Source organism: Adiantum capillus-veneris, chromosome 27 (assembly GCF_014529385.1).
Source record: "Adiantum capillus-veneris isolate H3 chromosome 27, ASM1452938v2, whole genome shotgun sequence".
Lineage (NCBI taxonomy): Eukaryota > Viridiplantae > Streptophyta > Polypodiopsida > Polypodiales > Pteridaceae > Adiantum > Adiantum capillus-veneris.
Window position 1 is genome coordinate 101,029,594 of NC_140957.1, and position 72,089 is coordinate 101,101,682.

At 39.7% G+C, this 72,089-nt stretch overlaps 1 protein-coding gene and 2 pseudogenes across 1 annotated transcript; 2 read left to right on the forward strand and 1 right to left on the reverse strand.

Annotated features, from left to right (window-relative positions):
* Positions 1–2,823: 2,823 nt before the first annotated feature.
* LOC147422459 (uncharacterized) lies at positions 2,824–3,532 on the reverse strand (annotated as a pseudogene).
* Positions 3,533–6,373: 2,841 nt separating this feature from the next.
* Positions 6,374–39,245, forward strand: LOC147422460 (uncharacterized). The gene is given in 9 exon segments (XM_086503064.1): positions 6,374–6,461; positions 6,980–7,073; positions 7,587–7,662; positions 7,750–7,948; positions 8,174–8,253; positions 33,147–33,165; positions 38,668–38,789; positions 38,792–39,214; positions 39,216–39,245. Coding segments are annotated over 9 exon segments (1,131 nt in total).
* Positions 39,246–40,225: 980 nt separating this feature from the next.
* On the forward strand, positions 40,226–41,072 carry LOC147422461 (uncharacterized; annotated as a pseudogene).
* The last annotated feature ends 31,017 nt before the right edge of the window (positions 41,073–72,089 follow it).

Sequence of the window (72,089 nt, forward strand, 5' to 3'; positions counted from 1 at the left end):
GCTACAACTATTGAATTAACTTTATTGAAGGTTTACTAACATTGTAGTGATTGTTAGAGGTCAATCATACCACCCTTGTAAAAATTCTTTAAGTATTAATGATATAATGTGCATTTGGGGTTCTCGTTAGTGTTCATCCATCTACTTCTTTTGTCTTCTCTTTCTGCCACCTCTCACAACTAGAGGCGCCACACCTTCCAATCTCACATCTCAAACTCTTAATTCCCCGACATCTTTATTGAACCTGACGTGAAGCAAGCCAGGGTGGGAGGTGTAGATGGAGAATTGAGAGCAGATGATGAAGGTTATGGTACACATAAACTTCCAAAGGATTTTCAAAAAAATTGGTAGTTCAGATTTACCAAAGATGCTTGAATTGGTTCAAGCATATCTGCTCAATGTGGAATCCATGAAGACAAAAGAGAAAATTATGATGCAGTGGAGATAGAACTTGATGCCATATGGAAACAATGTGGAAATTTTCAAGGCCATTGCAAGCTCAATGTCTTTAGGCCTTATTTCCAAGTGCCGTATGCGCAATGCAATAAGGTCTTTTCTACTCATTCCATCTTCCTATGGCAATAAATTCCATGTAAGAACTACATCTTCAATTGGCATCACAAGTTTTTGACCATACATCAATTCAACAAGCATATAGCCAATGGCTGAACTATGTGTTGTACAGTCAGCCCACAATGCAAATGGAAGTAACCTTGGCCACTCTCCAAGCTTACCTTCACAAGCGTTAGCTAAAGCTTTGAAGCATATAGCCAGTGGCTGAAATATGTGTTGTACAGTTAGCCAGTGGCTGAACTATGTGTTGTATAGTCAGCCCACAATGCAAATGGAAGTAACCTTGGCCACTCTCCAAGCTTACCTTCACAAGCCTTAGCTAAAATTGGAGGATGACCTCTTTCACTTTTGCCATTTCCCTCTAGGTTATAGGCACAAGCTAAAGCTAGTTTGATGACCATTCTAGAGAAGAATTCCCTTGCTTCATCAGCATCCAATTCACCTCTATCTGTAGTTATCTTTCCCACACACCCATAGCAATAGATCACATCTTCAAGAACTTGTGTATTCTTTGTCCTCAATGCACGCCCTTCAACTTGATTAGAAAAATCTTCTCTTGCAAGCACCAAATACCTTATTTGCCAAAGTCCCAAAGGAATTGTGACCAACTCCACAACCCATTTGTAATGCATGGCTAATGGATAAGTAGGATGTAGTCCATCACGATGCCGTACATTTGAATACATTTGGCATGTCACACAAGACTCCACAAACTCAGTACATCCTTTTTATACATCCCTTTCCACCAATACCTTTATTTTACCTTGGAAAATGTTTCCCATACACCTGGATGTCCTGCCCATAAACGTTCATGGAACTCGTTGATGATTTTTTGATGACTAACCTTATTGCATACTACGTGCAATGGTGTTCCAACTCTTCATTTAGGATGGTTCCATAAGTAGCCATCCCTCAAGAAGTATCCATATGCTTTTCTTCTTATCCTCTTAACTTCCTCCTTAGTACAATCATCCTGGTTCTGCAGAGTACTGAAGCAGCGACCTATCAAGAGTGACTACTCTTTGCATGATCAATAGTGTAAAACTTTGTGCCTACCATCCTGTCCCTCAATAATCATATCCTGTTCATCTTCATACATTGCCCTAGATAGCATATCTGTCATTGGATTGTCTTTCCCTGCAATATGCTTGAACTCAAGATTCAAGGAATTTATGTAGGCTATCCATCGCAGTATTGCAATATCAGGAGTCGAACAGTTTGTGATCATTCCAAGAAGAGGCAAACAATCAGTTTCCACAACCATTGATGCCCCTATCAAAAACTCCTTGTCACACCTCAATGCTGTAACCACCCCCCATAGTTTCCTTTTTACTTGTGCATAATCACGTTGGCGAGAACTCAGAATCTTTGCTCCAAATCTCACCACATACCTTTTACCTTCATCATCATCTTGCCCTACTGCCCATCCTCTCCTTGTAGGACTCGTGTCCTGTCATAATGACAGGTCTCCCACGTGCATATTCTACCTTTCTCAAGGTTGGTGATGAAAGAAGTAGCTTCTTTAGCTTTCTCATGGCTTTTGTGTGTTCTTCTTTCCATCAAAAATTAACAGCAAGTTATGAAAAATGACAATAAAATCATGCAAACAACAACTCAAGTCCAATTTTCCAAAAGACATGATAAAAGGGCCACATTTTGAAGATTATTTGAAAAAATACCATATTATTTTATGACTTACTTCCATTTTTTTTTAAAAAAAATACCCACTTTTAGACATTATAAAATTCACTTAAGCACTGAAATTAAAAAATCACTACATTTAAGGGATTCCAAAACCTTCACACTTCATTAATGATTCCAAGAAAAAATAAATTACAATAATTGAAAAGGAGAAAAATTCCCCTTGTAATGTCTAGGACAGATCTTTGACCTTTTGCTTCAACATCTCAATGGTTGTTCTGCGTAAGTGACCAGATTTATTTAAGTCAAAACCATACGCAAGGATTTCCACATCCTCTAGATTAAGTGTGTCCACACGAGGAGAACTTCCTGATTTTTTCCCTTTTTGCTTGGTTTCACCATCTCAGGATCATATTTTCCTTTCAATGGATCTTCTGCAGTTGTTCGGTACCAATGCACTTCCATGCCATTCAATACATCGTGCTCTCTGAAAATTTTTGTGCATTTTGCAAGCCAAAAGGGATGATCCTTTCCATTGTTTGTGGCAAGAGCTGCAATCATTGTGCCCTCTTTTATCTCATTTACATATCCTTCCAACATTTCTCTCTCCTATTGTCGACGTTTTGTGCTTGTGCTTGGGCCAACATACATCTTCCTTGTTTCTCCATGAATAAGAGATAAAAAATCTACTGAAATCTGCACATTGTTTACACCACTAGCCACAACATTCCCACTCCTTTTGCAAAGACCACCATGGTGCCACGCAAATGCATGTTCAAGCTAAAACGTGTCATCCTTGAGATCTTCAACCAGCTTCACTTGCTTTGTAAAAAAACTCTCCCACCATTCTAGAGAGCTTGCTGGGATATACACATGTGCACCATGTATTGTCTCCTTGATCTCATTCAGGCATTGTAGAGGATCAATAGGGCGGTTTTTGCTCTCAGCTTTTGTGTCTCACTTGTTGTAAAGAGCAACATGTACTTTTCTTGTTGAATTTCACAATCAGGAACAAAAAATAAGAATTCTAAGCCCTCTGTTGGAAACCAATCTTCAGAGTTTGAGTATTTTTACACCACATGAGATTCTGTTCCTCTACCTGCTTGATTCTAAATTGATGTTAAAAACTATGATCATTGAGATGTGAAAATGATGGTAGATTAGCGGCGGAACCAATCGAAAAACACCTAAAATCATATGTTTCTTCCACAATTTTAATGGAGGGCTTGGGAACATAGGCATCTTTCAGCAAGACACAGATTTGTGGAAGGTCAAATGCGCTTTTCTTTGCCAACTTGATCGAGAACCTGCTAAACATTTGGTCAATTTGGTCATGTGTGTGTCCCGCTAGTAAAACCCCAAGCTTCACCTTTTTGAATATCTTTCTTTGCACCAGCATATTCAAGTATGCAAGGAGAATTTGGTTTCTATTTTCTTTACAAGTTTTATTGAGCTGTAAGTAGAGGACAGGTGGTAGTTCACCTTGCCATTATTCAATGATGTTCTGAATGATGGTGATTGTCAAATTAGGATCATTATGAATATTTGGAAAATAAATAAAGATTCTAGATGAGATGACACCATTGAAAACTAAGGCTCAAACAACATGGATCTGGATGAAGTTTTCCTCTTTGAGATTCTTTGGAGGACGCATAAAATGTGGCAACATTGTTTTCTTCTAATCCATGTTATTGATGACTAGACCTAGATATTTTTCTTTCTTCTTCTCTAAACACTTTTTCCTGTGCTTTGCTAGCTTTTGGCACTCTGTACTTTTTTGCTCCCTGTGAATTTTCAATGCTTGTAGAATGGGCACTGTAAAAGAGTTTGAAGAGTGTTAGATTTTTGAAATTTTTGAGAGAAGTAATTTAATTTAACTAGCCAAACTATAATAACTTACATTTATCCTCCGTAGTCTTTGTTGTGTCTTGCTTTGCTTTTAACTCTGCACATATCTGGCAAACACCCATCCTGCTCTTCTTCGGAATTTTAACATGATGAAATTCTTGTCTCCAAATTCGCAAGAAATATGGTAGCAAAAGAGTGGAGTTTAGACTATCTTTTTGTGACTCCACATATAAATTGTATACCTCTCGCTTAGTAAAGTTGTCGGGTAGATGTGTGAAGTTTGAGTTAGTTAGAACTTCTCCATTAAAGGTGACGAAATTTCCCAACCATTGTTTGAGGAAACAATATTGGGGGGTTTCATGTGTGCTAAATGCTAAAGAAACACTTTCTTGGCTCACATTTGATATGATTTTTGAATTCTTAAATTGCTTATTCTAAATACCTTTCGAAAACTCGATCTACAAAAAGAAACATCCGATACAACATATTTTGTTGAGAAGGTGGAGAAACGTATACATGAACTCAAGAATACATTTTGTGGACTCCTCTTTAAGTTGAAAAAATTGTTACGCTCTTGTTGGATTTTCTAAAACCCTAGGCTTCTCAAACGGTTTTTGGCACAACAAAACTCTCTAGATGTTGCTAGAACTTCTCGCCTTGAAAGAAGTCATTTTTTTCTCTGACTTCTTACCCCTTGATTCCATCGTTGCTCATGGTATATGTTGTTCACTGCTTCATTCCCATGAAGATGCTTTAGTTATTCTTCGACCACATCAAATAAAACTCTTCTTGAGCACCGTTTAGAAATTGCAGTTCCCTCACTAGAAAGAAAAGTTGTGTTTATAGAAGGTGTTAGTGGCATAGAAGGACAAAAAGGTTCTACATTACTAGGACTACTTAGAAGCTCCATTTGGTAGAGTGTGACAAACAAAACGAAGCAACTTGCATGGCTCTAAAGGTAGACTTAATAGGGGGTTTTTAATAAGATTTATTTTTAAAACTAATAAAAATATATTATATTAAAAAATAAGAGCCTTTAAAATGGGAGGAAGGTCTCATTTTTCACATGCAGAAGTTGTGTTCCAAGCTTTGGAGCACTTGCTTGCAATTGTGCTTCTTTTTAGCAATTCCTTTTTCAAGGTAAGCAAGAATTTTTGGATTATTCAATATTTGGAGCATTAATTCAAAGGTTTTAGTATGTTTAAGTTTTTAAAATTCTTAAATTTTATGTATTGACGTTTTTAGGTTAAATTGTAGAAAATTTGAATAACAACTAGGTCACTTAAAAATTTTAGTGCTAAAACAAACTCTATTTTTTATTAAGTAATTTTTTCAAAAAGTGAAGCACAATATAATGACTAAAATCTAAAGTGGAACAAAAATTTGGATTCCAGAATCCTATTGTTTATTTTCAAAAAATAACAAACTTTTAAAATATTTTCAGTTAAAAAAACTGAATTGTACAAAAAGATATGTCTTACTGGTTCAATTTTTTCAAGAAAGACAAGAGTAGTATAACTTCTTCTAGAATTGAAGCCTATGATCAAGTTGTTCTAGAATCCAACTTTTAAGGACAATATTGCATGTGAAATGCAACTTGTCAAATCAAAGTGGATTCTGGAATCCAACTTTGTGCAATCTTTGGTGTTATGATTGCAAATTTTTAGAAACATGAATTTTAGAATCCAATTTTGAGTTTTAGGAATCCAACTAAGAGGATTCTAGAATTTAAGTCCACGAAAAAGTGGATTCTGGAATCCAATTTTTTTGCAAAGTGGATTTTAGAATCCGGTTTTATGAATGAAGTGGATTCCAAAATCTAAATTTTTGTAAGACTGGATTATAGAATCCGTTTTTATGGAGATTGTGGATTCTAGAAACCGTTTTTACGTAGATTATGGATTCCAAAATCTGTTTTTACGGAGACTATGGATTCCAGAATCCATTTTTACCTAGACTCTGGTCTCCAGAATCCGTTTTTACAAAAATTGTGGATTTCAGAAGTCGTTTAAATAGAGACTGTGGATTTCAGAATCTAATTTTTCAAAAAAAAAAGATTCTGGAATCCAAAAACTACAACATTTAAGGCAAAGAACGTACACAAACACACCCCTCTAGAAAATGTGACAAGACAAGAGAAGTAGTAGAGTCTAGAGCCACAAACAAGGAAAAAGGTACACAATTGGTTTTTTCCATTAAAATCCATGCACAGATGATGAAAAAGAGAGCGCTTTGGTGATGCAGAGATGGTAAAAACAACAACAAGGACGACGATGAGTGCATGCTGTCTAAATTTTTTTTCATAATAAACATGCACATGTCAGATCCATCATGCCATCAAAACACTGTCGGCCTCGACACACGTCGCAGCCGCAAAGCTGCGCAGCTTTGTGGCTGCGGCGTGTTTCACGACCAATAGTGTTTTGATAGCATGATGGATCTGACATGTGCATGTTCGTTTTGAAAAAACAATTTGAGACAGCATGCACTCACCGTCGTCCTATTGTCATTTTGCCTCTTCTAACATTGACCAATATGCTCCATTGTTATGTCCCCTTTGTGATTCTTTGGTATTTCAATTGGATTCTAGAATCCACTTGAGTCTAGACGTGTTTGTAAAAATATTTTTTTCTTTATCCTTACCATACATACTCTGAAGTTCCAAACCATCATTTTTTAACTTTCTACTAAGTTCTAGATAGCACAAAACACTTTCCTACATATGGAGATTCCACAATCCTAAACTCTTATCTTGTTGCATCTCATGGATTCAAAATTACATTTCACTCTTGATATGACTACAAGAGGCTCTTTATAAACCCAAATTGTACACCTTTTATTTCATTGTTAGGCATCATAATGCATTCTTATACTTTATTTTTGTCTATATGCTAGTCTTTCTTTGTCTTTTTTGAAGGTCAAAAATTTCAAGCAAGTAAAAGGCTTAAAGTGAGTTCAAAGTGGCAAACTTCCAGTCAACCTCAACTAGGTTCAAGCTCGGGGGGGCATTCAGATACACTAATGTCTTCTCAACAATTTCCGGCACCACGAAGCCCAAGCCTTCAAGCAACACGACTTTTTAGAAGTCCTCCTCGTTCTTCTCGTCGAAAGCTTCTTGTTGCTGCAGAACAATTTCCTTGTGAGGCATCTACTAAGCTCACTAGAGAGCATCACCAGAAGGATCCAAAGGACAAGAGTATAGAAACCACACCTACAGGAAAAGCAATAACCCTTCAATGCTCAAAAGAAAAAAATATTTGGGGTAATGCTCCTGCAAAACCCAATTATGAGCATGCTTGGCGTTTTTCATTGGGTGTCCCGGGGATCAAAAGCAATTGATTGATTCAACAACTTCTTTTTTAATTGTTACAAAACATAAAGGACCTTCAAGTGATGTCAATAAGTTTACTCTTGCTGGGTGCATTGGTAAAGTACAAGAGCACAAAGAAAAAAACAGGATATATTTTTGTGTTCAGTGTTCAGTGTAATGACTCAAGTCTCCTTACCATTCTTGTTCTATTGAAAGACTTTGAGATCACTGAAGTGAATCCTGTAAGCACAAGAGACTTGATGATTGATGCCATGCAAACATGAGGCTTGGTAAGAATTCAATTTTTTATTGTTTCTTTTTTATCTTTTGTGTTTTAGCTTGAAATATTCAAGGAAGTTCATTGTTTATGGTTGTAGACATTTGGGAGAGCCTATATTGAAGTGATGGAGAGCTTTTTGGGTTCAGAGAAGACATCTTCAAGTGACTACATGGAAGAAGAAGGAGAGGAGGAAGAAAATTCAAGTTCTTCTAGTGATGAAGAGGTTCAAAGGGACATGCCCCCCTCAACAGTGATCCAAACCCCTGCTACAAGCAAGAAACAAAGCAAAAACTGAAGTAAACCAGAAGAGTCTAAGTTTCTTCCAGGATTAGAGATTGTTCCATCTGGTCGTGGTGCCCCTTTACCTTATACAAGAGATTCAAGCTCTTTAAATGTTATGTGCGAAAGGGTTAAACAAAATAACATGGTAGATCCTTTGCCCATATTTTTGCCCATAAGTGTAATTGAACGTCCACCTGTGGATCCTTACACAAGAAAACGACCCTTAGAGGTTCATACAGCTATTGAGCAGCATGTTCATAACCGAAAGTTCAAAATGAAAAACAAGACAAATTCCATTATGTTACCTTTGCTTGTTTTGGTGAATAGACAACCACTACAACACTACATGAAGATATCGACGCGTGTATATCGACGGCCATGCTTTTCCACGTGTATATCGACGCAATTAGCGTGTGTCGCTATACGTGTCGATATACACATCGCAGTGTGCGTCGATATACGCGTGGAAAGGATTTATTTGCCACGCGTATAGCGACGCAAAAAAAATTGGGGGGAAAAATCGAAACCCGTGCGCAGGGGCCATTTTCACCTGCTCAGATCTTGGTCGAAACCTGCTGCGCAGGTAATATGTCCATCTCCGCCCCCCCAACCCCTCCCTCTCTCTCTCTCTACATCGTGTGTGTGTGTGTAGGAAAGAGAGAGAGAGAGAGAGAGAGCGGTGTGTGTGTGTGTGTGTGTGTGTAGGAAAGAGAGAGAGAGAGGTGTGTGTGTGTAGGAAAGAGAGAGAGAGAGAGAGAGAGAGAGAGAGAGAGAGAGAGAGAGGTGTGTGTGTGTGTGTAGAGAGAGAGAGAGAGAGAGAGAGAGAGAATTAATGTATGCTTAGGAAATTAAAATTAAAGAAAAAAAAATAAAGAGATAAATGAAATGAAATGTTATATTAACGTCTTCGAAAGGCCTAAGTGACCTATGAGACATGAGACAAGAAAGTTACAATGTGATGGATCTGATACAAAGTCAGAGCAAGAAGATGACAAAATAAAATATTATTGAATCCTAAACTGCTGAGTGTGGACTAAACGGCTAAACCAGCTAGCTGAGATAGGTAGATCATAGGAGATCCAACATCTGTCGCGCTGGCAGATCTCATCAATCTCCTCCATGGTCAGTAGTCTGACCGGACGTTGTGCATGTCGAGCCAAAGTGACCTAGCTAGATAGGGAAGTGGAGAGCAAGACAGAGAGAGAGATAGGAAAATAGAGAAATAGAGAGAGAAAGAGAGATAGCGAGAGCGAGATCGAGAGAGAAAGAACGAGAGATAGGGTACGTAGACAGAGAACAAACTATGGAACTAAAAGAGGCAAACGGGTTTTTCCTGCTACATGCATTGCCATGTACACCTGGGAGTGCACGTATGTGTCTACCCATATAGGATTTGACCAATAAACACGAGATTTTAACTCGGTGGTCCTGATCTCACTACACCTCTAGACCGAGGTGTATGGAGATTGGGCAAGACTAGAGAATGCGATGTAGTTTACATTGTGAGGAGTATATATATATATATATATATATTAAAACAACATTCATAATCATTGTAGATGGCAACGTCATCAACTAACATGGAGGAAAATATTGCATGCTCATGGACGCTCTGGAAGTATCAAATCCTGCGCAAGTGTAGAATATGTAATGAGCATGTGCACAAGTACGAAGAGTTTGCTAGAGAAACCGTAGAGAATTTGCGATACGACTCCTACGGAACGGGCATTGATTTCTGCGACATAGCACCTACATCTGAGAGAGAGAGAGAAAAAAGATTATGCATGAAGGTCCGACCAATATAGAGCCATGGATGGAAGCAAAAAAGGGCTTACAGACAGAAGACGACGGCATGGAGGAGATGTTGGATGCCTTCTTCCAGACAAGCGAGGAGAACGCGAACAAAGAAACACCAGAAGCCATGCGCCTATCTCCTGAAGACATGTTGAGGAAGTTGGCACGTCAACCAATCTATGAATGCACCAAAATATCTGTGCTTCGTACTTGTCTGGCGTTTTTGAATCTTCAGTCAGTGTACGGGTGGTCAGATGCAAGCGCCACTGCTTTGTTTAGGTACGTACTTTACAAAAGAGATTTTTCGATTGCAATGGTGATGTGCTCGGAGAGGTTTTTAATTTAATGTGGCTTAAACAGGTTATTGCGGGAGCAAATTCTCCCAGCTGGCAATGAAATGCCCCCCTCCAAGCCAGACACAAAGCAACTTCTGACCTCAGTTGGGTTGGACCACAACAAGATTCATGCATGTCCAAATGATTGCATTCTTTTTCTCAATGAATTCGCAGATTGTCTATCATGGCCTAAGTGCAGAGCAATGCGCTACAAACAAGATGCAGTTGGCAAGACAATTCCAGCTAAAGTGTTGTGGCATTTCCCTATTATTCCTAGGATAAAAATCATGTTTCGTTGTGGTTCCATTGCAAAGTTGATGCGGTGGAATTCTACGAATAGATCCACTAACGCAACATTTAGGGTGCCCGCTGATTCAAAGAATTGGAGGCACATTGAACATACCTGGCCACATTTTAATAGTGAATCACGCAATTTGCGTTTGGGCATGGCAATGGATGGAGTCAATCCATTTGGCTTGAGAAGCTCGTCATGGAGCACTTGGACTGTGTGCCTTATCAATTACAACCTCCCACCGTGGCTTGCCATTAAGAAGGGTCATTTGATATTAAGCTTGATTGTACCTGGTAAGTTCAAGGCAAAAAACATGGATGTTTATCTAGCTCCACTAGTTGACGAGCTCCAGGAGTTATGGCATGGGATCGACATAGCAGATGCGGTTGAACCAATAGGACAATAGCATGCAAGGATCCATGGACTTCTTATGTGGACTATGCACGATTGGCCAGGATACAGAGAAGCTTCTGGTAATGGCTATTGATTTACAAAATTCTCCCTATTCGCAAGCCCTTTGCCTTGGCCTGATTCATGCTTTAATATATGCAGGGCTAACAACTTCGCGATACAATGCATGTCCAATTTGCGGGCAGTCTTTGGATGTGCGCTATTATGTCTCTCTTCGAAAGACAATTTATCAAGGCCACCACCGTTATCTTTCAGATGGCCATCAGTTGCGTGAAGGTCAGCTTTGTCGCGTCGAATGTCGTCTTATGCATGTACAAGAGTGGCGTCGCCGATGGGAGCAACATGAGGGGCAACCTGTTCCAGGAATGAAATGTTTGTCCATTCTCCATACATTGCCATACTGGGGTGATCTACTAATTAACCATTTGCTGGATCCAATGCATATATTCAAGAATGTGGGAGAGCTCCTATGGAAGACAATCATGGGAATGAAAGATAATCCAGCTTCACGAGATGATTTGCAGTTAGTTGGAAAGATGCCAGATCTATGGCCTTCCACCAATGCAGCTGGCCAAACAAAACTTCCAAGAGCGCCATGGGTATTGCTAAAAAACAAAGAGCGACAAGTGAAAAGGACGATTTCAAAGTTCAGGACGGCAATAGGATATATGCGATGTCTCAAGACAACATTCACCCGTGATGATCAACTGTCTGGCATAAGTTCTTGCAATTCATTCTTTCAATTGCGATCAAGGGGTGTTTAACGGAGGAAGTGCGGACCTGCATATAAAAGATTTCAGAGCTAGTGTTGAGAGAGAAGGAGAGAACACAAAAGTAGAACCCCAAAGTGTGTAGAATACACACATGAGATGATGTATATATAGAGGGGACCTGGGTGCCATATATAGAGAAGCCATATATTGAGTAGCTTCACATATAAGCTCAACACCCCCGCTCAAATAAGGGTCCCTAACTGTGGATGAAAAAACCCTTGGGGGATCAAGGGAAAAACCCACAGCTCTATATACACCCACCGTTATATTATAAAAATCATTAAATATACAAATGTTTACGAGGAGCTACATCACTCCTTTTACAATGAATGTTTTATGAGGAGTTACATTACTCCTATCCTATCAAATACAATAATGAATACAAAGGTTCAATAAAGAGGTGTAAAGGCTATCGATTAGCTTGTAATCAAAAGTGTCTCCGTGAATCTGCTGTGTAGCTTGTCATCAATATCGCATCACCAAACATGTCTTCATGTTGTCATCAATATGGCATCACCAAACATATCTTCATAAATCTTTTATTGTCACCAAGTTTGTCTTCATAAAATCAATTCTTTGATCAATCCTACATAGATCATAGACTCCAAAAAAAAACATGTCATGAAAATTATTAGCATCGTTAATGAAATAATTACGTTCACAATGCCATAAGAGATGGTTCGCGACGCCACTCTTTTGACGACATATATACGCACGACAACATATGGTACATAAAGTATAAACGTAAAAGTACAAAATGTGTGATTATGTGATACAAATGATATGTGTATATACTACATAAAACAACATTTATCAATGTAGTGATCAATGAATACCATCAAAGTATTAACAAAATATCATCATTATATCAATAAAAATGAATAAATGATCATGGTATCAACGAAAAGCATCATGATATCACCGAGAATAATCATTGTATCAACAAAACAACATCATGGCATCACCGAGAATAACCATGGTATCAACGAAACATCATCATGGCATCACCGAGAATAACCATGGTATCAACGAAACAACATCATGGTATCACCGAGAATAACCATGGTATCAACAAAACATCATCATGGTATCAACAAAAATCACCATGAAATCAACAAAATATCATCATGGTATCAACGAAATATCATCATGGCACCACCGAGAATAACCATGGTATCAATGACATATCATCATGGTATCAACGAAAATCACCATGACCAAAGTATTAACAAAACATCATCATGGTATCATCAAAATCACTATGGTATCAATGAGAAATTATCAATAAAACGACATAAACTATATCTCTAAAAGAATAATTATACGAGAATCAATGAACGAGTATATCATATAACAAAAGATCATGTACCAACAGTAGCTCGATAGAATTTGGACGATCATCAACGGCTCGACTGAATCGGAACGATGTGTAACTGGCTTCTGCAGCAAAGTTACGTCAGTAACAAATATATAATTGATGAAGAAAAATATAATTGAGAAGTTTTCAATTATGAGAAAAATCAAAAGAAAAAAGTAAAATTTTGATTTTCAAACATATTCGCAGTCCGAGACGATAACCCAAAATCGGTGCAGAATTTAAAAGAAACTTTCTTCTGCAAAGTTATAGACCACATCAATTCCAATCCCCATCGCGGGTAGTTTCTTCTGCAAAGTTGTAGAACACATCGATTCCGGTCTCTCTGGCGAGTAGTTTCTGCAAAATCGTTTTCAATAAGCAAAAAAATCAAAAATAAAAAACGGAAATTGCTTTTTAGGTATGCACGCAATCCGCGAACGATAACTCAAAATCGGTGCAGAATTTGAGAACACTTCCTTTTGCAAAGTTGTAGACCACATCAATTCCGGTCTCCTTCGCGAATAGTTTCTGCAAAATCGTTTTGAATAAGCAGAAAAATCAAAAACAAAAAACGAAAGTTGCTTTTCAGGTATGTACGCAGTCCGCGAACGATAACGCAAAATCGGTGCAGCATTTGAAAAAACTTCCATCTGCAAAGTTGTAGACCACATCGATTCCGGTCACTATGGAAGGTAGTTTCTACAAAATTGATTTTGATCAGGAAAAAAATTGAAAACAAAAACTTACTGCTCCGATACCATCTTGAGAGAGAAGGAGAGAACACAGAAGTATAACCCCAAAGTGTGTAGAATACACACATGAGATGATGTATATATAGAGGGGACCTGGGTGCCATATACAGAGAATCCATATATTGAGTAGCTTCATATATATTGAGTATTCAATTAAAGACATGCAGGCTAGGTCGAAATCAAGACCATCTTTATTAGAGAGAATAGTAACAATGTTATCATAAGAAGAGTCCTTCACAGTATCAAGGAGAAGAGTAATCAATTGCTTTTGTGGAACAGGATCACCGGCAACAGCAAGTTGATTAATAATAGATTTGAAATATTTAATATGTCCCGTCATGGCAGTACCAACTTCATATTGTAACTTGTTGAGCAACCCTCTCAAATAAAGTATTTCTGTGACAGATTTCTTCTGAAAGTTTGCAATAAGGTACTTCCATACGTCGTGGGTGTTGAGATGTAGAGAGAAAGAGAGAGAGACGAGACAAGAGACACACCATATACGCTCGCAAAGACTGATTCATATTGAGGACAAGATACAAATATATAGGTGAGACCAAGTTGAGTAGAGTGAGCCATATATAGCTCCAACACCCCCACTCAAACAAAGGTCTCTAGCTTTGGATGAAAAAACCCTTGGGGACTTCAAGGGAAAAACCCAAGCCCCTATACAATGTGAAAATATGAACCAGCGATGATGATGTGAAAGTGAATTGTGCATCTATGTACAAATATTCAAGTGACTTAGAGATCACAATGTGCAAATGTGGAGTGTGCATAGTGCATGGTACCTAAAAGATTACAATGTCATATGTACAAAGCTATTACAATAGCAAAGAAGCTAATCTAGAAAGAGTGAGGTCGAAGCAACTCCAAGCTCCGAGCGCAAGAGGATGAAACGTGACTCGTTGAGGCCTTTGGTCAAAATGTCTGCAATCATCTGGTCACTTGGACAGTGTTCAACCATAATGGTTCCTTTGCGTACTTCATACCTGACATAATGATAATGGACAGCAATGTGCTTTGACTTATTATGTTGAACATAGTCTTTTGCAAGACTAATAGCACTTTGGTTGTCACACCGCAAGGGTGTGCTAGAAAGAGGAGAGTGACCAATATCAACCAGCATTTGTCGAAGCCAAATCAACTCACGAGCTGCAAGTGATGCCGCAACATATTCTGACTCAGTCGTAGAAACTGCAACACAACGTTGTTTCTTGCTAGTCCAAGAAACAAGACAACCATTTATAAAGAAGCAATTTCCACTAGTAGATCGCATAGATAAATGTGAGCTTGCCCAGTCTGCATCTGTGTAACCCAAAAGAGAAAGAGATTGCATAGAATCCGATGTGAGTTGTCGTCGATAGACTAAACCAAAATCTGTAGTGCCTTTCAAGTATTTCAACACACGCTTTGCAGCAGACCAATGCTTAAGAGAAGGACATGCAAGATGTTGTCCAAGATAATTAGCAGCAAACAGAATATCAGGACGAGTGTTTATGCCAACAAACTGAAGACATCCAATCAAGTTAGCATAAGGTTGATTTGTGACAAGTTGACCACCATTGTCAGAAGTGTTCTTCGTAGAGCTTGCAAGACAAGGTGTGTTGGCTGAATGTGCAGATTCCATACCAAATTTTTGAATAGTATCTGCAATAAACTTTGACTGTCGAAGGAATAAAATACCTTTTGTACGGTTCCGTTGGATTTGAATGCCAAGACACGAGTGAATCTCTCCAAGATCCACCATATCAAATGCAGAAGACAATAACTTTTTCACTTACTGAAGAAATCCCAAATCATTGGAAACAAGGATGGTATCATCCACATAAAGAGCAAGAATCACAAAACTGCTACCTTGGCATTTTATGTATAAGTTGGGGTCTGACGAGCAAGAGATGAATCCTTTAGAGGTGAGAAAAAGATCAAATTTTGTATACCAGGCTCGCGAAGCTTGTTTGAGACCATATAGTGCCTTATGGAGTTCAGCAACAAGGTCTTCTTTACCTGGAATAACAAACCCTTCTGGTTGTTCCATCGATTCTGGTCTCTCTGGCGAGTAGTTTCTGCAAAATCGTTTTCAATAAGCAAAAAAATCAAAAATAAAAAACGGAAATTGCTTTTTAGGTATGCACGCAATCCGCGAACGATAACTCAAAATCGGTGCAGAATTTGAGAACACTTCCTTTTGCAAAGTTGTAGACCACATCAATTCCGGTCTCCTTCGCGAATAGTTTCTGCAAAATCGTTTTGAATAAGCAGAAAAATCAAAAACAAAAAACGAAAGTTGCTTTTCAGGTATGTACGCAGTCCGCGAACGATAACTCAAAATCGGTGCAGCATTTGAAAAAACTTCCATCTGCAAAGTTGTAGACCACATCGATTCCGGTCACTATGGAAGGTAGTTTCTGCAAAATTGATTTTGATCAGGAAAAAAATTGAAAACAAAAACTTACTGCTCCGATACCATCTTGAGAGAGAAGGAGAGAACACAGAAGTATAACCCCAAAGTGTGTAGAATACACACATGAGATGATGTATATATAGAGGGGACCTGGGTGCCATATACAGAGAATCCATATATTGAGTAGCTTCATATATATTGAGTATTCAATTAAAGACACGCAGGCTAGGTCGAAATCAAGACCATCTTTATTAGAGAGAATAGTAACAATGTTATCATAAGAAGAGTCCTTCACAGTATCAAGGAGAAGAGTAATCAATTGCTTTTGTGGAACAGGATCACCGGCAACAGCAAGTTGATTAATAATAGATTTGAAATATTTAATATGTCCCGTCATGGCAGTACCAACTTCATATTGTAACTTGTTGAGCAACCCTCTCAAATAAAGTATTTCTGTGACAGATTTCTTCTGAAAGTTTGCAATAAGGTACTTCCATACGTCGTGGGTGTTGAGATGTAGAGAGAAAGAGAGAGAGACGAGACAAGAGACACACCATATACGCTCGCAAAGACTGATTCATATTGAGGACAAGATACAAATATATAGGTGAGACCAAGTTGAGTAGAGTGAGCCATATATAGCTCCAACACCCCCACTCAAACAAAGGTCTCTAGCTTTGGATGAAAAAACCCTTGGGGACTTCAAGGGAAAAACCCAAGCCCCTATACAATGTGAAAATATGAACCAGCGATGATGATGTGAAAGTGAATTGTGCATCTATGTACAAATATTCAAGTGACTTAGAGATCACAATGTGCAAATGTGGAGTGTGCATAGTGCATGGTACCTAAAAGATTACAATGTCATATGTACAAAGCTATTACAATAGCAAAGAAGCTAATCTAGAAAGAGTGAGGTCGAAGCAACTCCAAGCTCCGAGCGCAAGAGGATGAAACGTGACTCGTTGAGGCCTTTGGTCAAAATGTCTGCAATCATCTGGTCACTTGGACAGTGTTCAACCATAATGGTTCCTTTGCGTACTTCATACCTGACATAATGATAATGGACAGCAATGTGCTTTGACTTATTATGTTGAACATAGTCTTTTGCAAGACTAATAGCACTTTGGTTGTCACACCGCAAGGGTGTGCTAGAAAGAGGAGAGTGACCAATATCAACCAGCATTTGTCGAAGCCAAATCAACTCACGAGCTGCAAGTGATGCCGCAACATATTCTGACTCAGTCGTAGAAACTGCAACACAACGTTGTTTCTTGCTAGTCCAAGAAACAAGACAACCATTTATAAAGAAGCAATTTCCACTAGTAGATCGCATAGATAAATGTGAGCTTGCCCAGTCTGCATCTGTGTAACCCAAAAGAGAAAGAGATTGCATAGAATCCGATGTGAGTTGTCGTCGATAGACTAAACCAAAATCTGTAGTGCCTTTCAAGTATTTCAACACACGCTTTGCAGCAGACCAATGCTTAAGAGAAGGACATGCAAGATGTTGTCCAAGATAATTAGCAGCAAACAGAATATCAGGACGAGTGTTTATGCCAACAAACTGAAGACATCCAATCAAGTTAGCATAAGGTTGATTTGTGACAAGTTGACCACCATTGTCAGAAGTGTTCTTCGTAGAGCTTGCAAGACAAGGTGTGTTGGCTGAATGTGCAGATTCCATACCAAATTTTTGAATAGTATCTGCAATAAACTTTGACTGTCGAAGGAATAAAATACCTTTTGTACGGTTCCGTTGGATTTGAATGCCAAGACACGAGTGAATCTCTCCAAGATCCACCATATCAAATGCAGAAGACAATAACTTTTTCACTTACTGAAGAAATCCCAAATCATTGGAAACAAGGATGGTATCATCCACATAAAGAGCAAGAATCACAAAACTGCTACCTTGGCATTTTATGTATAAGTTGGGGTCTGACGAGCAAGAGATGAATCCTTTAGAGGTGAGAAAAAGATCAAATTTTGTATACCAGGCTCGCGAAGCTTGTTTGAGACCATATAGTGCCTTATGGAGTTCAGCAACAAGGTCTTCTTTACCTGGAATAACAAACCCTTCTGGTTGTTCCATCGATTCTGGTCTCTCTGGCGAGTAGTTTCTGCAAAATCGTTTTCAATAAGCAAAAAAATCAAAAATAAAAAACGGAAATTGCTTTTTAGGTATGCACGCAATCCGCGAACGATAACTCAAAATCGGTGCAGAATTTGAGAACACTTCCTTTTGCAAAGTTGTAGACCACATCAATTCCGGTCTCCTTCGCGAATAGTTTCTGCAAAATCGTTTTGAATAAGCAGAAAAATCAAAAACAAAAAACGAAAGTTGCTTTTCAGGTATGTACGCAGTCCGCGAACGATAACTCAAAATCGGTGCAGCATTTGAAAAAACTTCCATCTGCAAAGTTGTAGACCACATCGATTCCGGTCACTATGGAAGGTAGTTTCTGCAAAATTGATTTTGATCAGGAAAAAAATTGAAAACAAAAACTTACTGCTCCGATACCATCTTGAGAGAGAAGGAGAGAACACAGAAGTATAACCCCAAAGTGTGTAGAATACACACATGAGATGATGTATATATAGAGGGGACCTGGGTGCCATATACAGAGAATCCATATATTGAGTAGCTTCATATATATTGAGTATTCAATTAAAGACATGCAGGCTAGGTCGAAATCAAGACCATCTTTATTAGAGAGAATAGTAACAATGTTATCATAAGAAGAGTCCTTCACAGTATCAAGGAGAAGAGTAATCAATTGCTTTTGTGGAACAGGATCACCGGCAACAGCAAGTTGATTAATAATAGATTTGAAATATTTAATATGTCCCGTCATGGCAGTACCAACTTCATATTGTAACTTGTTGAGCAACCCTCTCAAATAAAGTATTTCTGTGACAGATTTCTTCTGAAAGTTTGCAATAAGGTACTTCCATACGTCGTGGGTGTTGAGATGTAGAGAGAAAGAGAGAGAGACGAGACAAGAGACACACCATATACGCTCGCAAAGACTGATTCATATTGAGGACAAGATACAAATATATAGGTGAGACCAAGTTGAGTAGAGTGAGCCATATATAGCTCCAACACCCCCACTCAAACAAAGGTCTCTAGCTTTGGATGAAAAAACCCTTGGGGACTTCAAGGGAAAAACCCAAGCCCCTATACAATGTGAAAATATGAACCAGCGATGATGATGTGAAAGTGAATTGTGCATCTATGTACAAATATTCAAGTGACTTAGAGATCACAATGTGCAAATGTGGAGTGTGCATAGTGCATGGTACCTAAAAGATTACAATGTCATATGTACAAAGCTATTACAATAGCAAAGAAGCTAATCTAGAAAGAGTGAGGTCGAAGCAACTCCAAGCTCCGAGCGCAAGAGGATGAAACGTGACTCGTTGAGGCCTTTGGTCAAAATGTCTGCAATCATCTGGTCACTTGGACAGTGTTCAACCATAATGGTTCCTTTGCGTACTTCATACCTGACATAATGATAATGGACAGCAATGTGCTTTGACTTATTATGTTGAACATAGTCTTTTGCAAGACTAATAGCACTTTGGTTGTCACACCGCAAGGGTGTGCTAGAAAGAGGAGAGTGACCAATATCAACCAGCATTTGTCGAAGCCAAATCAACTCACGAGCTGCAAGTGATGCCGCAACATATTCTGACTCAGTCGTAGAAACTGCAACACAACGTTGTTTCTTGCTAGTCCAAGAAACAAGACAACCATTTATAAAGAAGCAATTTCCACTAGTAGATCGCATAGATAAATGTGAGCTTGCCCAGTCTGCATCTGTGTAACCCAAAAGAGAAAGAGATTGCATAGAATCCGATGTGAGTTGTCGTCGATAGACTAAACCAAAATCTGTAGTGCCTTTCAAGTATTTCAACACACGCTTTGCAGCAGACCAATGCTTAAGAGAAGGACATGCAAGATGTTGTCCAAGATAATTAGCAGCAAACAGAATATCAGGACGAGTGTTTATGCCAACAAACTGAAGACATCCAATCAAGTTAGCATAAGGTTGATTTGTGACAAGTTGACCACCATTGTCAGAAGTGTTCTTCGTAGAGCTTGCAAGACAAGGTGTGTTGGCTGAATGTGCAGATTCCATACCAAATTTTTGAATAGTATCTGCAATAAACTTTGACTGTCGAAGGAATAAAATACCTTTTGTACGGTTCCGTTGGATTTGAATGCCAAGACACGAGTGAATCTCTCCAAGATCCACCATATCAAATGCAGAAGACAATAACTTTTTCACTTACTGAAGAAATCCCAAATCATTGGAAACAAGGATGGTATCATCCACATAAAGAGCAAGAATCACAAAACTGCTACCTTGGCATTTTATGTATAAGTTGGGGTCTGACGAGCAAGAGATGAATCCTTTAGAGGTGAGAAAAAGATCAAATTTTGTATACCAGGCTCGCGAAGCTTGTTTGAGACCATATAGTGCCTTATGGAGTTCAGCAACAAGGTCTTCTTTACCTGGAATAACAAACCCTTCTGGTTGTTCCATCGATTCCGGTCTCTCTGGCGAGTAGTTTCTGCAAAATCGTTTTCAATAAGCAAAAAAATCAAAAATAAAAAACGGAAATTTCTTTTTAGGTATGCACGCAATCCGCGAACGATAACTCAAAATCGGTGCAGAATTTGAGAACACTTCCTTTTGCAAAGTTGTAGACCACATCAATTCCGGTCTCCTTCGCGAATAGTTTCTGCAAAATCGTTTTGAATAAGCAGAAAAATCAAAAACAAAAAACGAAAGTTGCTTTTCAGGTATGTACGCAGTCCGCGAACGATAACTCAAAATCGGTGCAGCATTTGAAAAAACTTCCATCTGCAAAGTTGTAGACCACATCGATTCCGGTCACTATGGAAGGTAGTTTCTGCAAAATTGATTTTGATCAGGAAAAAAATTGAAAACAAAAACTTACTGCTCCGATACCATCTTGAGAGAGAAGGAGAGAACACAGAAGTATAACCCCAAAGTGTGTAGAATACACACATGAGATGATGTATATATAGAGGGGACCTGGGTGCCATATACAGAGAATCCATATATTGAGTAGCTTCATATATATTGAGTATTCAATTAAAGACATGCAGGCTAGGTCGAAATCAAGACCATCTTTATTAGAGAGAATAGTAACAATGTTATCATAAGAAGAGTCCTTCACAGTATCAAGGAGAAGAGTAATCAATTGCTTTTGTGGAACAGGATCACCGGCAACAGCAAGTTGATTAATAATAGATTTGAAATATTTAATATGTCCCGTCATGGCAGTACCAACTTCATATTGTAACTTGTTGAGCAACCCTCTCAAATAAAGTATTTCTGTGACAGATTTCTTCTGAAAGTTTGCAATAAGGTACTTCCATACGTCGTGGGTGTTGAGATGTAGAGAGAAAGAGAGAGAGACGAGACAAGAGACACACCATATACGCTCGCAAAGACTGATTCATATTGAGGACAAGATACAAATATATAGGTGAGACCAAGTTGAGTAGAGTGAGCCATATATAGCTCCAACACCCCCACTCAAACAAAGGTCTCTAGCTTTGGATGAAAAAACCCTTGGGGACTTCAAGGGAAAAACCCAAGCCCCTATACAATGTGAAAATATGAACCAGCGATGATGATGTGAAAGTGAATTGTGCATCTATGTACAAATATTCAAGTGACTTAGAGATCACAATGTGCAAATGTGGAGTGTGCATAGTGCATGGTACCTAAAAGATTACAATGTCATATGTACAAAGCTATTACAATAGCAAAGAAGCTAATCTAGAAAGAGTGAGGTCGAAGCAACTCCAAGCTCCGAGCGCAAGAGGATGAAACGTGACTCGTTGAGGCCTTTGGTCAAAATGTCTGCAATCATCTGGTCACTTGGACAGTGTTCAACCATAATGGTTCCTTTGCGTACTTCATACCTGACATAATGATAATGGACAGCAATGTGCTTTGACTTATTATGTTGAACATAGTCTTTTGCAAGACTAATAGCACTTTGGTTGTCACACCGCAAGGGTGTGCTAGAAAGAGGAGAGTGACCAATATCAACCAGCATTTGTCGAAGCCAAATCAACTCACGAGCTGCAAGTGATGCCGCAACATATTCTGACTCAGTCGTAGAAACTGCAACACAACGTTGTTTCTTGCTAGTCCAAGAAACAAGACAACCATTTATAAAGAAGCAATTTCCACTAGTAGATCGCATAGATAAATGTGAGCTTGCCCAGTCTGCATCTGTGTAACCCAAAAGAGAAAGAGATTGCATAGAATCCGATGTGAGTTGTCGTCGATAGACTAAACCAAAATCTGTAGTGCCTTTCAAGTATTTCAACACACGCTTTGCAGCAGACCAATGCTTAAGAGAAGGACATGCAAGATGTTGTCCAAGATAATTAGCAGCAAACAGAATATCAGAACGAGTGTTCATGCCAACAAACTGAAGACATCCAATCAAGTTAGCATAAGGTTGATTTGTGACAAGTTGACCACCATTGTCAGAAGTGTTCTTCGTAGAGCTTGCAAGACAAGGTGTGTTGGCTGAATGTGCAGATTCCATACCAAATTTTTGAATAGTATCTGCAATAAACTTTGACTGTCGAAGGAATAAAATACCTTTTGTACGGTTCCGTTGGATTTGAATGCCAAGACACGCGTGAATCTCTCCAAGATCCACCATATCAAATGCAGAAGACAATAACTTTTTCACTTACTGAAGAAATCCCAAATCATTGGAAACAAGGATGGTATCATCCACATAAAGAGCAAGAATCACAAAACTGCTACCTTGGCATTTTATGTATAAGTTGGGGTCTGACGAGCAAGAGATGAATCCTTTAGAGGTGAGAAAAAGATCAAATTTTGTATACCAGGCTCGCGAAGCTTGTTTGAGACCATATAGTGCCTTATGGAGTTCAGCAACAAGGTCTTCTTTACCTGGAATAACAAACCCTTCTGGTTGTTCCATATAAATTTCCTCTTCCAGGTCACCATTAAGAAAAGCAGTTCGCACATCCATTTGATGAGCTTCTAACTCAAATTGAACAGCAAATGCCAATAAAACTCGAACACTTGTAATGCGAACAACTGGTGAAAAAGTCTCTTGATAATCAACACCAGCTACTTGGGAATAACGTTTTGCAACTTAACGCGCCTTGAACTTGTCAAAAGATCCATCTGCTTTTACTTTTGTCTCATACACCCACTTACATTTAATAGCTATACGACCAGGAGGTAATTCAGTTAGTATCCATGTACCTTTAGAGATAAGAGAATCGTACTCTGCTTCCATAGCCTCTTGCCATTGATTCTTTTGTGGTGAAGAGATAGCTTCATCATAAGTAACTGGATCTTCGGAAGTAGAAAAAGCATTATCAGCAATATCGTCATCATAAACATGACATGAGCCATGTTCAAAATCAATAGGCAGATCAACAAAAATATCAATATCATCATTGGGAACATTCGGAATGGATGGTTGTGAAGAGAAAAGTTGCTCTATAGGAAGATTTTCATCTTCTGAAAGAAATGGAAAAGCCTGAAGCAATGATTTAGTATCATCAGAATCATCCATGGACCATGAGCCTCCCATAAGCTGTTCGTTAAAAGTAGCATCACGATTCACAATTACTTTCTTGGAGGAAGGGTCATAGAATTTGTAGACTTTGGAAGTGTCAGAATATCCAATAAAAATAACTTTAAGACCAGGAGCATCAAGCTTTGTTCGTGTTTCTTTGGGAACATGAATATAAGCAATACATCCAAAGGTTCGAAAATGAGATACAGAAGGAATGTCACCTGTCCATGCTGTGATGGGTATCTTACCAGAGGGTGCAGTAGTAGGAAGATGATTCTGAATAAATACTGCTGTCAAAGTAGCTTCAGGCCAAAAAACACGAGATAAGCCAGAATGAATTAGCATACATCTTACAGCATTGAGAATAGTGCGATTCTTTCGTTCAGCAACACCGTTCTGTTGAGGCGAATATGGAATAGTGTGTTCATGATGAATTCCACTGTCAGCACAGTAACTCACAAACTCTCGAGAAACATATTCGCCTCCATTGTCACTACGAAGCTTCTTAAGGCGACGACTAGTTTGAAGTTCCGCAGCCTTGTGGAATTGTTTGAAAACAGATAAGGCTTTAGATTTTTGTCTAAGTAGAAATACAGTCGTATACCTTGAGAAATCATCAATGAAAGTAATGAAGTAGCGATATTGTGATCTCGAAGAAGGTAGAGGTCCACATATATCAGTATGAACAAGATCCAATATGTCATGAGAATGAGTTGTATTTGAAAGAGGAAAGGATTTGCGATTGTGTTTCCCAAGAGCACAAAATTCACAAATTCCCATATGAGGATGGTCTTTAAGATCCATGCCATGAACAAGATCACGACGTTGAAGATCAAGGAGTTTTGAGAAATCAGCATGAACAAAACGGTGATGCCATACTTTGCAATCATGATCACCTGGAGCAGTGACAACATTTGCTACAGCATCGTTGAGAGAGAGTTCAAACAAATTACCATTTCGAGGAGCAGTGGCTATAGTCTGTCCATCTTTCTCAATTCGGCATTTGGTATGATCAAATCCAACAAACAGACCAAGATCAACAAGTCTAGCAACTGAAAGAAGATTACGTTGAAGATCTGGTACATGTAATACTCCTCGCAAAATTCGAGTGGAAGAAGATAAGGTACCAAGATATAAGTCTCCAATACCCTTTACTTGACAAGTAGTATCATCAGCAAGATAAACAACACGTTGAACTGGCAGTGGATGATAGTTATGGAGCCACTTAGACTTATATGTCATATTTCCTGTAGCACCAGAATCGACAATAAAAAGTGATCCATCGTGTACATGAAGTATTCTGTCTGGAGCAACTGAACATAGGACGCAGCTTGTTTCTGGTACAATGTTGTTTCGATGTTCAGTAGCATATGCTCTATTCTGATCTGTGTCGAATCGACGCTTATAGCACATATGAGCGGGATGATCAGATCGTCCACAATATTCACAAGAAGAAGAAGAAGAGTCTCTAGATAAACGTGGTTGTTTTGTGGTAATATTGTGTTCTTCATCATATTGACGTGCCCAACAATCATCTTCAGTATGGACATTTCTGTTGCAGTAAGAACATTGCTTATTAGGAAATTTGAGACGAGAGAAAATATTACCGCGACGGCCACCTCTGTGGTTTCCTCGTTGAAATGGACGCCTTCGAGCATAAAAAGCCCGTTCCATCTGTTGTGACTCAGTCTCCTCGTGTGAAATCATAGCTGTTTCATGACTAGCATTACAACGTTCTTGACGTTGAGAGTATTCAATTAAAGACATGCAGGCTTGGTCGAAATCAAGACCATCTTTATTAGAGAGAATAGTAACAATGTTATCATAAGAAGAGTCCTTCACTGTATCAAGGAGAAGTGTAATCAATTGCTTTTGTGGAACAGAATCACCGGCAACAGCAAGTTGATTAATAATAGATTTGAAAGATTCAATATGTCCCGTCATGGCAGTACCAACTTCATATTGTAACTTGTTGAGCAACCCTCTCAAATAAAGTACTTCTGTGACAGATTTCTTCTGAAAGTTTGCAATAAGGTACTTCCATACGTCGTGGGAAGTAGGCAGTTCGTACATATCAAGAAAAAGGGAATCAATAAGAGCAAAAAGAATATACCGACGAGCTGCTTTATCACGTCGTTGCCAATCCGTATAGGCAACATTCCAATCTTCAAATATAGGTCCTTCAGTGATAAGCACGTTATCATTATCCGTATCAACAGGCTGAGGCGGACAAACACGATTTCCAAGAACAACATCGGAGAGTTCATCGCCTTCAAGAATTAACAACATCTTTGCTTTCCAGCCTGGAAAACCTTGACCTTGAAAAGGAGGAAGAGAACGCTGGCCAGAAGGAAAGCCGTTGACGAGAATATTCATAGCCATATCTTGTTGCGAGAAGACGTTGTGAGCGGGATGAAAACACACACAGCGCCTCTATAACGACCCGTCACACACTCTTGGGAAGATACACACACACACTATGGGGCACCACTCGGCTTAGACAACACACCTGGCCGAGACAGGGAACACACCTCTGGAGTGAGAGGAGAGAGACTATCCACTTGCCCACTCCACACAGACACACACACACACACACACCCAAAAAACTCAGCTCAAAAGAGGAGAATTTCTGATGTTTAGATACAATTGAGCTTGGGCCAACACCAATGGGGCAAATAGCTCACACACTATGGGTGAAAGAAGCCAGATACAATCACAAACTGGAGCAGAAACTTCGCTCATAGGAGAAACTTACACAGAAAAACAGCAGGAAAAGAGTGAGGAATTTGGCAAAATGGACAGCACCATCGCGTCCGGAACCGCCCAAAACCCCAGTCTACAATGTCAAAGTGCTCAAATCCGACATCGGATGAGCAGTTTTCGGCCAAAACAGGCTCCAAAATGGGCAAAAACACACCTGCGGCTGTTCCTCCTCTCTTCTCCACGTTTTTTCTGGTCTTCTCTCTGTTTTTTCAGTTCCCACACTTAGCCTTATTAGTTGGGCACCCTTGGCCTTTTAGATGACCTCAAACGGACCCCGAACAGGCCAAAAACTGACCTCGCAGTGCATAGTTGTCACCTTTTTGCATCATTCGCACACCTGGCACTCAGCTTTTTTCCAATAATGCATCTCGCCACCACGTGAAGTGGCCCCAAAAAAAGGTCCTCATGATGACCTTTCTGCATAATTCTCACAAGCAAACACCCACGTTGTGTCCGTCCTCATCTGCGTGCAAATATTGACCTCGTTCGCCCTCCTGACGCCACTAGATGCCATCTGACGCACCTGCTGACCTCACGTCGTCGGCCCGCGGATAGCTTCCTCGAGAAGTTTTCCGCGCTACCAACTCCTCATTATTGTATAAAAAACACACTGGTACTGGTAATAGTGAAAATCGCTGCACTATGTACATGTTGTCCTACCTGTACACATGTGGGCCCCACGTAACCACCTTGCTCTGGAAAATGGGCAATCGTTTATTCGATGCACCATGCATGTATATGTACATATGCGCAATCCCTTGCTCCAAAAAACTCCTGACATAATTTGCCCACCCCCTAGCCTGCTAGAGCATTCATGCTCAGCAGCAACAACACTAGTAGATACTCATTCCACCTGGATCCCACACAAAAACACTTTGCATTCCCTGCATCAAAAACTTAATCAAGCTTTCACCTGGTTCCCAAGGAAAACCTGTAGAGATGCCATTTATCAACCTCCCATCAAGAAAATCATCAATTACTTTGGCATAGACCTGCATGTGCAAATATATGTCCTTCTCCATAGCTGAGAGGTCTTCACTGATCATTTGTGTCATCAATTCTTGCTTCTTTGACAATTCGACCTTGGTTTGCATCAGCCCTTCAATCACTTCATAAGGCCCTTCACTTTCATCTTCAACTTCATTCGCAAATGCGAATAAACCACACTCCTGGATTTCTTTATCCATCAAAATAAATGCAACATCAGCATCCTCGTCACTGCTGGTAGTGCTATCACTGTCCTCATCTGTCACCGTGGAAGAGTCTTCATCACTAGACTCATCCTCATCTTCATAAAGCTCCTCTAATCGTTTCCTTGTGTCCATATTATAAAGCTTCTTGGTACCTGTCTTTCCATAGAGGCTAATTGTACCATGTCGCCAATCTTGAACAGCTCCCACTGCACGTAACCATGGTCTGCCCAGTATAATAGGATATGCTCCCAACCCTGCTGGCATCACATGAAAATCAACCACTGCTTTTGCATCATATGCCTCCACTTCTAAGCTCTTTACAACACCCAAGCATTTTACTTTTTGATGGTTTGCCAATCTGATCCGAAAACCTGACACCCCAGCCACTGTGAGACCCATCTTCTCAACGCATGAGTGTGTTATGACGCATATTTGGGCTCCGCCATCCACATAACCTTGTCCCAAATTTTTCCTTTTATGCCACACATCTACTATTGGACAAATGTCTTGTAGCTCGTCCATTGCCAACACCTTCACTGAACCTCTCTCTGGCTCTTTCTCCATTGGGTTAACCATCCTCTTCCACTGTCGCTTTAGCTTAGGCACCATCTCTATAAGCTGCCCAAAAGTAACATCTGCCTTCCTGCTCGTCAGATCCTCCTTCAAGTCATAGCTTAATTGCCCATCCCCTAGTGGAAAATCTGAAACATGAAACTTTCGACGAGCTCTCCTTTTCCTCTTGGCCTTGACATCCTCGCCTTCATGGCTCTTTCCTTTCTTCTTACTAGGACCTGGGGCACTTCTTCCTTCCTTATCCTCTGTGGTCCTCTTCCCAATAGGCATCACTAATGTATCCTCTAGCTTTGATGCCTTCTCCAAGGTGACTACACTTAGCACTTTTGTCTTCCCTTTTTCCTCCTGGGTCAGTCCACTGGTTCCTTCGTCTCCCTTAATTTCGATGCCATAATCATTTGATCTAGTTAGCACCTGTCTTGGCAATGGATACATGTCTCCCCCCATCCTTGGTGGCTTATCACATTGCGGGCTGATGTGACCCAACTCTCCACAATTATAACATGTGGGCGTCTGCCTCCAAAACCTACTATTACTTTGTCCAGCACCATTCCTAGGTCTTTCTTCACCTCCTGGCTGATTTGCAAACCGCCCTCGACCTCGATTACTTCCCACTTGACCTAGCATGTTTAGGCTGAGATTCTTCATCAGATCAACCACTTGCCTCATGTCTTGCCTTAGGCCATCATCTTGCACTGCTGTAGTGACCACTGCTGGCATAACCTGAGTAGTAACAGGAACCACTGGTTCATGATGAACCCCTGACATGCGCCCTTGTAAAGACTCTATAGGCTGAAATTCAGACCTCATTGGCAAAGACTCCACCCCTAACTGGCTCATTTTCCTCAGCTTCCACTCTTTGTTCCTTGCTACCTCTAGTGCATCTTCATATGTCCTAGGCTTCTTTAGCTCTACTCTCCAACGTATATTCTCCCAAAGACCAGCCAAGAACCTGTCCTTCTTCATCATGTCAGGCGGGGGTACCTGTGGTGCTAAAGCCTTGCACATTCGCTCCCATGCCAATGAAAACTTACGTATGTATGCATCTACTGGCTCACCTTCCTTTTGCACCAAAGCCTGTACTTCTTGCCACACTTTGTCAGGGTCTTCTATCTTCACAAACTCCACTTCCAATCCATGCCTTAGATTGTCCCAACTCAATCTTATAGGTGGATCAGCCATACGCAACTCCTCTTCAAATGCTTTGGACCAAGCTCGTGCATCACTCTTCAAACAAATTTGGAGAAGGCGTAACATTTGCGTAGGGTCATGAATCTGGTTGCTAATGCAGGCAACCTCCATCTTTTCCAAAAATTCTTCCACATCTTCATCACTTCTTCCATGAAACTCGGGATAAGAGAAAGCCATGGCTACCCAAATTATGATGCTTTGAGAACCCCTTCGAACACACGTGCAAGAACCCAAAACTTTTCACGTCCCAATCCCCAGAAACTTCAATGGAGCTCAACTTTAGATAAGGACAAACACATGCACATCAAATGAGTTTTCATAGTTGATCATCGGAATGACAACAGGCAAAGGACATTCCAGGATCTCTCTCAATCTTCTTGGCCCAAACATAAAGACTATGCGCTGCTGGAAAAAGATCTTCCTGGACACATGAACATTAATCTGAATTCTTTGAGTTAAATGAAATGGAGTGAATTGAGGGCCATTTTGATCATCCATTAAAGCCAACCATGCAGCTCCCAAGAAAGCACACCTGTCTTATCCTCTGATTTTGCCAAAATTTTGGCAGCATAACAGCATAAATGGCTCAAAATACCAAAAAACCAGCCATCATATCTTGGGAAAATTTCGACAGAGTTTCCCCAGAAGTAGAGCAGTAGGAACCCAAAATATAGACTGTCTATGTATGCATAAACTGTCAACAATAGAACCCGAGCATCAAGTAGGACTCACTAGTACATAGCCTATGGCGAGGTCACGAAAAGGGTGCTCCAGCTACCTGTATCACCGAAAGGATCTCCACATTTGAGAATCCCCCAGCTCAATAAAAACCTCACGCTATCGACCCTCACACGAAAGCTAATGCAAATCGCGTATAGTCAAGTCTCAGAAATGACTATCTTCCAGACCAAGTCTCAGAAATGGCTGGGACTGCCAAATAAAACCATAGATGGCTCCACAAAGGCGTACAATGGCAGTTTCCACAAGTAACGTACAATCCAACAGACAATGCGCTCAAATAGGCGCCAAGTGATGCATTCCCACAACAACTGCAAGTGACATCACTGTACTCCAGCTACCTGTACCTGTGTGAATCACCTGTACCTATCCCTGTCCCTGTTCCTGTAACCTGTAATCTGCAACCTGTAATCTGTAATCCCGAAGCTCGAAGCTCGAAGCTCGAAGCAGAAGGTACTCGAAGAAGATCCTCCGTGGGGGCACCAAAAGAATGTGAGCGGGATGAAAACACACACAGCGCCTCTATAACGACCCGTCACACACTCTTGGGAAGATACACACACACACTATGGGGCACCACTCGGCTTAGACAACACACCTGGCCGAGACAGGGAACACACCTCTGGAGTGAGAGGAGAGAGACTATCCACTTGCCCACTCCACACAGACACACACACACACACACACACCCAAAAAACTCAGCTCAAAAGAGGAGAATTTCTGATGTTTAGATACAATTGAGCTTGGGCCAACACCAATGGGGCAAATAGCTCACACACTATGGGTGAAAGAAGCCAGATACAATCACAAACTGGAGCAGAAACTTCGCTCATAGGAGAAACTTACACAGAAAAACAGCAGGAAAAGAGTGAGGAATTTGGCAAAATGGACAGCACCATCGCGTCCGGAACGGCCCAAAACCCCAGTCTACAATGTCAAAGTGCTCAAATCCGACATCGGATGAGCAGTTTTCGGCCAAAACAGGCTCCAAAATGGGCAAAAACACACCTGCGGCTGTTCCTCCTCTCTTCTCCACGTTTTTTCTAGTCTTCTCTCTATTTTTTCAGTTCCCACACTTAGCCTTATTAGTTGGGCACCCTTGGCCTTTTAGATGACCTCAAACGGACCCCGAACAGGCCAAAAACTGACCTCGCAGTGCATAGTTGTCACCTTTTTGCATCATTCGCACACCTGGCACTCAGCTTTTTTCCAATAATGCATCTCGCCACCACGTGAAGTGGCCCCAAAAAAAGGTCCTCATGATGACCTTTCTGCATAATTCTCACAAGCAAACACCCACGTTGTGTCCGTCCTCATCTGCGTGCAAATATTGACCTCGTTCGCCCTCCTGACGCCACTAGATGCCATCTGACGCACCTGCTGACCTCACGTCGTCGGCCCGCGGATAGCTTCCTCGAGAAGTTTTCCGCGCTACCAACTCCTCATTATTGTATAAAAAACACACTGGTACTGGTAATAGTGAAAATCGCTGCACTATGTACATGTTGTCCTACCTGTACACATGTGGGCCCCACGTAACCACCTTGCTCTGGAAAATGGGCAATCGTTTATTCAATGCACCATGCATGTATATGTACATATGCGCAATCCCTTGCTCCAAAAAACTCCTGACAACGTATAAGATAAGATCGCAGAATTTGCACACCATATATGGTGAAGGCCGCAATTGAGAATGAGAGAGATATGAGGACTGCGTTCTGTCAACGATAAACGTAAGAAAGATGCTCAAGGAACTTCCAAAGATGTGAGAGACGTCACCCAAAAACGGCAGGGTAAAGGAGACGTTAATAATAAAAGAGTCCTCAAAATAGAGTGGTGTGAGATGCAAGATTGACGGCCACAATATGAATAGCAAAACGCTAAATCTTCTCGAAAAAGTTAACGCCAAAATAAGAAAAACGATCGCGGACGCTTCACGAAGAAGTAGGACGAAGAAAGCTGCGTCAAGCTCAATTGCAGTAAAAACAACATAACTTTCTGCTGCGAACTCCGATTGACGCAAACCTAGAACTCAAATCGAAGAGCTCGAGGAGACGAACAAGTTTTGGATGAAAAGTGTCATTGCGCTACGCTCCATTGCGCTTTTTCCGTTTCTCCAAATTTTGAGCAGAACAGCAAGAAAAATTGAGATGAAGTTCAGGGTGTCATCAACAAGAAAACGTAATCAACGATTAGATTGATTAGCAGTAAACGTCACACAAAACACTAATCATATTCTTCTTAACACAAAACAACCACAATTAACAAAAATCAATGCTCAAAAATAAAATTTGTAGCAATTTTTGAATCTTACATGCAAATCGCATACACATACTGTTTTGTCACCATGAATTGAATCGGCGCATGATCGTTACTGCTCTGATACCATGTTGAGATGTAGAGAGAAAGAGAGAGAGACGAGACAAGAGACACACCATATACGCTCCCAAACACTGATTCATATTGAGGACAAGATACAAATATATAGGTGAGACCAAGTTGAGTAGAGTGAGCCATATATAGCTCCAACAATAAATCGCTGGACTAGCAAGAAACAACGTTGTGTTGCAGTTTCTACGACTGAGTCAGAATATGTTGCGGCATCACTTGCAGCTCGTGAGTTGATTTGGCTTTGACAAATGCTGGTTGATATTGGTCACTCTCCTCTTTCTAGCACACCCTTGCGGTGTGACAACCAAAGTGCTATTAGTCTTGCAAAAGACTATGTTCAACATAATAAGTCAAAGCACATTATTGTCCATTATCATTATGTCAGGTATGAAGTACGCAAAGGAACCATTATGGTTGAACACTATCCAAGTGACCAGATGATTGCAGACATTTTGACCAAAGGCCTCAACGAGTCACGTTTCATCCTCTTGCGCTCGGAGCTTGGAGTTGCTAGACTTGTTTATTTTTCTGCTTATTGAAAACGATTTTGCAGAAACTACCCGCGTGAGAGACCGGAATCGATGTGTTCTACAACTTTGCAGAAGAAACTATCCACGAGAAAGACCGGAATCGATGTGGTCTACAACTTTGCAGAAGGAAGTTTTTTTCAAATTCTGCACCGATTTTGAGTTATCGTTCACGGACTGCGTACATACCTGAAAAACAGCTTCCGCGTTTTGTTTTTGATTTTTCTGCTAATTGGAAACGATTTTGCAGAAACTACTCGCGTGGGAGACCGGAATCAATGTGTTCTACAACTTTGCAGAAGGAAGTTTTTTCAAATTCTGCACCAATTTGGAGTTATCGTTCGCGGACTGCGTACATACCTGAAAAGCAACTTTCGTTTTTTGTTTTTGATTTTTCTGCTTATTCAAAACGATTTTGCAGAAACTACTCAACGGAGAGATTGGAATCGATGTGGTCTTTAACTTTGTAGAAGAAAGTTTCTCTAAATTCTGCACCGATTTTGGGTTATCGTCTCGGACTGCGAATATGTTTGAAAATCAAAATTTTACTTTTTTCTTTTGATTTTTCTCATAATTGAAAACTACTCAATTATATTTTTCTTCATCAATTATATATTTGTTACTGACGTAACTTTGCTGCAGAAGTCAGTTACACATCGTTCCGATTCAGTCGAGCCGTTGATGATCATCCAAATCCTATCGAGCTACTGTTGGTACATGATCTTTTGTTATATGATATACTCGTTCATTGATTCTCGTATAATTATTCTTTTAGAGATATAGTTTACGTCGTTTTATTGATAATTTCTCATTGATACCATAGTGATTTTGATGATACGATGATGATGTTTTGTTAATACTTTGGTCATGGTGATTTTCGTTGATACCATGATGATATGTCATTGATACCATGGTTATTCTCGGTGGTGCCATGATGATATTTCGTTGATACCATGGTTATTCTCGGTGATTCCATGATGATATTTCGTTGATTCCATGGTGATTTTTGTTGATACCATGATGATGTTTTGTTGATACCATGGTTATTCTCGGTGATACCATGATGTTGTTTCGTTGATACCATGGTTATTCTCGGTGATGCCATGATGATGTTTCGTTGATACCATGGTTATTCTCGGTGATACCATGATGTTGTTTCGTTGATACAATGATTATTCTCGATGATATCATGATGCTTTTTGTTGATACCATGATCATTTATTCATTTTTATTGATATAATGATGATATTTTGTTAATACTTTGATGGTATTCATTGATCACTACATTGATAAATGTTGTTTTATGTAGTATATACACATATCATTTGTATCACATAATCACACATTTTGTACTTTTACGTTTATACTTTATGTACCATATGTTGTCGTGCGTATATATGTCGTCAAAAGAGTGGCGTCGTGAACCATCTCTTATGGCATTGTGAACGTAATTATTTCATTAACGATGCTAATAATTTTCATGACATGTTTTTTTTTGGAGTCTATGATCTATGTAGGATTGATCAAAGAATTGATTTTATGAAGACAAACTTGGTGACAATAAAAGATTTATGAAGATATGTTTGGTGATGCCATATTGATGACAACATGAAGACATGTTTGGTGATGCGATATTGATGACAAGCTACACAGCAGATTCACGGAGACACTTTTGATTACAAGCTAATCGATAGCTTTTACACCTCTTTATTGAACCTTTGTATTCATTATTGTATTTGATAGGATAGGAGTAATGTAACTCCTCATAAAACATTCATTGTAAAAGGAGTGATGTAGTTCCTCGTAAACATTTGTATATTTAATGATTTTTATAATATAACGGTGGGTGTATATAGAGCTGTGGGTTTTTCCCTTGATCCCCCAAGGGTTTTTTCATCCACAGTTAGGGACCCTTATTTGAGCGGGGGTGTTGAGCATATATGTGAAGCTACTCAATATATGGCTTCTCTATATATGGCACCCAGGTCCCCTCTATATATACATCATCTCATGTGTGTATTCTACACACTTTCGGGTTCTACTTCTGTGTTCTCTCCTTCTCTCTCAATAGCTAGTGCGGTGGATCTCTTCCAAGGAGATACGGGAGGAATCTATTGCAGTCGCAAGGGCTAAATCCATTGAGGCAGTTTGCATGATTGAGAAGTATCTACCCACGAGCTTCCTAACTATCCAAATTCACTTGCTCGTCCATGAAGTAGATGAGGTTGCAGTGGCAGGTACAGCCCACAGCCGTTGGATGTTCTTTCTAGAGCGGTTCATGAAACACTTAAGGGTTTTGCTCGCCAAAAAGCGCGTCTAGAGGGAAGCATGGCAGAAGGATGGCTGGTGCCGAATTTCTATCCGTTTCTGACCGAGAAATGCCTCGACTGTGGAGCGATGAGGAGGATGCAAGACTGGTGGGAGAGGAGCCGCAAGGGCAAGGGGTGCCGAAGAAAATGAACCTGGCCATGCGAGAAAAGATCATGAAGTTCTGTATACTAAATTCAGTGCCGATGCAAAAATGGCTTGAAAGGTACGAAGAAGAGAAAGAGAGACGCAACAGGGAGCGACAGGATTTCAGGCGAAGTCGAACGACTAGAGGCTTACCCTTGCCAGACTATCTCGCTCCTCTACCTGAATTCCCTACAATGGCATGGTTGGACAAGACAGTGAGAGCCGCTTGATAGATCAAAGAACCCATATCTCTAGAAGAGGAAGAGCTGCCTATTGGATGTGACTGGAAGTATCATACATACATGGCACTGTGGTCGCATGGAAAGCATTTCAAAACACAACAAATTGACAGCAGAAGAAACTCGTTTGACAGTGGGGTAATGGTTAGTTTCATGCAAAAGAGCAGGGCCAGTGCTAGAGACACGAGTGAAAGCCCTAGCAACCTGGATTACTGTGTTCTGGTGTCAGATATCCTAAAAGTAAGCTTCAGGCGGTTTGAGATGTTTTTGTTCGATGTGAAGTGGTTCAAGGTGATTACTTCTGGTCGCAATGCAACGGTACGTAGAGATGGAAACAAACTTTTGCAAATAGATTCTACAAAGATTTGGACAGATGCAAGCGACACATTTGCTCTCCCCGAACATTGCAAGCAAGTGGTCTTTGTATCGGACCCTCGAGAGAGACAATGGTGGTTTGTGGTTCAAGTTGATCCAAGAAATAAACAAGTATTTGAAGGGAAAGATCTCCTGGAGGAAAGTCAGTCAGACGACGTCCATACTACTATGACATTAGATGATATGGACGAACATATGGCAGAGGAAGTTGACAGATATACGAGGGATGACGCAGACGAGCCAGAGTTGACATTTGTAGATGAAAATGCAATGGATGAAGACAATCTGCCAAAACGAGTTGGAACAGAGTTATGTTTGCAATTAGAGATAAGACGATGATACGGTGCAAGATCTTATCGATGATGCCTCACTCGTCGAGGCCTAGGCCTGTAAGTGTTTGTGTGAAGACGTTGATTTAAAATTAAGCTTAAAGTTAATTTAAACAATTGTGTTCTGATGCTTTATTTTACTTTCTTTGTGCAGGACTTTAGTATGGCAGACCAGATTCCAATCCGCTTCCATGAGTGCAGATGCATTCATGGGCTTCGTTACACAGATGAAGCCTGCTCAAATGGCAGAGGCTTATCAGTACTAGGTAGCCAGAGGCACGGGTACTACGCCTCCGGGATTCACACCGGAGGATCCGACACCTAGCGGGGAGACGCCTACGGGGGGGAGGACGCCTATGGGTACGACGCTTGCTTCTCCCATCACGGCCACTTCGACACCTAGGGGTGGGACAGACGCGGGTACGTCCTCATCTCTACAGCACAGGTGCACTCGCCGATCTCGACGATCGTTAGGTGGAGGTGGTGGTTGTTGTGGAGGAGGGTCCACAGATGCTTCGACCCCTCCTCACTCACGACCCCCGTCCTACCCAGACACACCTCTCGACAGACCTCTTGGAACACCTCGGAAACCTTGGGGGGCACATGATCCTAGTGCTTCCAAGCTCTATACTGTACAGGCAGATGGTTCTGCATCTCAGACCCGAGTCTATCCATGTGAACAGAACCATCTGCCTGTACAGTATAGACTCGGGTCTGAGATGTGACTGCGGATTCACCAGCTCGCAGAGCTGCAGTTTTCGACCAGCCTTCTGACGTCTTGGGGCGATCAGGATGGGGACAAAGTCAATTACATAGTGGAGACCATCCTAAGAGAGTACCAGCCTGCTCCGGGTTCTTTCGTTGTTTCGAGGAGGTGGATCAAGGGTGTTGCACGGGACACCGTGAAACGTTGACGAGATGCAGCTCGGAAGGCTTTCAAGACCGTCTTGCCGAAGCCTTCGGGCATCCCACAAGAGACGTGGCTGCAGATCAGGGAGGATGAGCGGACAATGGACACGCGGTTCAGACAGCAGCGTGAGGCCGCGCAGGTACGACAGATGACCAGGGGGACATCTCATCTTGGCAGCAGAGGCTTCGACACCTTTCGCTATGAGTTTGTGAGTTTCTAATCGAATCTTAACTATGGAGTTTTTTAAAACGCGATGAATCATGTATTCTTATTACTTTGATTTTTGTATAAACGCAGAATCTTGCGATGCATCGAGCTCCGACACGCTAGGAGGAGTCAGATGGATATCCCAGAGGTATCTATGAAGTACTGAATGATCTTGAAGCTTCAGGAGAGCCTGTAGACTGGGAGGCCTTATAGTCTCGCTGATTGCTTGAGGTGAGACGTTAATATGTGTGAGTTGATTTAATTAAGTAAGTATATGTGAAGTAATATCAATACTAATTTTGTGAGTTGTCCTATGTGCGGTTGCGACGCCTAGTCATTAGTGGACCGGATTTCATATATATGATTTGTGAGACACAGACACGCTTCTGTGTCTCTTTTTTGTATAGAAAGTTATTGTTCAGATAGTTATTGTTTCCCTTATGGTTATGATTATTGTCATTTTCATTGTATAGACATGGTTATTTCTCCTATTCTTGTATAGACATAGTTATGGTTCAGTTTTTGTTAATGGTTATGTTTAACTTTCTGGTTATGCTTATGGTTATTGTTAATTTTGTTTATGGTTATGGTTATCTGCATTATGGTTATGCTTTTAAGTTATGGTTATGGTTCGTTATGGTTATGCTTTTAAGTTATGGTTATGGTTTGCTATGGTTATGCTTTTCAGTTGGTACGGTACTTGTCTTTCATTGGCCTTAAATCTTATGTGAGATCCCATATGGATAGCATGTAGGAGGCGTATACATGATATGGTTTTTTTTGAAAAGTTTATGTAAAAACAAAGGGAACTTTGCCAAAATTTCTGTGCGCAGGAGCATGGTTGATTTTGGTACTGCTCGCTTTCTTGGGCAAAGGGCAGGAAGTCTGGCTGTGGCTGTGTCCATCTTTTAACTGGGCACAGGCTAGGCTACCTGCCCTCTTCCCAAGAAATTTTTTTTCTGTTATGGTCGTCGCTAGCTGCGTCTATATCTGCGTCGCAAATAGCGACAGGTTCACAGGGACGCGGATATCGACGCACACAGCGACGCAGTGCGTCGATATCTACGTCGATGACACCTTTTTTTGTTGTAGTGAACAGTGTCCTACAATTTTTTTTGGGTAAAGTCCAATGCTAAGTCCTATAGATATGGGGTTCTTGGGGGCACTCACTCATTGATTGCGAAGCAACAGCTTGCTACAGAGTATGAGCATGTGGACACATACAAAATGAGCATGTGGACCCATACAAAATGGCCATGTGTTGGGTGTATGCTGTCTTAACAGATGAGGAGGTAAAGTTTCTTGCCCTTGACCATAACATTGACTCGGAATTTTGTTTGGAGATGTCTTTCATTCAAAAGATAAGATTCTTTCATAATGAGTGGGTTGATACCATAAAGCGTGGTGGAAAAGTCGATGACAATTTTTTAGTAGCACTTTGTGAAAAGTGTGGCCTTGAAGTGAAAAAGAAAGGTGGTCGTGGAGCAAGTCAAAAGCCTAATACTAAACAATATGACAACTATTTTCAACTTGCCTTTCAAGATGGAGAAGTTTGGGACTTACAAGAGGAGATCTTCAAGATACATGAGCAGGGAAAGCTAAGCAAGTCCCATGCATCTTTCAAAGGAAAAGGTGTCTCAAAAGAGGATTCACCAAAGCCCATCCCCGAAGATATGAAAATAACACCCTAGAGACAATTGCAAGGAATACGTGAAAAATCATTGATTACTGTTGTACTCTTACGTGTGAAGGGTGGAAGCATCTCTCTAGAGAAAATGGGAGAATAATTTGAAAGGTTTGTAATTATAATTATTTGAAATATTCATTGATGTTTTTCTTGCTATAATGAATAATATTTCTCTCTGTCTATCATCAAGAAAAAGACCATGTTGCACATGCAAAGAATAATGATTGAAAAATTGAATTGCTCTAATTGGGACGAGGTGATGCAGTACCATCCAGACTCAAGCAAACCCCATGTGTTGAGAAGTACATGTTGCGTATTTTCTAACATGGTGAGTTGTTCCCCTTGATTATAATATCTTGTTATTTGGCCAAAAATGACTTTGAATATCTTCTAGTATTGCTTTTGATTATTGTGGACTCTTGTGATAGACTTCCTACATTACATTTATGTGGCTTTGGATTCCAGAATCCTAAGGTGACCCTTTAATTTTTAAAATCTTAAATCAATGTCCCATTTGCTGGTTTTGGGTTTGGATTGTAGAATCCCAAGAAAACCATTTGTCTCCTGAAATCCAAAGTTCAAGTATTTTCATTTTGCATGTGGTTGGATTCTAGAATCCCATAGATTATTTAACTTGTGATTCATTTAAAGCTTATTCTTTGAGGATTCTAGAATCCACTTACAAATTATAAAATCAACTCTAGCTAGACTTCAAATTTATCTTTTTTTAATTAAGTCTTTTACTTTTCTCTTATATCTTTGTTGTGTATTCTAGAACAAAGATCCACGGGTTGCCATCAAGCAGATCCCTCTCAACTTTGAACAGTTTTTGTCACGGTATCGTCTTGAGAGGAGAAGGAGACAACAACCCCAAAGCTTTGAAATTACTCTTGATCTCTCACTTTATATTCCAGATAATGTAGATGAGTATCCATCTCATTGGTGTGTTCATGAAGGCAGGGTTGAAGAAATGAGCACATTTGTTACCCCACAATCTTACACACTAGCCATTGTAGATGCTCCTTATGGTTTTAATGCCCCAAACTCTGTCAATGATGATGTAAAGTATGGAGTATCTGCCTATAGAGGATTTTGGAAAAATAACTACTTGTGACTCTTGGTCACTAGTATTTTTTCCCGCCCATGATCAAATTACTGTAGTGCAAAAAGCTTTCGCTGACTCAAACATGACATGTCAAATGCTAACATGGTAAGTGAAACCTTTGAAGTTTTATACTAGTAGTAGTAAGGTGTTATTTTTTGTTTTCTTCTTACATCTGAGCTATTTTTTTGTCGGATAAATCCAAACATTCATGGATATAAGCTTGATCACCTTTCTTGGGCTTGTGAGTTTGCTACCATTGGATTTTACTCATCTCTAGGTGTACAGAGTAAAGGATCATATAATTTTGCGGTGAAACCAAATCGCACAAATGTTTTTGAACAACCGGGAGTCTGCAAAAAGTTCAAACATATCGGTGCAGATGTACAAGGAGTCACAAATCCATATCAAAAGCCTCAACTTTTGATGATGGATTTAACTGATTTACTCTCAATGAGAGGAGAATGCGTAATGGACCTCTTTGCGGGGGCAGGCACTACAACTATTAGTGCATTGAAGCGAGGCTGAAATGTGGTTGCTGTGGAATGTGATCCACTTCAAGTTAAACTTATTGAGCAACAAGTCACAACTCTTAAGGAGTTACGATATGCGTTCCAAAATGTGGGAATGAAAAACATGGCATCTTATCCTCACTTCTTTGATGCATCTGGGGAGCCACAACCTCCAATTGGTTGTGAGAAATTTGGGGAGATAGTTGATCTTGTGGATTTTGAATGAGATATTGTAGAGGTTGAGGAGCAAGCTAGTGACACTCTTCTTCAAATAAATTCAATGGGAGAGGAGACAAGGAATGAGGAGGAAGAAGATCTTCCCATTCAAGCATAGTTTTTATGACTTTAAACTCATCGAACTATGTTTATGTTCAAAAACTTGACATTTTTTTATGTGAAGATACTTATTTTGATTTGTGTTTTTAATTATTTGCTTAAATTCTCAATTTTTTCAAGTTTATATGGCATATGATGGAGTTTCACTGTAAGAATAAAGCTTTTTTGAGCTTGCTTGGACAAAATCCATGCATGCAAGCCCAATATCTTCACATTTATCTTGGATGTTCTTTGTATATCTATTGCTTATGTAGTTATGAAAGCACCATGTCTATGAAATTTGATATGTAGAGTGACAATGTTGGTTAAGGACTACATTAAGATCAGAAAAATTATTTTTATGGCCAGCTTTAGAAACTAAATAATTGTAGGTTGTGCCTATGTTGTCTTTTTATTAAAATAATTAGTTTTTTTTTAAGATTAAGAATCCATCAAGTAGTGCTATAATATAGTAAAATGACAAACTAGCTTTTTTATTAAAAGAAAAAAAACTCTTTTCTATGATGCATTTTTCTACTTAAAAAGTGCTCCTTTTTTATGTTGTGAAATTTTGGATGCACCCTTGCAAATGACAACTCACGAATCGTGCTACTTTTTTATGACTCACTGTTACTTCTGATTCTTTCTCAACAACCTGTAAAGGGGATTTGCTACATGTGCATAATGTTGTATCCAAATAAGATAGAAGACACAAGCATCAATAAATCTTTGAAGTTCAGTTATAGATGTACATGTTTCTTTCATGTTTTTGATTGCATCCATCTTTTCTGGACAAGGTCTTCTACCATAAGTACCACATATATGCCCCACAATCAACACTTCATTAACACCAAATAAAATATTTTTCCCTGATAGGGTAACATTAACTTCTTCCAGCCTTCACAAAATCTTCTCACAATCTTTAATATGGTTTGCAACAAACTTACGGCACCCCCTTGAATCCATAGCTTCATCTTTATCTCTGTCTTCACATCCTTTGATGGGAACATCATCAAGAAATGGCATTGTTGTTTGAGGTATGATTTCACGTAGAATCTTGTTCATCCCATTCTTCATATGTGCAACTCAATTTGTTGCTCCTTGAGGTAAGATACACATCCTTACCAGTCCCAAAGGTGTTTTCATAGTTGTCAAATCTCTACTCTGAACGTCTATCTGAAATTGATTGTACCCTAAATAGAGATCTCCCATTGAGTAAATTGACCTTCCTGGAAACGCCTCTGTAAATTTATCCACTATAGGTCCTGTACCCACATTCCTAATGATAACCTTATTTACAGGTTTCATATCTTGTATGAACTACAAAGCACCATTCTTCTTAGGCACATTGAACCACCTGTTTGAATATGGTGCACAAGAAGGCTCTAAGATACCCATGCTAATCTTTTCATTGATTAGTTCTACTAGCCTTGGCAAACATGCTTTTGGAACCGCAATTGGCGTAGATCCCAAGCTACATGAGGGATAGTGAAGATCACCATAGGTGCGACAATATTAGGATCAACACACCCAATCTCATGTGGCTGGAAAGCAAAAGCCTTACCATGTCTTGAAAGCATTTCTTTAGTACTCTTCCTATCTTATTCTATTGAAAACTCCCCCTCACATCCAACTTTTATCTGTTTTAGGGATTCCATTGTCAACTTGTGTCCAGTTCTTTTTGGATCCCTGAGACTCGGCTGCAAAGAAGCTTGCTCTAGCTTTTTCTTGCAATCTGATGGTAAAGGTAAGGCCACTAGTCTCACTTTCTTTGCCACTGCTTTGTACTTGGTCTCCACACGCACTTCCGGCCCTTCATTAGCATTGAAGTCTTTCCAACCTTCAAAAGACTCAATCACATCATACATTTCCATAGAGAATACTTCCACAATGTGGGTTCCATCTTTTATGCTAGAATCCATTATAGCTTCAAGCTCAAGCATAGTATCTACATGAGAAACTTGTTCAAAGAAACCTGAAATGTATTCACTATCCTTTATAAAACCACTTTCTTTCATGTATTTCTGTACACTATATACATATTGTCGTGCACTTCTTTTCATATCCTCAAGCTTCATAAAACAAACTGACCCATGCTCTGTTAATCCCTGGAAACCCGTAGAAAAGGCTTCTTCTCACTTTGGGTCAGGCGAGAATCTTTTTCTTCTTGTACCATTGCAATCCTGCTTCACAATGGTACATGGACAAAACCCCTTATCTCCCTGTACTCTTTGAACTCTTTGTTCACTTTTGGTAGAGGATAGTCACAAAGACTATTGCGGTTCCTCTCATGATTCACACACGATCAAAAATTGCACAACTCGCTTCCCATCTCTTCTCTTTACCCTAGCATAAGCAAAACCATCATCCAAGACCTTTGTTTCCATGCGAACGGTTGTGATGTATGGCTGCCTAAGGATAAGAGGATAGGTAGACATCTCCTGCACAAAGAAATATTGCTCATCCTTCACATTACCAATCATTACTTTCACATTTGGACAAGCCACATAGAGCTCTCCTGATGAGTTATTTGCAACTCTAATCATCCACCCATGGTCTGTGTCTATCGGCCACTTACCCTTCATGTAAAGACTCTTGGACATAAGATTGATCTCAAAGCCACAATCTATCAATGCAACATAGGGCTCCTCAAGATCACCCACCTTGACTAAGGTTTATATTGTAGCTCTTGCCCAATGACTTTTGGAGTAGTGGCTTTTATAGGAGGCTTCATCATCATCTGTAAATTCTAGCATGTGCATCTCTCCGAGAAGACTATTAGCATCCTACCACATTTTCATCACAATCACTCTCTTGGACATGTATTCCATGTGCCTTATGTGACTCCCCTTCACCCTCAGACTGTGGAAGAATAGACTCAGTGAGAGTTTTCCTCTTTCTTTTTATGATATCTATGATTTCTTCATGAAACTCGCGTTTAGCAATGCCAAGAACCTCACCTAAGGTAAACTCAACTTTGCTATTCAAAATCCTTTCCTCCAATACCTGCTTTAAGTTTGTGGTAGCTTCAGTGTCAGATTGTAGTCTGTATGCAGTGACTTTTTCTTTAGCTTCTCCTTGCTCTATATTCTTCCTTGTAGATGCCTACTCCATAGGAATCTCAGGAGGAGGAGGCACATGTAGTGGAGCCTCATAAGAAAGTCCTGGATCCTTTCTTCCATGAGCTCTTGTAACCCTCTTTGAAGTAGTAGGAACTCCATCTCCATTCTCACGTCTACACTTCTGTTCCACAATTTCTTCATTGTTATAGCATTTTGCAGGATAGGAATGCACTGATAAAGAGTCCACAGGGTCATCTCAACCTGTTGTATGGCGTATGCAATCACTGGCTTCATCTAATACTTGTTTAGTTACCTTCCCTTTTTTGGTTGAGGCTACTGCATATGGCCACAAGCTATCAACCTCCTCAAAATCATCAGGAGTATACTTTAACACTTTCTTGGCGTTAGCGCTATCTTTGCCCCATAGGTAGCAGCCTCCACTGCAGAAATAGCATGACTAGTTTCCATATCCTCCACTAACTTCCACATACCTCCTTTTCCAAAGTTAGTTTCTAATGGCATACATGTCTCCTGCAGATGGATCTTGCCATCCTTAAAAAACACAAGATTTCTTTTTAAGGCATCACTAAATCTATCACAATCCCTTCTGCCATGGTCTGTGCCATCACACCATATGCATATGTGCACAAATCCTTCTTTGCTTTGGAATTTTTGTCCTACAATAGGTTGTCCTTTCTCTTCAAGCCTTATTAGCTTTAATTTCATTTCTTGCATGCGCTTAACAAGATCATCAAGCATTGAATTATCACCTTTTGGACTCACAACAGTACTCTTTGGTGGAATATCTCACGTGCTAGGAGGAGAGGTAGTACCATTCACCACCATCTTGTCACTATGACGTTGCCTCTTAGCAAGCAATGAGACTACATCTTCAACCTCTTTCCACTTAGCCTTTAGACCTTGTTCTTTATTCTTATCATTAAGGAGTAGCTCTATCTTTTCTTGGATCTCATGATCTGCAGCTCGAAGGAACAATTGGGTTTTTTAAATATCCAAAGTAGCCCGCTCTGTTCCTGACAGTTGAGCATAGTACCGCTCAAACTCTCTCAACAATTCGGTGATGAAAAGTCCTTCTTTTGGCTTTGCAACCCATTACAAGAAGGTCCTTTTTGTAACCCTTTCAGAGTCCTCCATGAAGTATTTGTCCTTTAGGGATAATTTGAATTGCTCCCAGCCTTCTCCATGCTCCTCCCTAATTCCCCTTACATGGTCTCTAATCTCAGGGACGACAACAAGCTCAAAACTACGAATCATGTCCACCTCTAGAACCCGTTGTCGCTCCTCCTTTACATAACCATGAAGAAACTTTGGGAAATCATTCCCTTCAAATTGCTCCATTTTTTTCACAATATCTTGAAGGGCTTTTGATGCTGACACCTCGCTTCTTGCTGCAGCCTGTTGTTGTAGCATAAACATGGCGAATGCTTGAAACATTTGCATTGTGCCTTGATCAAAACCATGCCTTTTTGCTCTTGTTGATTCATATCTTTAATTATTTGTAGTTAAACCTTTCAAAACAAGTTTTTGAACCCCCACCCCAGCTGCTTCCGTCGGGTTCACCAGAAATCTCGAAAAGTGTGCGGTCTAGCTGGGAAGGTGCAGAACCTCTGGGTGTGAGAGTTGGTGATGAGAGTCACAAACACTTTGTGAGAAATCGTTTGTGGAGAATAACCAACCCTCTTTCTAAGGGTGAAAAAAAATCTAAGAGCGTTTGTGACAGCAAAGTCACAAACCCTCTTTCCTATCGTGCTTGGAGTATGCTTGTTCTCGTAGTCGGGGTTTTAATGAGAGGATTACTTAATCACATTCAATTTCACTTAAAAAGACCTTTTAAAAACACTAATGTTTCATCCATGAAACCTTGATGCTCATACAAGCACAATTCTCAATCAAAACCCAAAACTCTTTCATGGTATCATGTAGCCACGCCCCCAATTTCATAGTCGTAACATCAAACAATTGAAAGGAATGCTCGAGCTTCCACCTTCACGATGAAATTTTTTTTATTTTTCAGAGATTTATGAGCTTCTAAAGTGAAGCCCACACACCATTTTGATAAGGGAAAACCCTAATTCACTCCCTCACAAGCTCAGATACAAGATTGCAAAGAGGCGGGACTGCCCAACACATAGATTGAGCAACAATGGAGGCCATTACACATTAGTGATAAATTGCAGGTTTTTTAATGTAATAAGCAGCCCTCTCTCTCTTACCCATGGAATTTTCATCTGATGTGTCAATTTTTGGTCCATTTTGCCACTTTGGACCAAAATTAGGTCATTTTCAGCTCATTTTTGACCCAAAAAATGTCATTTTTATGTAGAAAATTCCAAACGGAGTCAAAAAATCCCTAAACTTGTGGGATCACTTGCATAAGAATAAAAATCATAGATATGAATCATTTTTCATCAATATACCATTTTGGGTCACTTTCCATGCAATTCTGCAACGGCGCATGTTAGCTGCTATTTTTGGCAGTTTTTTCCTTCATCACTCTGTATAGGAGAGATGATTGTGCCACCATGAAACACTTGTACTATGTACATTGTAAAAAAAAATTAAGCATATTATCAAGTGGAAAAGCATGCAAATGCACCACATCCAGGGCCACGACTCCCCGAATAGCTATGTACATGATAATGACCACAGTAGACGCTTCAACATATATCATAGTATGTACATGATTGCTTTTATTCGTATACATTGAGAAGTGTCAAGAGTGAGGTGAATGTTTTTATTTCACACTATGTACGTGCCACGGCACGACCACGTATGTACCTATTCTGAGGGGGTGCAAGAAGAAGCTTTATAGGGTGTGAAGGAAATTATGGGCCACATAGCTGCATATAATGCAGAAGATGAACAAGAAACAATTGAAGATTACCTCGAGGATCAAGTCTTTAATAAGTCTTTTTTTTTTTTACACCTAAAGTGCAGTATAACCAGGGGGTTCTTCCTTGTTGCTATCTCATGAATTGCAGGATGAAGAAAATTTTGGGTCTTTGATAGAATCCAAGATTCTCGAGGCTCTACCATTCCAAGAGAGGGTGTTGTGTTATCCCATTTGATCCTGGGGGCTATTGGAGTACATGCTGCACATTCAAAGGACATGAGTTATTTTCTTGTAGGTAGGTTACTTGGTAGTAGATTTTGCATTTAGATTTATGCTAAGTGGTTATATTTGTGGGTTTTGTGGTCAGTATGCTTACATGGCTATCTTCCAATTGGCATATTTGGACAATTGATGAAGTATCTTTACATCTTTTGAGTTGGTTTTGCAGCCAAAACTTGAAGTAGAGGACTTGACGGCTATTCTGTGTGCAAAAGAAAAGGCATACTTGAGCTTGACAGAGTTTCCTAAACTAAGCTTTATGGTCAAGCCGTGTGCATAATTAACTGGAGCACTTGAGTCTAGTGAGGTTCACTAAACATGTTTTCCATAATTGAGTGCTTTGGAGATACGATAGATACGGTGTGAAGTATTGGGGGGTTGGCCTCTACAACACCTCAAACCAACACCAAGAAAAGAGGATGAAGAGTATCGCTCTCTCAAGATAATATGGGCTGATCTTCTCTCACGAATTTTGATAGCCTCACTCGCACCCTGCCCCGACTAGCTTCCCTCTACACCGCTACAACTCCCACTATACTTCCATGCACCAAAGGAAGAAAGGGAACCAAGAAAACCAAAGTAAAAAATTAAAGAAGAACAATGGAAGTCTCTACACTTTTCCTCATAAAACCAAGATATTCACTTCTTTTCAAACGCCCTTTCATGTGCTAGTAGAGACTCCATAGGCGCTCTCATATATACACATAGCTTGACCAAATCCATCCAAACCAAGATCACTTTGAAAACCCACAAATTTCAGCAGAAAAGTAAGAAAAAGTTATTGAAAACTTGGGGAAAACCTTGCACTTTTGCGTATGAACAAGCAAGAAATTGTAGCGCATGGTCTACCCTCAACTAGCTGCACCAAAGGGAACGGGTTAATTTTATTTGTGAGTTAATCAATTCGTGTTTTTTTGATAAAGGTGATGCTTTTTCGAGTTTATAAAGGCATGCACTTCACTCATATGTATGCTCTCTAAGGTGGCATTGTGGTATGTCAAATAAGTACCGAGGGAAGGAGAGAGAAAAAGGATTAGACGGAGAGAGAAAACATACTTGTGAAATAGAGATAGGATCAAGGTGTGAGAGTACAGACAACAAGAGAGAGAGAGAGAGAGAGAGAGAGAGAGAGAGACAGAGTCTGAAAGTGGGAGATGAGGGAGAGAGAGGGTGCTAGAGAAAAGATAGGTTCAAAATGAAAAAAGTCCGGCTCAAGTTTGGGCAAGAAGGTTCTCAAGCCGGTTCAAATCATTTCATTTAGTAACTTGGTATATAATTGTTTATGTGTTGGTTTAATGTATATATTTTATAAATATCCCACATTTTAATTGAGATGAAAGTGGAGTTAAGTAAAAGTAGAGTTTTGTTGTGAAGAAGGAGGTTGTGTGCACGTTTTCTACTCCCGTGTATGTGTGTGTGTGTGTGTGTGTGTGTGTGTGTGTGTGTGTGTGAGAGAGAGAGAGAGAGAGAGAGAGAGAGAGAGAGAGTTTGCCTGTTCATATGCTTGTAAAAAGGTTCCATAGCCGGGTCCACAAATAATGTTTTCCGAGCCCTTAGAGAGGCAGTTAGTGGTGGTTACTCATTGCACTATTATATGCTTATAGTATTCATAGGGGAATAATAATCATAGTGTTTCCTAAGCCCTTAGAGAGGCAGTTAGTGGTGGCTACTCATTGCACTATTAGATGCTTATAAATTTTATAGGGGAATAATAATCGTAGTGACTAATCATGCATATTTTATTGCACACTCCACTTTAAAAGTTAGTGGTGGACTAGTAGACGATTATAATATTCATAGGGGCATAATATTCATATTCACAAATTATGCATATATTATTGCATGCTCCAATTTAGCAGTTAGCAATCGAGAAGTGGGACCCCTCATGTCACTAACACATGTCACTCTTCCATCACTATCAATGCTTTTTGAGAGCATGCTGCTTTAGCCTATATAAATGTTACAAGGCAAGCAGCCTATGCTGCACAAGTGAATCGGAGGTGCTAATCAAGAGAGATTTTTTCATTTTCCCTGTACTTATACAATGCCTATAGGATATGCAACTACTGGTAATGAGGTAGTTGGAAAAATCCATGAAGAGCTTCACAAACTCCCCCCCAACGCACCCCTTGAAGAAAAAAAGACGTTTACACAAAGAGAGCGTGACACAAACAAGGCGATCCGGATGTTCAACCACCTTAATCGCGCTCGCAACACCGGAGACCAGGAACTCAATGATGTCTTTGAGACAATGCGAGAAGCTATGGGCAAGTGGGAGACATGGGGGTACATAGATAGCTCTCGAAGGGCCGCTTTACAGGCGGAGATTGACCATTTGCTTGTCTGCAAACGCACAATCAACCTGGTCGACATCTCTGGCTCTAATGTGGTAGAAGATTGAGGCAAGATTTAAATAATTATGCACTAAATAATATAGTTAAATAAATATGCACTAGCACATGATAAATTGTACTAGTGTGATGCAAGTTGTACTCTGTGTGTGTGTGTGTGTGTGTGTGCAGGTTTGATTCCCTACGTAATCATGTAAACAACTTATTTTAATTATATGATGCTTATTTTAACTATATGATGGTGTTCCACTCTTCAGTGCCTTGGCGAGAATAATTCATATGTCAAGGTTTGGGACCGTCTCCTCCCTCTGTCTGACTTATTATTATTGAAGTAGCAATGATACTTTTAATCGACATGGTATACTAACACATCTTCAAGATCTGTCATAGCGTAGGGTATTGTTGATATCTTGTAGCTAAACTGACCCGCCAAATGTAACTACAAGCTATTTGAAAGCCAAAAGTAAAAAAAATCTATGTGAGTTTTTTATATAATGCAAGAAAAAGATGAGCATGTCTTTAGTATCTACCCTATAGTAGAATGTTGTTTCCTGTCCATGTAGGTGTTGTTGCAAACAAGGATGAATGTCTAATAAGCCAATTTGAAACTAGGAATCTAAAAAATATTGATGGTTGTACTTGTTTGGGCAGAACCTCAAAGTAATGATACACGCATAGACTCTTGCATATAAAATAGTAATTAAGAACACTTTACTGAGTTGAAGAACTGCATACGTACTTAAACTATATATATTGTATAAACAAGTACTTAAAAACACTTTACCGAGTTGAAGAACTGCTTACATACATAAACACATACATATAAATAAAAAGATATTATATATATATTCTTAGACCGACAGTGTAAAGAAATGCTGACAAGCAATCAAAATTTTGACAGCATAACAATGTGAAAAATAAATAAAAAACCATTCCATACTTGCTTCCGTGAAAGCTTGCCTAACTTTTGTGTATACATGAAACCATGATTATGTTTCTAAACATGAACAAAAAGCATGATTATATTCACAAGGAATCAAAATTTCGGCAGCATAACGGCGCGAGAATTCAAAGAAAAAATTTTCCCATTCCATACTTGCTTCCGTGAAGCTTGCCTAACTTTTCTGTATACATGAAACCATGATTATGTTTCCAAACATGAACAAAAAGCATGTTTATATTGACAAGCAATCAAAATTTTGGCAGCATAACGGAATGAAAATTCAAACAAAAAAAATCCCCAATCCATACTTGCTTTCGTGCAGTAGCCAATACTCATGAGAAGAAGAAATTACATACGCCAAAAAGCATGTGTTGGTATATTACTTTGGTAAATTTAAAGCTCTCAACTAACTTCTATCTAGCATAATAAATATGAAATCATGGTTGAATTGATAAGGGCGATCAACACCAACAACATGTCTTCAGTAATACCAAAAAAGTGGCACCCTAACACCATGGTCACACGTCGTTCCATAAAAATCACAAACTAGAAAAAACGATAGATAATACCAATGTTGATGTCAATCAAGGGCAATGTGATCCGGGCTCATATTGTTTCCAGTCAGTCTCCTCATCGCTACCTGCATCAACTGCTGAAATAGCACGTACACATGGAGCCTTAAAGAGTGAAAGATGTTGATGGAAGACCTCTGGATCACTATCTATGCAGAGACAGTGTCTAGACAACTCAACACAAACATTGCCCAAGCCACCACATCCAGAAAACATATCAACAATGTAGGTGTGCTCCGCAGTAAATGTCCGCACAAGCCAGCTAAAAAAAGAAAAAAATATACACATTTTTACTTTATGTAACATAGTCCAATAACACATAGTAGGAAGCATATATTCTTATCGAAAGAAGTCAAGGCTATGCTCGGTGGCACCTCTAAGAGTGTGTCCTCCAATGTACTCTCCGTCGGCGCACTCCACCAGTTCTGGACTTGGCATCGAAAGAGTTGTTGTCCACGCTCCTTCCATCTCGTCGATCGTAGATAGGACGTTAACCCTTATGATAAAACAAGCCTAGCAATAGTGTTTCCACCTACAAATTACAATTAGGATGTGATCTAATTGAAGAAACTAGGAGCATGGTTTTCAATCAACAAAAAAAATTACTTACTCTCTCAATCTCAATGTTCTTTCGCACATAACCATCGGGGATCAAAATAAGGATGGTATGCATCATTTTGAATCCCATCTCGATGGCATGGATAGACACAATGCCAAAGTGATCAGTGGAGCTTAAGGTGATGTACCACCCATTGTATGCCACATACTTTGAAGCTATTATGGCCACTTTCTTACTTAATTTTTGAGAGAATTGATTCCATGGAGGGACCTGCATAATACGCATTTTTAATTTGATTAAAGTTCCAAAACTATCATAGACTGTCCATTGTGGTTTTGAAGGATGCATACCTCGTTCTCCAAAAAAAATTAACTTTAAAATTTGTTGCAAAATCCGCAAACAAAAGAGAGGCCACTTCATTGCTCTTTTCTCCATCAACATGGGATGAATGAAGAAAATCCAAGATCCTGCATACGATCAAATACATGTATTTCAAACATTCACAACACACACCACACATAGTTAGTCTTTCTTTTCACATGTGTTTACCATTTCTCATCATCGAGAGAAATTTTGTAAACATCTAGCATGTTGCCAATAATGGTCACATCACAATCTATGGAAGGCACTGCATAATCAGAAAATAAAATATTTCATCAAGAATTCTTGAGTAGAAAGAAAGTGACAGCTAAATATCTTTACAAGCAAGTTTACCTGTGGATCCTTGAGCACCTTTTTTGTTCTTTTTGGGAGACTTCTTGGGCTTCTTGGATCTAACAAAATCCAATCGTTTTTTAATAGAGGAGATTGTACTATTGTTTACTCTGTTCGAAGAGGTGGATTTCTTGGAAGCTAAGCCAATCTCCTCAATACCATTTTCATTTCTTTCAAGAACGTGCTCTAAAGCAAACAAAAATATATTTCTCACAAACATAATATAAATAGTATGAGCACTTTAACAATTATGTAGTTTTTATAAATGCCAAAAAATAACCTTTATATAAGTTCCCTTCATCACGTGGATAGGTGTCTCGAGTGTAATCTAGCCACCAAGGGCAATACTCAATTTCCCAAGCAATCAAACCATAATCTCTCATCCATAGTGGATACATACACTCCTCACAAGAGAGGTCCCTCCAACTTTCAACAAAAACTGGCAACTTCTCCAACAAAGTTTGATCGTAAAGCTGAATTAGCCATCTACATAAAATGCAGTTAACTTTATTTGAGCTCTTTTCCTAAGTGACTTATTTATTATACAAACTCTAAGTAAAAAATAGAATAACAACCATAAAGATATCAATTGTAGATGGCTAAAGCTGAATTAGCCATCTACATAAAATGCAGTTAACTTTATTTGAGCTCCTTTCCTAAGTGACTTATTTATCATACAAACTCTAAGTAAAAAATAGAATAACAACCATAAAGATATCAATTGTATTACCTGAATAATACTTTCCTCGACAATTAAAACTCCACTTAAACTTCACTCCACTTTCATCTCAATTACTACGTTTTTCACACACACCATATATTACAAAAAATGATATTGTGGTATAAACATTCACACACACACATTCATATATATATATATATATATATGTATGTATGTATGTATGTATGTACACACACAAAGATATACACAAAATGGATTCGTATATATAATTTTACTCAAAAAATACTACGTTTTTTACACACACACACACACACACACAGCCATATATTAAAAAAAATGATTGTATGTGTTTGTGTGTATAAAAAACGTAGCATTTTTAAAGTTAAGTTATATACACACACACACACACACACAAGATGGAAAAACTATGTGCACAGTCATACATACACTCTCTAGAGATAATTATATATATCTTAACTTAAAAAATGCTACGTTGTTTACACACACCCACAAAAGCAGTTATACACACGCACAGTAATGTATATAACTTAACTAAAAATATATATATATACACACACTACCAAACACACTCACACAAATATATATATATATATATATATATATATATATAATGGCAAAATGGAGGCATATATATAACTTAACTAAAAAAATTGCTACGTTTTTTATACAAAGTCAGTCATATAGAATGCTACGTTTTTTTATACACACACTTACACAATCATACACACACACACACACACACACACACACACACACACACAAAGGATGGAGACACTATTAGACTGCATTAAATACAGTCCTTGAACCACCATTTAGACATTAAATGGCCCCTCAAATTTGATGACATATTCCACTGCTACGTATTAAAAAATTATAACTTACTAGTTTGAATGCACATACATTCACAACCGTCACATACTAAATGGCGTACTAGCCAATTTAAATGCACTTCTTCAATTATGATTTTCATTCTTCTTTGAGCCGTCCCAAGATCTTATGCAACTATCTTTTTTTCTACCTACCAATCTTTCACTTTCATTAACCTTCACCAGTTTCATTAACCTTCACTTTATCTTAAACTTTCATTAACCTTCACCACCTTCACTTAATCCACCATAGTTTTCTCGCATCTCCACCCTCTAATCTTTTTCTTGAGAGAATATGTCCAACATGAAAGTAACAATAACTTGGAAGGTTGGTGGTTAGATAGTCAACCACGACATTTAGTTGAAGGGAAACTCATTGTTGCTTAGTGCTTACTATTTGCAGAGTTTGCTGCCTCCATCTTGCCATTTTCAATCACTATCTGCTCTTATTGAAAGTGATTGTGGCCTAACAAAAGTCTTACTGCAACCATAGTGGGATATTGAAGGTCAATAGCATTTCTGAATAGATGGATCTTTTTCGAGCTTGTTTGAGCTGCTTCATTCAGACACATTTATACAGGTATCTAACAATGAGAAAGGAAATGACAAAGAGATATATGAAGATGTTTTAAGCATTGTGCATCTTGAAAGTAGTGGTGACGATATAGGATAGCTCAAAACTCAGTCAATCATCCTTTGGATTCAACAAAATCCAGGGGCAAAAAAGTTAAATGATCTGTTAACATTATGTGGAGCTCCTTTGCAAGTTGCTGAACTTCCACAACATTATGATGTAAATTTGTTTTTTGAGTTACCTGCGACTCAGGATAAAACAAAACGAATGACAGGGATGGAACAACGCTTTGATGGTCACTTGTGGACTCGCCCATCTGTGACAACCTTGGCAATAACATGCACAATTTGTCTAAGCCACTGTTTGGGATGCATGCAGTGAAATTATTCAACATGTTCTCATTATATTAAGGAACAAGAATTTAATAGTAGTGATTTTCATGGATATTTGGACACACAGTTCAAAAAGGACTACCTTGCAATGGAAGAGAATACAGCAATAACTTGTCATTATTGTCAGAAGGTTGTTACTTGTGTTACTGCTTGTCCCTCAAAATCTATTATGTTTTGCCTAGAGATGGTACAATGTCGCGACTGGCAATACATGCTGGTAAACATTGTCATAATGTTAAGGCAGGAACCTCTAGGGCTGCTATTTCAAGAGTGCAAAAACTGGTAGGTGCAGTACTAAAAATAGAAAAGGGTGGCCCAAGAAAAATTCAAATGTTGGTGGCTCAACAACTTGTGCTTCACTCCTTGATTGGTGAGGAAGCTGAAGTTACATCCGATGTACAATTCAATGATTTTTTGGAAGAAATAATGCCACTGGTTCAAACCAAAGGGTAAGAGAAACTCAATTTTGTTCCTTGAATTTGTTAATTTTTAAACTATTATAAATTTATCTTTCTTATGATGTATCGTGTAGGTTTTCTTCAATTGTTTCAAAGGAGAGGAAGAGTCAAGGTGTTTTTATTGGGGATGGATATGATAATATTTTATTGCTTCAAAAAAAGTGCATGGTTCCTTTTTTCCATGGGAGTAGATCTCCTGGACAGGGTGAAGAGGATGACAAGTGCTTCCTATTTAAAATGTCCACTAAGGGACCAGGTTTTGGGATTGATCTAGTAAATCGGATGAAAAGAATTGAAACTGGTGACTTAAGAAATATGTGAGTACATTTTGATTTTACCCATAGAATAGCTAGATGGATAGGCAACAATGTCATGCTCAATTTATGATCCAAGGTAATCTTTAAGTATTTAAATATCTCGTATTTTTTAATCATTAAATAAAAGAAGATGTGTGAAAATGTTTATGTTGAATATCTTCCAGCATACGATCACTACAAAATAATTGCTATATGTGAAACTAAAGAGGAGGATGCAAAGACTCAAGTTATTTTTTGAGAGAACCTTAATTCAACAATGGAAAAGTACGGACATGGTGTACCTGACTTGGCAGGTTTTATGTCTGATGAGGCTGGTGCAAATTAGAATGTTATTCGAACAGTATTCAATGGAGCTTCAATGGCGGGCCAGATAATATCATGGAGGGACGTGAACGGTCATGCCTATTTCATTGGGAGCAGAGTCTCCACAAATATGCTAAACAGTGGATACCTCAACATCTAACAAATCAACACATTGTGAGGAATGGAGAGCTTGTAAGACCATTGTGCTTGCATCTCAAAAGGCACTTTCAATTCAAAAATGGTGGAGATAGCATCTATCTACAGAGAGCATCACAAGAGTGAGCAGATGGTTTAAATGGTGGGAGCAACAAATTTCACACTGGGGAGGAATTGGAACAGATGTAAGTACCTTTATGACAATTTATATTTTTAGAAAAATTTATAAGCTTTTCATACATGAAATCTATAAAAGTTAATTCATGTTTTTTTGAATTTCATAGGGTGGTCTAAGTCCATGGGAGCGGGCACAAATTCCCAATGTTAATTTATTATCAAAAAGTGTACATGCCAGTTGGTTAGCGGGTGAAGGTGGAAAGAGAAAAATATACTTGTATGATTCATGTGTAACAGATGTTATAAACTCATATATTCAATGTGCAAAGCGTTTGGGATATACTATTGGGCGTTATATGGGAATGGGTCCCACAATGGAGACCTTGCTTTCTCGAGTTGAATCTCAGCAAACTCCAACTCTAACCAACGTGGCCCATCTATTACACGAGGCTGTTGCAGGGACTCCCATGTATGCGCAATCAATTTTGCATGGAGACAAAGAAACAGTACAACGGAAAAAGAGGGGCAAAATAGAAAGAAGTAGCTCCCATCGGCTGGAATATGTCATGGAATCTAAGCAACGAAATCATCGCTGTCGACCCAAAAAAATCAAGTTTGATACCCAAGGACCAAGTATTTCTAACATTCCGCTGCAAATAAGTGACAGTGATGATGATATTGGATCTCAAAAAGAAACAACCACACCTTTGTCAACTCAAAGAAAAAATGTGTTTGAAAGTGATGTGCCACGCACTCAGTGGGCCCTCAGGAGAATGCCCATTCAAAGTCAAAGAAAATGTTTTGGAATAGTAGGGAGAAAAAATTGTGACAATATCTTGCATAGTCGCTCAATTGTTCTTGTTGCTCCATGTATATGGTCCGAAAGAATGTTCAAGGGTAAAACAATTGAGCAATGGTTATGGTTTTGTAATCATGATATTTTGCATACTCAATCAATCAAAAGACAAGTCAAAGATTTACCTCCTGCTCCAAATTTTTGGCCAGTAGCAAGAGGGACAGATATCTCCACACAAGAACTTGCCGCGCTGCATCAGAGTGGATTTCGGACAGAGAATTCAATGGTAAATCCACAACCTCTTGCTGGCGAGTGCAAAGAAGGTGGTGGCAGCTTGAGGAAGAAAAAGTGGAGGCATGAAATCTCTAAAGAGGCCATGAAGAAATTGGAAGCATGTAATAGTATGACAATTATATTTTTGGATGAAGTGAAAAGGTCTCAAGAGCATGTAGTTTTCCGAGTTCTCATTGAAAGTAGTTATGAGATTCATATAAAACAGAGTCCAACATGCATGTGTCTGGATTTTCAAAAGCGAGAGAATACCAACAATTCCTTTTTGGCATGCAAACATATGTACTATGTGTACACAAAAGTGCTCGGACTTGAACCTAAGGAGCACATGATTATTCTTCAGCCAACCCTCTCACCAATGGTCATCGCCTTTATTCTTGGACAAGCAAGGAGGATTTCTCCCTCCATTTAGTTACAGCTGGTTTGGTATGCATCTTTCACTCAGCTAGAATATTGATCTATGATATTAAAGTGTTTTTCTGTATTTATTTTGGTTTATTACACTTGTGATTATTTATCTTGAAAAAACATTGTTTATGCAGCATAGGATTTTGAATTTCAAGCAAAAGACATGAAGCAACTTGCAAGCTATTTGGGAGCAAATTACTTGCCTTTTAGAGTGACCATTACATTTATGGCGACTATCCTTTTTTGTACTCTAATTTTGATCTTATCCTATGGTAGTTTAGCGAATGTACTTACATCCTCAAACTTACATTATTTCAAAAATCTCAAGCTTGGGAAAAATAGTATTGTCTCTATTTGTCATGATTTTTTACTTCATCACATTTATATATGTTGTGGATTATTTAACTCTGAAAATAGTGTTGTCTCTATTTTGCACGATGTTTTACTTTATCGCATGTTTATATGTTGTGGATTATTTGACTTTGATGACATGCGCTACAAGCATATTTGACTCTAATGGCATGAGTTGTGAAATGGTGATTTTATTTGTTTACATTTTCACGTCGTTATGCCCTCTCAGTCTCTCTCTCTCTCTCTCTCTCTCTCTCTCTCTCTCTCTCTCTCTCTCTCTCTCTCTCTCTCTCTCTCTCTCTCTATACGTAGTGATTTACAACTCTATGATTTTACTTTCTCTCTCTAGAAGAGAAGTCACTCTCTCTCTCTCTCTCTAAAGGATTTATGATCTCTTCTTCCAATGGTAACGCGCATAAATACTATCTCTCTAGAATTTATACTTTCTCCCTCCGTCAACCACACATATATGGAGTCTTATGATGATTGAAAATTACATTAAATAGATACTTTATGCTATGACACATATTTGGTTAAAAAAAACTCTAAAGATTGCTAAAATTGTCAAAAAAACTTGAAATGAAAACCTCGCAAATGTTAAATCCCCAAAGGGAACCACACATACCATGGCTGCCATACCTCCAACCAACATGAAAAGAGATCAATATGGAGATCTAAGCACCCACTTTTATCATCCCATTGAGGAGAGACACACTCTCAACTCACCACACTAGGCTCTCGCAAGGCAAGAGGGGCACCTCTACACCAAAACCCCCACCCTTCACCTCAGGCTCCAGCAACACATAGTTTCTTCTTCACAGCTGAATATCCTTCTTCACTCACGACCCAAAGATGATAAAAGTTCTTTCTTTTCTTCACATTTTTAAAGCACTTACTCACACTTTGAAGTCTCGACACTTCTATGTACAAAAATAGCAAAACTATGTACTCCACACAATTGGCACGCATGCGTAGAGACAGCTGGCACATACCGCCTTTGTACACTTTGTACAAGCATGCTTTATTTACATCCAAGAGGTCTAAGAGCACCAGAAAACATCTCGCAAAGACTTTGGGGTGGTCCGCACCATTTCGCCAAAACACGTCACATATTGGCCCCCCAACAAGCATGGAACGCTTTCAAGTGTTTCATGTACACATTCTATCATCAAGTAGTCACTCTATGTAGCTTGCATCCCAAGAAGGCACCAATTCTCATGATAACACCAAAAAGGGTGTCTACTCTCACCACTCACCTCCATTCTTTATGTAACAACCATACATATGATATACCAAGAGCTACCTCGCTTGAAGCAAAAGCCCATGCACTTGTGAAATCAAGTATATCCACTTACCTCTATCAAACACATAACATTGCATGTCATCATTTGAAAAATGAACATTATCAAAATTAGCGATATCAGCATGGTACCTCCCAACATATATACCATACACCTCATCATAAAAGAGAGAACATACAATGAGTTGGCTACCATGTTCATAACGATGCCAGTCAAAGAAATTCATCTCCCACAAGCTATTGTCTTGACAATCATAAACACATGGTAAGGATGCATCACAATATTTCTTAAAGGTACTCAATATCCTCTTCACATAAACATCAAAGAATCTCTCACTCATGACACGGTACATAGTATCCTTTCTTGGCATAATTAGAGACAAACTATCATCAAAGTATTGTCTCTCACCATCCACAATAGCATCATCTCCCATAGAAACTTCCTCATTTGTTTGCATCTCAAAACCAATCATAATAGGAATAGTAACATCCACCATATCAAAATTCACAAGGGATGCATGCTCTTCATCTCTATGCTTGGCATCATTAGAAATGTCATCAATCTCATCAAACAAGCCAAATGTAGACACATAATCTTTATGTGACACCATCTCATGCATACCAATGGGATATTGATCATCATCAAAGATCTCAATTTTTGCATTATCAAAAGAAGCATGAGACACCAAAGCATCATGTCTAGCATGAGTATGTTCATCACTATCAATAACCATGGGGAGCACATCAAATAGCTCATATGTAGAGACATAGTCTTCATTCACCTTAACATCATTCATAGAAAAGGACTCAAAATCAGCATTCAAGTCATCAAAATCATTGCTTTCATCACCATGAGAAGTATCCACGAGAGCATATGTAGCATCCAAATCCACATGACCAGTATCCATCTCATCTACAATTTCATCATCCACACAATCACATGATGCTTCATTATCACACTTGACTTCTTGGTCACAAAGACCTACCTCAAGCTTCCACAATGCATACTTTACCATAGGCTTACCTAAATGAGCTTCTTCATATTGGAAGTTCACATTCGCAATTTGCACGATCTCATCCCTGTTGCATGTGCTATCAAAGACAATGTCTTTTTTATCCCATAGAGATGCATATTCATTAACATAACCTGCTTCTCCTCTTGCAAGACCTTTGCTAAACTCCAAGAGAGCATACTTTGTCTTTTTCCAACTACCACACATGTCATACATAGCAAAATCCATAAGAAACTTTTAAAGTACCTTCAAGAACTCAAAGTGCCTATATTGGCAAGCCAACAAGAAGAGAAAACCCTGCTTATAGTCATCTTTCTGTCCAAAAATATCAAATACATTATCACAAGCTTCCAAGTACCTCTTCAAGTGATGAAAATCCTGCAAAATCATCTCCAAAACAAGATTACACAAGGCCTTGAGTTGATTCCCAAGTGGACTCCAACCTGACAATCAAAGCAGCAAAACACTGCTCTGTCCTCCTTCCTCAGGGCACCAAATTATGTGAAGAATTGGGGGGATGGCCTCTACAGCACCTCAAAACAACACCAAGAGAAGAGGATGAAGAGTAGATCTCTCTCAAGATAATATGGACTGATCTTCTCTCACAAAGTTTGATAGCCTCACTCACACTCAGCCTTGACTAGCTTTGACTAGCTTCCCTCTACACCGCTACAACTCCCACTATACTTGGAAGCACCAAAGGAAGCAAGGGAACCAAGAAAACAAAAGTAAAAAATTAAAGAAAAAAATGGAAAGCTCTGCACGTTTCCTCATAAAACCAAGAGCTTCACTTCTTTTCAAACGCCCTTCCATGTGCTAGTAGAGACTCCATACGTGCCTCTCATGTGCTAGTAGAAACTTGGAATAACCATTCAAAATGTGCACTTACAAGTAGATTATTGCCACAGTGTCATAACGACCGTGATGATTGAAGAATAAATCATTCTCAATTGCATTTAATGAACATCCTAGAATTGGAGGGAGTTTCGTGTACATGGAATGTATGACTAAAGGAAATAGGACGTATACTTCCAAACCTGTTGTCTCCTTACTCTCTCACCGTTTGTGCGCTAACCTTAAAGAAATCCTCCCTTTCTTGCCTTGTTGCATACATGGCTTCTTCTTCCACCCCCACAAATGTCCTCCCTAAAAAGACCCTTCTATCATCTACACATTGACTTAGATCCCCAATATACGCCACTGTGTAAGCGAGGCAAAACTAACATTAAAGTGACACCGATCATGACAGAGAGACTCAGAGCAGAGGGAGCAAAACACTTAGATATTTGGACAAAAGGCTCCCTCTATCCATTTAATCAAAGGACAAATGATTTCCCAACATTTTCAAATCCCACTAACTTTATTGGGCTTTGTAGGTAATGGAGAGAATGGATTGCTTGGCTATTGTAAAGCTCTAAACAACAAATCAGAAACTTATAAAGACATGGTGAAGCACCAAGCAAAGGAGACTCAAGGACTTTCAAACTTGCATCATGAGGACCAAAAGATTGTAATGGATCGCACACAAGAATCACAGGTCTTGCCAACAAAGGTACAGTCATTACAAAACAAAGAGACAATGTTAGGCACTCGTGTGCGAAAGAAGAAACTACGGAATCTTGAAACGTTGAAGGTAGGCTCTGGCGGCCTTAAGAAAAGAATCCAAACATTGAGGTGAGTATTGTAAACTGTCTAATTGATTTAAATTAATCTAAGTTTTTGTTTATGTTAGTTATGCTTTCTTTGTAGAGATTACATCTATCCAGACAAAGAAAACATAGATCTGAAGGCCAAAGTAGGAAAGCACATAAAGCCATTTAGAATTAGTGGTCTTGCAAAGGATATCATGCATGAAAAAAAGTTTAAGGTTTTTCAACTGGATGTCGTTGATAGATTCATTCCAAAGAATGTAGTGCCTGCCAAGAATCTATAGGGTACATTGGACTCCCTTGGAGTTAGTAAAAGAGGTTACTCACCTATTCAACACTTGATCTCTTCCATGTTTGTGAAGAAGTGAATAAAGTATAAGCTTTTACCAGCAGTTGCAAGTGTTTGGAAGGAAAGACTACAGCTCAATAATGAACAAATAGATTTCATTGGATGTCCATTTCATATTCAAGATATTTATAGCTCACAAGGAACTACTGTCACTTATGATGATTACAACAATATCTTCATGAACCTCATTTTGTTGCAAACTAGAATGGTAGAGTTCTACAATATCACATTTGAAGAGATAGGTGGCGTTCTACATTTTGTTTTGAAGCTAGATGAGTGTGAGATTCTTAAAGAGAGTAAGCTAGAGCGAGTTACAATTACATTAATGAATAGGTCCCTTTACAAATGTCCCACTAATGACCCTTCATAATTGAGTGTTCAATCGGAAACAAACATATGGTGGCTTGGTGCATTTCAGGTAATCCAGTTATCTCCAATTTTGCAGCTCTAGCAAGCCCTCTATTGTACCTAAATTTTAGATTTATTTTTTGTATCTTATAAGGATTGATCTTGTAGGTAAAGAAAGAAGACCATGAAATTTTATTTTGGGTGTTCCATCAAACCCCTATTCCAGATATCATTGATAAGCAAATGAATCAAGGAGAGGTAAATGTGGAACGGGTGCCATAGCAAAGTCTCCATGCTTGTATTGCATGGAGCCTGCAACAACGATGTACCCAAAGTGGTGGCGAAAGGCTCCTACTTGTCACAATCAAGACTCTAATTTCCGACCACTTCTGGATATACCACTTGTTAATGTCTATATTTGTACAATATATGTTCTCTGCCAAATTGTAGAGAAGTTGGTATATCTGTACATTGGGTTGGCTTGGAGAATCAAAAAGTCATCTAAACGACAAGTCGCTCTAGACGCTTTGAAACTAGTTTTGTCAGATATTGGTCTACATGGGGGCAATGTTAAAATACAGCGGGATGAAAAAAGGTCAACCAATGAGAAAGATGCACCCTGAAAACCATCCATAGGCGCGGTCAAGGCACGCCATTTTTTATCTAAACCTCAAGGTATAAAAGATGCAAAGCTAACAAAGAGAGGGAGAGTATATCATTCTACCTACATTAGCAAAGTTGAGTATATGCACTCGAAAGAACTTCATTTAAGCAGTGAAAGACAGCATGGACTGACACTCAAATCACTCATTACATGGTAAATTCAAAGCACCTCACATAGTCTTACTACTAAGTTTGTGTTTAAATTTCTTGTTTTGCAGCACATTATTTTTAATCATTTGCCATACTTCATCCAAAAGTATGGGAATCCAGGTATATGGAACGCCCAAGGCCTCATAATAATCAATATCTAATTCTCCTCAATGATTTTCTTATGTTAAACTGATCATTTAATATGGGGAAGTGCCAAGGGAGAAAAAGCTAGAATATTTTTTAAGCTAGCAGACCGGCCACAGTAGGGATCCAAAGGGGGGGTCCATCTAGAAAAGATCCATGTGCAACAATGGGCTAAAAAGACCCTAAGGTTCAACTCATTAAGACTTCCAAAATGCTAAGGTTCCAAAATTCAAAGGTTGTGTCCAAAGGTCAACCATAGGGGAATTGGATGCTTTGTGTGTGTATAAAAAAGTCTTTGCAATCCCTACTTAGGAGGGGGCGAGCCTTGCATGTAGGGGATGACACACACACACACACACACACACAAGCTCCCTTTACACAAAGGGAATGAGGGACACATGTCAGCTCCCTAGGCCAGATGCCCACAAGATGTACCCAATTCCTATTGGATGGCCTTGGAGGTGGACCAATGAGAATTAGGCTAGAGTAAATCTAGTTTAATTAATTTAAAAACACTTAATAAAAGAACCAATGAGAATTAAGTCCTTTAGAAGACTATTGGACAGTCTCCCAAGGGGTCCAAGGAGCATTCAGGAGCCCAATGGCTTGCCTGATTCCTATTGGCCAGGAGGCAAAGGGGTCCAATGAGAGTTTAGTTGAATTATTAAATTACCTAAAGCTCTCACAAAAGGGGAAAGGGGGACACATGGCAGAAGGATATCACTTATGCTGCTTAATTGTAATTGGCTTGTCCTAGGGAGGTCCAATGGGAGGATAGCAAGAGCAAATAGCGAGAGGGGTTGCCCAAAGGAGAGAGGGGGCTGATTTTTGCAAGGCATTATCACACACACACTCTCACATAGTCTATGTGAGAAGCAAGAAAAAGACTATCTCTTCCCAAGCTTTAATGGAGAGCTCATCACCTACTCCAAGTTTGTGAGATAGAAGCCTACATCGACACACTCTTGGAATGTGGATGCAAATCCAACAAAGAGCCAAGCTCCAATGCATGCTCATCTCCTCTACCAAGCTAATTACTAAGCTAAGCTATGCTAATATGAGTGATTATGTAAGGAGATGTACATCTTTCTCGTAAGATACTCCTTCTTCCTCTCAATCTACTCTCATACCCTGCTAGCTCTCACCATCTTTGAAGATATGTGAGATCTTGGCTCTAAGACTGGGGATAATTGATGTTGTGTTTGCTAAGTGTTTTGCTTAGTGCATGAATCTTTCATCTTCATTGCACTAGCTAGTCTTGAAGGAGCAGAAAGAATTGTATGTACAATGTCTCTCTTGATTTGAGAAACCATAATACAAAGCCTTTTGAAGGGGGGACCGGCTCCATGCAAATCCGGACCTCAACTGTTGTCAATAGCTTAATTTCTCTCTCTTTTGAAAGTATTGTTCATGCTATTTAACTAGGTGTTATGCTTTTTGTTGCTCTCTCCACCCAAGCACTCTTGTAATTCTCATTAGGAATCTATTCTAATGAAATTCCCACTAAGTTCATGCTAATTTCTACTACACACAAGTTTCTAGGCCATTAAATGTGACATTGGTATCAGAGCAGAAGGTTTCTCTTTTCTTGCTCAAGAAGGGAGGTCCTCAAGCTAGCTATAAATGGTTGGTATTATTAATTGCCTGTGAGTAAGTAGATAGGTATTTTTCAGCCTTGCAGTGCGCCTGCCTTCGTGTAGTTAACGGGGCATCACTGTCGAGAGCTATGGTCTTAATAGTGGAGTCCTACGGGGCTTGCCTACGGCTTAACCACTATCGAGATATTAGAAGCTTGACAGGAGCCTGTGCTGTTTTGGTGTTGAAAGACCCTCTCTTCTATTCCTTGCAATTAATGGTATTCGAGCCACGGGTATAGTAGCTTGAGTGATTTTTCTAAAGGGGTAAAGAGGAGTAGCAACTAGGGCTTGAAGTGCCAAAGTACACCTAAAAAGTTGTTAGAACGGGTGAAAATAGTAAAGAGAGTGAAATTAATGCTGATAACTTTGATTTTGCTAATGAGCAAGCTACTAATGATGCTCCGATGCTTGTTAACTTTCTTGTTTCTAGGCTTCAACAAGCCATGGGCAATCCATCTCTCCAAAGTGAAGTGCAACGGTAGCTCCCTGCTCATGGGATTCTCCAACATCATCACCATGATGAGAGAACACCTAGGAAGCCTCCTAGTGAGACTTCCAAAAGAGGTCTCTCTCCGATTCAGGAAGAAGAGGAGAATTCATACGAAGGGCTCAAGAATTTACTTCTTGATGATGCATCTCCTTCCCAAAGGAGAACTCAAGAGCCTCCACTGAAGGAACGAGAAAGAAGTGAGGCTCCCGCCACCTCGGCGGAGATGGCTCCACGAAGACGGCGGGCTAAACGCTCTCCATCACCACCAAAGCAGAGAAGACCATCGCACCCTTCTCCACACCATAATTCAAAGAGGGATGATAAAAAGCAAGAGAAGAAAAAGGCGAGAAAGAGGACACCCTCTTCTCCATCTTCTTCATCCTCTTTCTCTTATGAAAGTGATGGTGAATAGGACGAAGATCAAGACAAGAAAAAGGCGAGAAAGAGGTCACCCACTTCTCCACCTTCTTCAAATTCTTCACCTTCTGAATAAAGTGATGGTGCAACCTTTGAACCATCTAAAAGAAGAGGCCATAGGAAATCCGATGCCGCATGGAAGAGGTCATCCAAGCTGAAGAAATTCAAAGAGGGAGGGAAGAGCATCTCTTTCCTTACCTATGATGGTACCTTTGGTGCTACGGACAAAGTGTTGGCCTTTATCTAGCAATTGATGCGGCTTTTGGAGATGAGGGCTTCATAGAGTCCTCTAAGCTACGCCATGTAGCTATGCACTTTCAAAAGTCCGCCAGGCAATGGTGGTCTAGCCTACGAGCCAACGATGAAGCTCCACGAAAATGGAAAGCTTTAAGAGCTTCCATTTATGAAGCACTTTTTGGCCACAGATCCCAAAGACAAAGTACTCATCGAATGGCGAAGCTTAAAGCTCTCTCCCTATGAATACATCCACAAATATGTAGACAAGTTTTGGGACCTACCACTCAAAGCCACTGTCTTCAAAAAGTTGGATTTTGGAGAGCAAAAGCAACAATTTTGTGCAGGTTTAACCGAAGAAATGACGGAGTATGTCAACTCCCAAAGGCCATGTACCATATCGGCGGTAATACACCATACTATGGTGGCCTCTCGAATCAATTTCCAAACGGGGGCTAAAATAAATAATAAGCCCACAAAAAACAAGGGTTCCAACGAGCCTAAGGGGAAGGACAATGTCCAAAAGTCTCCTAAGGGCAACTCCAACAAAGCTAAAGAGAAGCGAGTTTACAAAGATAAAAACAAACTCTAGATCCTGAAGAGATTGAGCGTTATCGCAAGGATAACCGGTGTTTCAAGTGCGGCGAACAAGGGCATGCGTATCGCGCTTCTCCCCAAAAGAACAATCGCCAAGATCCTCCTAGAGCTTCCTTGGTTGAAATCCAAGAGGAGGAGAATCACCAAACTCACCACAAAGAATCTCCTCTATGCCATGCTTGGGGAAAGGTAAGAGAACATGATTCTTTTATTCTCTTTGACCTTGGTTCTACTCACAATCTTATATCTATAGAATTGGCCACCAAGCTAGGCATACAAGCCTACGAGATGGGAGATGTCCTACCCACAGATAGTGCTTTCAAGGGGCAAGAATCTTCAGTCACTCCCCTTAATCAAGAAATTGAGGCTTCATGTCCAAAGCTATGTGGACAAAGAGGACTTCTTTATCTCTTCTCTCAAGAATGAGGACGTAATCCTAGGGGCACCATGGTTTGACTGCCTGGCTGCCAATGTTAAATTTCCTAAAAGGAGAATCTCCTTGAAGTTCAGGGAAAAAGACATGTATATAGATGCTAAGGAAATGGGTAACACTATCCCCATTGTACATACACCAGCTTTCAACAAGTCAATAAAGAGATCTATTTCCGTGTACATGATTTTTGTTAAAGATTCTCAAATGAACCTAATGCTTTAGCAAAAGAAAATAAAAGCAACCAAAAGGAATTAGAGTTATCCAATTTTCTCAAGGGGTTTCAAGATGTTTTTATTGACGACATCCCTTGTGAGCTACCTCCTAAACAAGGTAATGATGACCCTGCAATTGAACTTCTTCCAGGAAGTTCACCGCCTAACAAACCTCCTTATAGATTTTCTCAAGCTCAACAAGAGGAGATTATGTGGCAAGTGCATGAGTTAGTTGAGAAGGGCATGGTTAGGCCTAGCTCATCTCCATTTTGCTCACCTGTGCTATTAGTGCAAAAGAAAGACGGCACATATCGTATGTGTGTCGACTATAGAGCACTAAATAGGATCACTATCAAGAGTAGGTTTCCCGTTCCATGGGTAGAAGAACTATTTGATAAGCTACAAGGATCGACCTACTTTAGTAGGATTGACCTAAAAAGTGGCTATCATCAAATAAGGATAGTTGATCAAGACATTGTAAAGACCGCATTTTGCACCACATTTGGTCTTTACGAATACATTGTCATGCCTTTTGGCTTGACCAATGCACCAGCCACATTCAACCGCTTGATGGAGAAGCTGGTCAGGCCTCATCGAACCTTCACTGGAGTGTTCTTTGATGATATTATCATCTACTCTAATTCATTAGATGAACACAAGAAACACCTCCAGGTAATATTTCAAGTTTTAAGAGAGAATAAACTTTATGTTAATCGAAAGAAAAGTGAACTTTTCTTACAAGAGATTCAGTATTTAGGTCACATTATCTCTCAAGATGGCATCCAAATGGATCCATCAAAGTTATAGGTAGTAAAATGATGGCCTAAATCAAAGAATCTTCAAGAACTAAGAAGCTTTATAGGTATGTGTGCATACTATAGACGCTTCATAGAAAAGTTCTCACAAATTGTGGGACCATTACATGACCTAACAAAGAAAAGCGTTAGGTACACATGGTCTGCTAAGGAGAAAAATGCTTTCGAAAAGCTTAAAGAAAAGCTTATCTCTGAACCTGTGCTTACACTACCGGATCTCTCAAAACCATTTGAGAGATCGAATGTGATGCTTGTGGTAATTGCCTTGGAGCTTTTTTGCTCCAAGAAGGGCACGCCATAGTCTATGAGAGTCGAAACCTCGACCCTATTGAGCAACCTCTAGGCATATATGAAAAGGAACTCCTTGCAGTTCTACATGCCTTAGACTCATGGGAGCACTATTTATTGGGGACTCCTTTCATTCTGCGAACGGATCACCAAAGTCTTAAGTACTTCATCATGCAAACCAAGCTCTCCGACAAACAAATGAGGTGGGAAAATTTCCTTTCGCAATTTCATTTTCATATTGCTCACATTGCTGGCAAGCATAATCAAGTAGCCGATGCACTCTCAAGACGGCCGAGAGTGAATGCGGTTTCCATAGCAACTCACAATGATCTATCTTCAATGATAGATGAGTACACTATTGATCCCGATTTTAGAGATGTGATTTCAGCCCTTGCATTAGGGAAGAAAGAAGAACCATTCACTTTACAAGATGGTTATCTTCTCTATGGCAATAGACTATGTGTTACTAACTCACTACGTGAGAAAGTAATGTATGAATTGTAAAGAATGAGGATGCAAGAGAGCTACACAAGACAAGCATAAAGCACACAGAGATGGAAAGCTTCTTCTTCTTCTTCACAGAAAAGAGAGTACAAAATGACTAAGTGCTATAGCTGAAAAGTAGCACATATGTACATGCGGTCACTAAGTGTGAACTCACTAGAAGCGTACTAGGCTGACACTATAAGTGTAGTCCAGCTGTAGAATCACTGGCAGAGATCCTCCGTGTCAGTCACCTAACGCGCCAGTGAGTAAATGCCGTAAGCGGCCAAGACCCGTAGTGGATGCGAGCTCAAGGTGTAGAGCTCGACATCTCAACACTCCCCCTCGAGCTCTGCATGTCGCAGAGTCCAATCATAGTCCGAAAACGTCGAAGCTTCTCAGCTCCGAGGGCCTTGGTAAAGATATCCTCTATCTGCTCCTCTGTGCTGACGTAGACCAAGTCGATGTCGCCCGCCAACACTCGCTCTCGAACGTAGTGGTAATGGACCTCTATGTGTTTGGTCCTGGCATGGAACACTGGGTTCCTAGCCAACTGCATGCTGCTGAGGTTGTCACAATGGACAAAAATTTGCTGGTCCACCTGCACTCCCAAGTCCTCAAGTAATGTGCGTAGCCAAGCTACCTCGCACGCCGCAACTGCTGCACCTCTGTACTCGGCCTCTGTGCTCGATAAAGCAACCGTAGGCTGCTTTTTGCTGCTCCAAGTAACAGCAGCACTCCCAAAAGAGAACATGAAGCCACTCGTAGATCTCCTATCAACAATGCTACCTGCCCAATCTGCATCTGTATACCCATACAATGCTAATGGTGCATCTGCTGCATAGAACAATGCGTAGTCAAGAGTACCTTGCACATACCTAAGTGTGCATCGTACTCCATCCAAATGTGGCTTCCTCAGAAGTTGCATGAACTGACTCTCCAAGCCTACTGTGTAGCTCAAGTCTGGCCTCGTGATAGTCAAGTAGATTAGACTACCCACAATCTTCCTGTACATGTTGACATCCTCAACAACATCACCCTTCTCTGCACTCAGCTTTGCATTCACATCCAAGGGAATAGAAATTGGCTTACAATCAGCCATACCATACTTTGACAACATGTCCAAAGCATACTGTCTCTGTGATAGCCATACACCCTCTGGAGTCCTGATCACTTCAATGCCAAGAAAGTAGCGCAACTCGCCTAAATCTTTCATTTCAAACTCCTGTTTGAGAAGACCCTTCACATGGTCAATCTCCATAGCATTGTCACCAACAATAATAAGGTCATCTACATATATGGTAATGACCACAATCCCCACATCACTCTCACGTACATAGAGTGAATGATCAGCATGAGCTCTCCTAAAACCAATACTGACAAGATACTTGGCAATCCTGTCATACCATGCTCTAGAGCCCTGCTTCAAACCATACAAAGCTTTGAGAAGTCTGCATTTATAATCTGGGTAACCTGGATCGACATAACCAGGTGGCTGATCCATATACACTTCCTCTTGCAACTCACCATTCAAGAAGGCATTCTTTACATCCATTTGATGCATAATCCATCCTCTAGATGCAGCCACTGCTATGACAGCTCTCACAGTTGTCATCTTTGCCACTGGAGCAAAGGTCTCCTCATAGTCTATGCCATACGTCTGTGCATAACCCTTTGCGACCAGCCTTGCCTTGTGACGCTCAATGTTACCATCAACCTTATGCTTGGTTTTATACACCCATTTACAGCCAATAGCTTTCTTGCCACTTGGCAATGGCACCAACTCCCATGTGTCATTTGCTTCCAATGCAGCCATCTCTTCATTCATTGCATCATCCCAATGCACATTTCCAACTGCATCCTCAAAACATGTGGGCTCCACATCCTGTATCACCTTAGCCATGTAGGCTTGGTGATGTGCTAGATACCCATCGTAAGTCAATTTCTGAACTGGATTTCTGACTCTATTAGATCTGCGCGGTCCTGGGTCACTCCTTTGCCGTCTAGCATCTTCTTGTACTTTCCTTACACCAGGTGTCCTGACAGCCGGAATTCCAAATTCCTCATCAAGACTTTGTTCAGAACCATCTGAATCCATGTCTACATGTGAAAAACCTGATGATGCATCAACCATAAAGGGAGGTTCATCAACCTTTTCCTTTCCTTTTCGTGATACATTCCCTGTACCTGTTGGTGGAGTAACCTGCGTACGTAGTCTACCATTCCATGGTTTCTCAACAGAGCCACGAGAAGAGGACTCTTGTGGTCCACTCAAAACCTGTGACTGTGGCCTCACATTTTGTACAACCACATCATCTTTTACATCAGCCCCAATAGTGCCATGTGCATTACTGTACCACCTGCTCATCTCATCAAAGACTACATCTCTGCTCACTCGTAATTCTCGTGTAGTAGGATTGTAGCACCTGTACCCCTTTTGTTCAAGGGAATATCCCACAAGAATACATTTCTCTGCTTTAGGATCCAATTTCCTACGCAACTCATCTGGTACATGCACGTAAGCTATGCAGCCAAACACTTTCAAGTGTGCCAAATCAGGCTTTGTACCTGTAAACTTTTCCTCAGGTGTTACATCATGCACCGCAGCTATAGGTGT